General features: G+C 49.5%; 1 protein-coding gene and 3 long non-coding RNA genes across 17 annotated transcripts; 2 read left to right on the forward strand and 2 right to left on the reverse strand.

The window, feature by feature from the left end:
* Nucleotides 1-17,086: 17,086 nt before the first annotated feature.
* Nucleotides 17,087-25,250, forward strand: LOC108351280 (uncharacterized). Of its 4 annotated transcripts, XR_010052760.1 has the most exons (4): nucleotides 17,087-21,734; nucleotides 22,654-22,737; nucleotides 22,834-22,904; nucleotides 23,512-25,250. It is a non-coding gene; the product is annotated as an uncharacterized LOC108351280 (long non-coding RNA). The 4 variants fall into 4 exon arrangements; XR_005506124.2 differs by having other exon boundaries at nucleotides 22,834-25,250; XR_010052759.1 differs by having other exon boundaries at nucleotides 22,654-25,250.
* Nucleotides 25,251-31,355: 6,105 nt separating this feature from the next.
* On the reverse strand, nucleotides 31,356-35,471 carry Irf2bpl (interferon regulatory factor 2 binding protein-like). Its single transcript, NM_001012470.2, has one exon. The coding sequence runs from the start codon at nucleotides 34,576-34,578 to the stop codon at nucleotides 32,230-32,232; it is 2,349 nt and encodes a 782-aa protein (NP_001012488.2). The 5' UTR covers nucleotides 34,579-35,471; the 3' UTR covers nucleotides 31,356-32,229.
* Nucleotides 35,472-37,597: 2,126 nt separating this feature from the next.
* On the reverse strand, nucleotides 37,598-46,226 carry LOC134479454 (uncharacterized). The gene is made up of 2 exons (XR_010052762.1): nucleotides 46,095-46,226; nucleotides 37,598-44,315 (listed from the first exon to the last, which is right to left on the reverse strand). It is a non-coding gene; the product is annotated as an uncharacterized LOC134479454 (long non-coding RNA).
* On the forward strand, nucleotides 46,153-53,983 carry LOC102555554 (uncharacterized). Of its 11 annotated transcripts, XR_010052757.1 has the most exons (4): nucleotides 46,153-46,290; nucleotides 46,483-46,568; nucleotides 50,214-50,441; nucleotides 50,701-53,983. It is a non-coding gene; the product is annotated as an uncharacterized LOC102555554 (long non-coding RNA). The 11 variants fall into 11 exon arrangements; XR_010052752.1 differs by having other exon boundaries at nucleotides 47,656-53,983; XR_010052755.1 differs by having other exon boundaries at nucleotides 48,609-53,983.
* The last annotated feature ends 8,276 nt before the right edge of the window (nucleotides 53,984-62,259 follow it).

A 62,259-nucleotide genomic window follows, 5' to 3' on the forward strand; every position in this document is an offset into this window, starting at 1 on the left:
ACTCATATAAATAATAAATTTATCTTAAAAAAAAAAAACAAAGAAACAAAGAACAAATGGGGAGGTTGGAATGGAACTTGAAAACTAACACTTGATGACTCCCGTGATACTGTTCCCGATGAAATCCGTTCGTGGGTGTTATAACTGCAGCCTGAGCACCCTAATCTGAGAACCCCAAATCTGAAATGCTCCCCCAAGATCAGACATGTATTTTTTTCTTTTTTGAAACAGGATCTGCAATGGTTTAGATGAGGATAGCCCCCATAAACTTATCTGTTTGAGTGCTTGGTCCCCAGTTGGTGGAACTTTTTGAGAAGGATTAGGAAGTGTGGTCTTGTTGGAGGAAGTGTGTATCTAAGACTCTCTCCTTTCTCCTCCCCTCTTCCTGCTCTCATGCTGTCATGATGTCATATTCTCTCTCTCTCTCTCTCTCTCTCTCTCTCTCTCTCTCTCCCTCTCTCTCCAAGGCCTGCCACTTGCCATGCTCCCCACCATGATGGCATAGTCTCACCACTTGAAACTCCCATGAATTTTTTAATTCCTATGAAATTTTTCTATAAATTGCTTTGGTCATGGAGTTTTCACAACAGGAAAGTGAGTGAGACAGGGTCTCACTGTGTAGTCCTAGCTGGCCTGGAGCTCACTCTATAGACCAGACTAGCCTTCAAGGTACCCAGATCTGCCTGCCTCTGCTTCCTGAGGGCCTCCTGAGGGCACACACCACCAGAAGCATGTCTTAAATGTCACATCAATGTTCAGAAATGTTTGGATGTTGGAATATTGCAGACTACTTCTAAAGGAGGGAGTTTGGGAAGGATGATGGAACTCATGAAAGGTACCAAGAAATTAAAAGAAAGTTACACGATTCACGAGGTCCCTCCAGAAAGTGAAGTTAATGGGGAAACCTTTGCTTTGAGCCTCCTTGGTGCTGTGACACAGACCTGGGGAGTGAGAACTCACGCTACATCTGGCTTTTTCCACCTGAGTCACCCACACACCCACAGGTGACTGCACCAAGCTCAGTGGCTCGCTAAGTACCACTGGAGTGGCAGGGTCTTTAGGCTGTCATTAGTAACCTATCTGGTCTGATCAGATGCGTGCACAAGTGTCTCCAAGGAAAGTCATACAAGGATACTCAACCTGTAAAGTTTATGACTAAAAACTCTGACATGTAAAACACTTTGTGGGGGCTGGGGATTTAGCTCAGTGGTAGAGCGCTTACCTAGGAAGCGCAAGGCCCTGGGTTTGGTCCCCAGCTCCGAAAAAAAGAACCAAAAAAAAAAAAAAAACAAAACACTTTGTGTCCCAAGCATTTTTTGGATAGAGGATACACAACCAGTGAGGAGCTATGGGAGGCAACATAGTTTCCATCTCGAAGTATCCATCCCCACACAAGAAAGAAGATAACCACAAAGTGATGGGGAGAGAGGGAGAGGAATGAATCTTTACAATAGGGAAAATCCGCAGATAACAAGTGATCCCAGATCTGAAACCAGGAGTGGGATAAATAAATAAGCATTGTGGCCTCGGAATGGGATTCACCGAGCCAGCCATGGCAGGATTTCTATGTTGTCATTACTCCTCCAAAATGGAGAAGCTGAATCTGACCATGAGGGAACACAGACCAAGGAACCTAAGTACATTCAGAGAGTCAGTGATGTGTCCTCTTCAGGAAATGTCAAGGTCATGGAGGACAGAGCAATGCTAACTAGTACTAAAGGAAACCAGAGACTCCGACACTAAATGATATTATTGAGTCCTAGACTAGAGCAATTTTTTTCTTTTTCTGTGAAGGGCATTAGAAGGACAATTGACAACATTTGTATGAGGTCTGTGCATCTCCTGAACTGTGGTCACGCTTACTTTTCTGATTTTGATAGATAAGTTGTGGTATTGTAAAAGAGGATGCCTTTATTTTTGAAAAATACATGTGGAAGTAGTTAGGGTAAAATGACTTGGGTGGAGTGGAGAACCCACTCTCAGACTAGGAAGAGAAAAGAATACGTGTATCTATACCCCCAAAGTGTACAGAGAGAAAAGTACTCCGAAGAGATGGATAGAAGAGATGGTTGTGTGCTGAAAACTGTTGAGCATCCAAACCTCCAGAGGAGAAAGGTCCTGAGGAGAATTCTGTGCCGTAAATATTCCCACCCACTGCCAAGTTCGCACTAGCAGAGGGAGGATCCTAAAGGTGGAGTCGAGAGGAGAGCACACCCCCCTCCACTCTAGGACTCAGCGCACCTGCACACACACAAGTTCAGCGCAAGCTGAGGCCTGCAAAACCAGAGGGGAGGGAATTGGGGATTATTTTGAGTTTAATTTGCAATTTTTATGGAGTTGAGTTTCTTCCTTTCCCTCCCTGTCTCTCTTCTTTTTCTCCCCTTTTCCTTTTTCTGCTTTCTTCTTCTTCTTCTTCTTCTTCTTCTTCTTCTTCTTCTTCTTCTTCTTCTTCTTCTTCTTCTTCTTCTTCTTCTTCTTCTTCTTCTTCTTCTTCAAGATTTATTTTATTTTCTGTGTATGGCTGTTTTGCCTGCACTGTCCATTTATACCACACATATGCTTGGTGGCCACAGATGTCTTTTTTGTTTGCTTGTTTGGTTAGTTGGTTGGTTTTGGTTGGTTTGGGATTGGAGACAGGGTCTCACTATGTAGCCTTAGCTAGCCTGAAACTCTCTACATAGACCAGTCTGGCCTCGAACTCTGTGATCTGCCTGCCTCTGCCTCCCAACTGCTGGGATCGAAGATGTGTACCACCTCGCCTGACTAACAGAGGCCTTCAGACATCAGAGTCCCTGGAACTGAAGTTAGGGTTGATGATGGTGGGAACAGAACCTGGGGTTCTCTCTGCAAAAGCAACAAGTACTCTTAACCTCTAAGCTGCTCCAATCTACCTCTCCTCCTTTTTTCCTCTTCCCTTTCTTTCTTCCTCCTCTCCCTCTCCCTCTCCCTCTCCCTCTCCCTCTCTCTCTCTCTCTATCTCTATCTCTATCTCTCTCTCTCCCTGTCCTCTTTCCACAGGTCTCATGTGACTCAAGCTGACCATGAACTCCTTGTATAGCCAAGGATGACCTTAGATTTCCAATCCTCCTACCTCGACCATTTTTACGTCTCCTCTGGTCTATGTGGTGCTGGGGGTCAAATTTGGGGCCTCATACATGCTTGACAAGCACTCTACCAATTGGGCTACGGCCTCAGCTCTGTCTGAGATAACATCAGAGTGCTTGGGGTTTGAACTCAGAGCCATCGAAATGAAAATTTTAAAAACAAAAATTGAAATTGTTTCAAGATGAAGTTTGGATTTTTACAAGCGTGTCTCACGGTTTGATGAAATGCATGGAATAGGTTAAGTAGGGCAGGATCGTCTTAGGAAGGAGCTCCTGTTCCGAACAGGCAGAGCTGTGTCTAGAAGGAAGATTCAACTGAAGACATCAGAAGGAAAGCTGGGTGGGTGGGGCAGAGAGGTATAGGGGATGGTGAGAGACAAGAAAAGATCCCATGGTTTGTGGACATCCGCGGGTTTGAGTCCCTGAGCCCACAGCAGAAGAAGCCATCAGGGCCCTGTAATCAGAACAGGAGTCATGGCTCCATTGGCCTGCATCCCTGTTCACTCTTCCTGGCCCTCCAAAAACAGGGTCACGGGTTCTGTCTTGTCCACTTGGCTCTGCTGTCCCTTCCTCCAAGGAACTTTTTTTTTTTTTTTTTTTTTTGGTTCTTTTTTTCAGAGCTGGGGACCGAACCCAGGGCCTTGGAACTTTTTGTATGATTTGAGCACACAGCACTTGGCAGTGACAGCAGTGACCCCGTACCCTCAGCCTGCCCCATGATTCTAGCTAATCTAACACCGATTAGCTTCTCTCTGCCAGATCATCTCTTATGTCCCTGTTTTTCCATCCACTTCCGGATTTCATCCAACCGCTCTGTTTGGAAGTCCGGAGTCCTGAAAGCTCAGATGCGACTCCATTCAAGATGGAATCAATTTAGGCGATTTGATAAGACTCCCCCTGGACAACCTGCAGGCTTGGTACTGTCTTAGTGGTCGTGGGTCTCTGCTTTTCCAGATGAACCACAGCACTGTACATCTGTGATAGACCCTCTCTGCTATGCAGGGCCAGCACAGTAGCAGTGATCTTGCATGCACCCGGCTCCGAGTGACTGGAGCTGCTGCACGCTGAGTATCCCCCAAACATCAATATGCACTCCCTCCTCTCCCTGTGGTACCATAGGAACAACTATACTCTCCTAGCCATATTTCGAGAAGACGGAGGTCAAAAGTGTTCTTGGAATATTCAAGTTTGCGTAAGCGACTCCTAAGGATGTCACTCGGGCCTTTGATACTCAGAATGTCACTGTGTCTCTGTCTTAGAGTAGACATTAGTGCTCTAAGCATCTGGGCCATGTGTGGACAAAAGACCCTGCTGCATCGGAAGGAGTTAATTGGGATGCCCTCAGCAAGCTCTGGTTTGGAGGGAGGCCAGTTGCTATGGGAACAGGACGGATTGGGGATGAAGGAGGCCAGCACAACAGTATCTTCTGAATTGCTGTATGTAGAGTTCATGCGTTTGTTTTGCAGTGGATCATCTGCCACCACACATGTTTTCCAGCAGTGGCTACGGTGCCGGTCGGTCGAGGGAGAGGGTATGTGTCTCTAGGTGGGCAGATGTCTTGGCTCTGCGCTCACCTCTAACCTGTGGTGTTCTCATCAGCTCTGCCCAGGGAGTCTCTTCAACCAGGCCGGTCCCAGCTTCTAGCTCTCATCCTTCAACAATCCAGAGTAGGCGAACACTGGGACAGAGCTTCAAGAATCCATCAGCCACTCAGCCGCTCATTCATTTATGCATCCACATTGCTTACCAACAATGCACTGCACAAAGTAAGAAACACGCAGACATGGCACCAGAGCCTGCAGGCGTCTCACCTTTTCCTTCAGCATCGGGAAGTGTCATATGATGGCGGAACAGGAGCACAGAGTCCCCGGGGAACCAGCGTTAGCCACACCTTCAATTACTGACCCAGTTAGCAGATGCAGCAATCCTCTGGCTGTATCTATGACTTTGGATGCTATTTCTTTAAAGATTTATTTATTTTGTTTATATCAGGACACTGTAGCTGTCTTCGGACACACCAGAAGATGGCGTCAAATCCTATTACAGATGGTTGTGAGCCACCATGTGGATGCTGGGAATTGAACTCAGGCCCTCTAGAAGAACCATCAATGCTCTTAACTGCTGAGCCATCCCTCCAGCCCCTGGATTCTATTTCTAATGCAGAGTTGACTCCACCGCTAACAGGAGGCAATAGGAAGCCAGCACATGAAAGGATGCTTGACCATTGTGTTCTACTCCCTGGGCTGCCTCCAGATCAGAGGATTCCTAAGCCATCAGAGGATATGGCGTTGGTCTCCCGTTCTAGCCCAATTTTTGTTGCCTGTGGATGGTACCTAGTAGTCACTGTTTTTATCCAAGCTTGGTTTCCAAGCTGAACTGCCCTTAGCCTCTCCTAGTCCAGTCATGCAGGACTCTGCAAGCCCCCCCTCCCCCGACAGCTGCAGCTCAACTCATCTCTGGTGAGCCCGATCAGTTTGCCCTGGAGTATGAAGCAAGCCCCCTATTCTTATTGACAAGGAACTTGACCCTCTGAGTAACCTTGCATTGACAGAAATGCCCTTTAGGTCTTTAAGGTCATCTCGGGAACCACCAAGTTACAGCCCCAGCACAGGATGGGGAAGACCAGCCAGGCGTGAGAATTCCTAACAGATGACAAGGGCATGTGAAGTATTTGACCCATGCAAAGGCAGTCATCAAAGGAGGGAATCATCTGAGAATTTCATACTGTCTCTTTGAAAAACAAAAACAAAGAGAAGGGCTGGAGAGATGGCTCAGTGGTTAAGAGCCCTGGTTGCTCTTGCAGGGGACCAAGCAAGGTTCAATAACCAACACCCATGTACTGACTCACAACCATTAATAGCTCCAGTTCCAGGGGATTCCATTCCTTCTACTGAGCTCCCCAGACACCAGGCTTACATCCAGTATACATACATGCGTACACACATATCAAACATTCATATACATAAAATAAAATAAATCTTTATTTTTAAAAAAGGCCTGACATGGTCATCAGAAATAATCTGAAGTTCTGAAGGATTTCCTCATATGATTACTTGTAACTTAGCATTGATTTTATTCCGTTCTGTTTCTGGCTGTGGAGAAATGGTCCAGTCTTTTCAAAGCTTAATGCTTCTGAGTCTTAATCAAAGCCTTGGGTAATAGAAGTGGGACAGGCACAGCCGGTGGGCTCCCCTTAAATATGTTCCACATGACAACCCCATCCCTACTCGGAGAGGGAAGATCTTTTTTTTCCCCTCAATAATGCCTGACTCCAAACGAGGCCAAATGAAGCCTGGCTGGAGGGGCGCTAATGACTTCTCTGGGATTTTTTTTTCTCCCAGTTTGGAAGCAGGAGCCTTGGGTGGGTGTGGGGGTACATGCTCATCTCAGGGCAAGGCTTGCAAGCACAGCTTTGAGCTCTCGTTTGCTTTTGGAATTTATTCTAGAAAACCAGCAAGCTGACAGGAAGCTGGGGATGGGGTGGCTGCAAGGCTGCCTGCCACGAGAATCACAGAAATCCAGAAACTTCCAGGTGGAAGAACAAATGTTAGCAAGGGATCCAGCAAACCAGAAAGAAAGGACAGACAGACAGGCAAGCCCTGTGAATGTATCCATCTGCTGGGAAGCCAAGCACTCTGAGCTCAAGGAAGAATGAGGGTGGATCCCAGGGAGGGGGTGTCTAGATTCTTCTCCTTCATCCTTCCCTCCCAAACTCTACTCACTGCCCTTTGTTTTTAAAACGGGGTCTATCATGTAGCTTTGGCTGGCCTGGAACTCTATGTAGACCAGGCTGTCCCAGAACCCACAGAAGTCTACCTAACTTGTTCTCCCTAGTGCTGGGATTAAAAGCAAGTTCACCACGATGCCCCACTTCTTTTCTTTTAGACAACACAGGAATCTCACGAGTACTCACTCTTTAGCCAAGGGTGGCCTTGAACACCTGATACTCCTTCCTCTACCTCCCTAACGGTGTGATTACTAGTGTGGACTATTACACCCAGTTTATATGGCTTTAGGAATGCTAGGAAAGTGCTCCACCAACCGAGCCACATGGCCAGCCTTTTCTCACTCTCTTTAACGAGCTTCGAGCAGTCCAGATTCACAGCAGAGCTGAGCAGGAAGTTTGTGCCCCTTGCCCTCACGTGTGCCAACACCCCCTTCCAGGAGTATGTGCTTGTTATTAGTCGATGAGACTATCTGAACACAAATGTCATTGTCCAGACCTCATAACTGACATTGGGGTTCACCTGAAGACGTGTATTCTGTGGGTTTCCCTAAATGCGTTATGGCCTGTGTCCTCCATTGTAGCAACCTACAAAATACTTCATGTGCTCTGCCTATCTACATCTCTTCATTCCTCCAAATCCCCACCTCTGGTGGCCATTGAGACCTCTCTCTCTCTCCCTCCCTCCCTCTCTCTCTCTCTCTCTCTCTCTGTGTGTTATCTGTCTGTCTGTCTCTCTGTCTCTCTGTGTGTGTTGTCTGTCTCTCTGTGTGTGTTGTCTGTCTGTCTGTCTCTGTGTGTGTGTGTGTGTGTGTGTTGTCTGTCTCTCTCTGTGTTGTCTGTCTGCCTCTCTCTCTCTCTCTCTCTGTGTTGTCTGACTGTCTCTCTCTGTGTGTGTGATGTCTGTCTGCCTCTCTCTCTCTCTCTCTGTGTTGTCTGTCTGCCTCTCTCTCTCTCTCTCTCTCTCTCTCTCTCTCTCTCTGTGTGCATGTGTTGTCTGTCTGCCTCTCTCTCTCTCTCTCTTTCTCTCTCTCTCTCTGGGAGTCATATATGTATGTGACGGTGTAGTATATGTGTGCATGTGTGTATGTGTACACATACATGCTTTTGAGTGTGTGTACTCGTGTGTGGGGATAGAAGTTGGTATCAGCTGTCTTCAAGCCTCACTTGCCACTCACCACCTTTCCTTCTGAAACAGGGTCTCTCCCTGAACCAAGAGCTCACCAGTTGTCTACACAAGAGAGCTGCATCTGTCTGTCCCCCAGCACTGGCCATCAATCTTTTTGCTGTCTCCACTGGTTTGCCTTTTCCAGAATGTCATACAGTTAGTTGGCTTTGTGTAGTATGTCGGCGTTCCAGACTGGCTTCTTTTATTTAGTAACATGCATCTAAGTTTGTTCCATGTCTTTTCTGGACTTGATAGCTCATTTCTCTTTGGCACGGGATAGGACTTTATTGTCTGGCTTTACCACAATTTATTTATCCATTTACATACGGAAGGACGTCTTGGTTGTTTCCAAGCTCTGTCGATTGTGCTACAAACATCTACATGTGCATTTTTGCAGACAAGTGTTCTATATTGTTTTTTTGAGCTGAGGTCCCATGTAGCCCAGCTGGTCCCCCACTTAGTTCACAGCTGAGAATGGCAAACTCCTGCTCCTCCTGCCTCCACTTCCCAAGGGCTCCTATGACAACAAGCATCGTCTTCCCTGCAGGTGCTTTAGTTATCTGGGCAAATTCCAAGGAACATGTTGGCTGGATTGGGTGACGAGGGTGTGTTTATTATATCTTTTTATTAATCAATCAATCAATCAAATTTTTTTTTTTTGGTTTTTCAAGATAGGATTTCTCTGTGTAGCCCTGGCTGTCCTAGAACTTGCTCTGTAGCCCAGGCTGGCTTCAAACTCCTGTACAGAGATCCACCTGCCTCTGCCTCCAGAGAGCTGGCACTGAAGGCGTGTGCTACTCTGCCCAGCTCGTTTTTTTGGTGTTTTGAGATAGGTTCTCATAAAGCCCAGGATGAGCTCCAACTCCTATGTTGAATTCTTAATCCTTACACCTCCCTCCTCAATTTTCTGGGATTACAGTGCCTGGGAGAGCCTTAAGAGTTCTTCGGGGCTGGGGATTTAGCTCAGTGGTAGAGCGCTTACCTAGGAAGCGCAAGGCCCTGGGTTGGGTCCCCAGCTCCGAAAAAAAGAACCAAAAAAAAAAAAAAAAAAAAAAAAAAAGAGTTCTTCGCATGTTTCTGGATATTGGCTCTTTCTCAGATGTGTTTTTACAACTAGTTCCTCCCGGCTGTCGCTCATTCTCTCAAACAACCTTAGATCCTCCAGTAACCTAATCGGATGGGCACTGTATTCAGAGGACTCACCCCATCCAGCCAAGCACTCCTTTCTTTTCTTTCTTTCTTTTTTTTTTTTCTTCTTTCGGAGCTGGGGACCGAACCCAGGGCCTTGCTCTTGCTAGGTAAGCGCTCTACCGCTGAGCTAAACCCCCAACCCCCCTCCTTTCTTTTCATACTCTGTTTTGGTCCAAGAGCCGGTCTAGTCCTGAGGAGGAGCTCACTTAAAGAGGTAATATGGAGAGGGACCGGGGCCGCCAATTTAAACTGGGAGCCCAGAACCCAGATAGGGTAGTGCATGCCATAATTATTCTAGTACTCAAAGAGCAGAGGCAGCAAGATTGCAGAGTTTGAAGCCTGAACTACTGCACTATGGAGAGAGACCATTTCAACACAACATACTCTCTCTCTCTCTCTCTCACACACACACACATACACACACACACACACACACACACACACACACACACAGAGAGAGAGAGAGAGAGAGAGAGAGAGAGAGAGAGAGAGAGAGAAAGAGAGAGAGAGATATTTGGGGGCCAGATAAAGGCCCACTAACAACATCAATATGTTGGGTAGAAGCCAGGAGCAGGAATGAAGAGAGTAGTCCGCATCAAAGAAATCCAAGAAAGAGAATGATGGGTAATAAAGCTCTTGGCAGTGTGGCTGAGGCAGGGGGCTGCCGAAGGGTGAGGAGAGGAAAAAAAAAAACCAAAAACAAATCTCAAACACTGGATTCCTGAAGGCCAAAATCAAAGGTTTGATTTATTCAGAGAAGCCATGAGAGGGTTGCAGCCTAGCAGTATCACAGGGGACTTGGGGGAAGGGGGGTGCTTTTGTTTTGGTTGTCCTGGAACTTGCTCTGTAGACCAGACTGACCTTGAACTCAGAGATCCTCCCGCCTCTGCCTCTGCCTGCCTCTGCCTCTGCCTCCCGGGTGCTGGGATTAAAGGCATGCGCCACCAGGCCACAGGCTATTCTGCATTGTTGAAAAGCTTGTACTGGCTGCTGGATGGGGGGACAAATCAAAAAGGAGCCCAAGGGCAGTAGCAGCCACTATGTGTTTTAGAGCTTTGATGGGTGTCAACACTCCAGCTAAGCAACTTCTCTTCTGCAAAGATACTCATGATGCTGGAGTTGCAAAGCTGCATGCACACATGTACACACACATGTACATACATGCCTCATATCCTCTGACTGCACTCATAAGTATCCCTGTGATAGTTTGTACATCCATGTTCCACACATACTCTGGGAACCATGCACGTCTCATACATGTCTGCGTGTGCACATTGTACCAGCAATGATTATTTTTGCACTCATATAAACTCCCCCTATGTATTCTGTGTATTCATACACATCTATATAGGATTCTATGCATGCACACACATATACAAAGCAGTACACATACATGCAGAACCACACTCCTCTGTGCGCTTCTGGTTATACAGAAGGAAGTAGGATTTACCAGGGGTTTGACTGGGAAAAGGAGGTTAGGAAGTTTAGGAGAGGAATTGGTAGTGGCAAAGCTACTTCTTACCTGGTCAGAGAAGCTAGAAGATTCCAGAGAGCCTGTTTTCCTGAGCAAGCCAGGTCTCAGGGAGAGAGCATTTAAGCCTTTATTCAGCAGGCTAGGGGGAGGGGCGGTCCTGCTCTGCAGCTCCTCCTCTCTCAGCTCTGCCACCCAGCCCCATCCATAACTGTCACCTGCTCTCTCTGGGCTCCTGGCTTCTAGGGCAGCTGAAGCCATAGGACACACAGGAAGGGAGGGGTGGCAGGGGCTTCCTAACAGGTCCCACCTGCAATATCAGGCAAGCTGTCATGGCTTGGGGACTGTGTTGGAAAAACCCAGACCTATGGAAATGGACTTCTCTTTTTCTTCTTTCTTTCACTTAGGTGTGTGATGTGAGTAGTGTGTGTGTGTGTACTCAAGGGCACACCTGCCGGGACCATGGCGGGTGTGTGGACGTGTGACAACCTCAAACATCAGTTTTCATCTTCTGCTTTATTTGAGGTGGGGTCGATTGTATCATGGGGATCTTGCCGTGTATCTAGCTAGCTGCCCAGCAAAATTCCTGGAATCCTCCTGCCTCTGACTCTCACTTCGTCAAAGTCGCACTGGGATTTCAGATGCCTGCTATTGTATCCAGCTTTATACAGGTGCTGGGGACCTGAACTCCAGTCCCCGTGTTTGTGGAGCAAGTGCTTTATCCACTAAGCCACAGCCCCAGGTCAAGAAAGGACCAGGGCACTGCTGACCTGGTCTTCTTCACACTTCTCCACAATTGTCTCTCCTTCGCACATTCTAGTTCATAGATCAGCCACAGCGAATAGCAGCTGTTGGAAAGCATCCCTTCAAATCTCTGCAGGATGGTCGGTCTCTTGCATGACTGCCCCACCATGGTACCCTGGTTAGAGTCCCTCCTGTGCTCACGCGGCCTTGGCATTTTCCTGCACTGCCCAGACTCCCTAGGTTCTGTCTCCCTTCAGTGTGTGAGCATATCTGTTCTGGGAGGCAGCATAGAACAGATGCTTTAAATAGTTCTTTTGTGAATGAATAAATGAGGGCTGCTCTTGTGTGTGAGTGAAGCTAGAAAGATGGAGTATTGGGGGTTGAACTCAAGTCCTCACTCTCGCTGGACAAGCTCCGTACCACTAAATTACAACTGCAGGCAGAAGACCACAGGTTGGCTCTGGGGAAGGTTTCTCTGTACCCAGGAGGCCCTGTGGAGATCATTAAGGCTCTAGCATCCACCACAGAGTACCTGGGGTTCCATTCCTCTTCTACCTCTATACCTTTGACCAACTGGGCAGCATCTTGCTGGAATATTGTCAGGCTTCCTGACCTGGAATGGGAGATCATATTGAGTAGAGTGAGTCAAGTTACTGTGTGTATGTATTTGCTTATAACTTACTCTGCAGAGACAGCATAGGCAATGCAAGTGAGTGTGTGTGTGTGTGTGTGCACGCACATGCACTCGCACACGTGTGTGTCTGGTGTGGATATGTAATGGCAGGGAGCATCAGCCAGGGCATCTGAGGATTTGAGAAGGTTGGAGAAGTTCCCGGGAGAGAAGACCTTAAACAACCTGACTGGTGCTGGAGCTGACTGCTGATTAAGGAAAGGGCTGGAGGGCATCCACTCTGATGAAAAGGAGGTGCTGACCCAGGGGAGGTGGTTGGATGACTCAGGACTTGGGCAGTGCTGTCAGGAATGGACAAGCAAGATCCTGGCCTTTCTGTCTCCAGAAGCATCCCTCCTAGGGGGCCAAGAGACAGGAAAAGCAATACCTATAGAAGGCGTCTGCTAAAGATGCCTAGGACAAATGTTGCCAGCCTACATGAATGTCTCCATCACCTCCAGGCCAGGAAAAGGTGTTGGAGCCTCTGCATAGTGTTCCAGGAAGCTTGGCACCAGCACCAAGAGCTATTGTCAGACAGATCCTTTCGGCTATCACTGGCCTAGTTGGAATCTTTATTCTAGTCATGTGCACATGTATGGTGTGGCTCGTGTGTGTGTGTGTGTGTGTGTGTGTGTGTGTGTGTGTGTGTGTGTGATAGTCTACATGTGTAACACAGAGGTCAGTATCAGGTATCTTTATGGCTCTCTCTCTCTAACTTAATTTTTAAAAATATATATAGGTATTTTGCCTCCAAGTCTATCTGTGCAGTGTGCATGCGTGCCTGGTACCTTTGCAGTCCTGAAGAAGGCATCAGATCCCCCTGGGACTGTAGTTACAGATGGTTGTGAACTACCCTGTGGATGCTGGGAATAGAATCTGGGTCCTCTAGAACAGTGAGTGCCCTTAACCACTGGGCCACCTCTCCAGCCACCTGACCTTTGTTGTTGTTGTTTTGTTTTGTTTTTGAAGACAGGGTTTCTAGGACTGGAGAGATGGCTCAGCGGTTAAGAGCACTGACTGATCTTCCAGAGGTCCTGAGTTCAATTCCCAGCATCCACATGGTGGCTCACAACCATCTGAAATGGGATCTGACGCCCTCTTCTGGTGTGTCTGAAGCCAGCAGCAGTGCACTCATTAAAGCTCTGTGTAGCTTTGGATGCCCTGGAACTTGCTCTGTAGACCAATTTGAGGCTGGCCTCAAATTCAGAGATCAGCCTGCCTCTGCCTCCCAAGTACCATCACCACCACCTGGCCACCTTTTTAGACAGGATCTCAGATTGAAACCTGGAACTCCTAACTGGGTTTACTGAAGGATCATTGTGGCCATTTTTCTTATGGGTGCTGGATGTTTGAACTCAGAATCTCACTTTACCCACTGAGTGATCTTGCCAGGACCTCATAGTCTCTCTCTCTCTCTTTTTTTTTTTTAGGTTTATTTTGTGTATTTGAGTACACTGTAGCAGTCTTCAGACACACCAGAAGAGGGCATCAGATCTCATTACAGATGGTTGTGAGCCACCATGTGGTTGCTGGGAATTGAACTCAGGACCTCTGGAAGTGCTCTTAACCGCTGAGCCATCTCTCCAGCCCCCTACCTCGTAGTCTTTTAGTGCCAACTGCTTACAGTTCTAAAAGTTTGTTTGTTTGTTTGTTTGAAACAGTGTTTCTCAGTGTAGCCCTAGCTGTCCTGGAACTCACTCTGTAGACCAGACTAGCTTCAAACTTGGAGATCCACCTGCCTGGGCAAAAGCTGGGAATTCTGTGTTCTTTATCTGCCAGCAACCAGGATGGGCGCACATGACCTAAACCCAGCCAATTAGAAAGTCCCCTTGGGCCCATGGGTTTGGAATTTGGGGAAAGAGCAGGAGAGGATGGGAGTAGGGGGTTGTGGAAGTCCTTAGCCCAAGGTAGAGCCTAGAGCCTGACAGGAGATGGGACTGGGAGAGAGTCAGGTGGCTCTGACCCCTTTCCCCTCAAAGAAATAGTAGGCTGGAGGTTCTACAGCCAATGGAGGATGGTCAGGGGCCTGAGCACACACAGTTGCAGAGTGAGAGAAAGCCTGAGTGTTTGCTCTCTGCCCTCGGGAATCCTGGAACTTATAGGGAACATGGTGGGTGAGGGAGGGAGGCACAGGCACGGTGCATGGGTGCTGTAGAAAGGAGGCACCCAGGGTTGGGGATTTAGCTCAGTGGTAGAGCGCTTGCCTAGCAAGCACAAGGCCCTGGGTTCAGTCCCCAGCTCCGAAAAAAAGAAAAAAGAAGAAAAAAAAAAAGAAAGAAAGGAGGCACCCCTTTCTCCTTCACCTCCCTCCTTCTCACTCTCCAGAGTCCATAGATCTTAAAGACTGGGCCTAAGCTCTAGAATGCCTCACCTCTGCTTGCTCTCTGCCCTGAAAATGAAACTGGAAACAGGCTGGAGTTGATCTTGGGAGAGCTGCTTATATATGACCTCATCCCAAGAGCCAGATGTGCGTGCTCTCCTAAGAAGCCGGGTTCCCCATGAGTCTTGTGTGGAGCCGGTTTGCCCGTCCCTGGTCCCCTGTGAGACCTTGAAAAGGGCTCAGGACAGTATGTAAATGAGAATAGGAGTGAGGGTGATATTGGCTCACAGTCCAGTCCTTGAGACCATTGGATTCTTAGCCACCTGTATGCCAGCCAGGAACACCATGCCTCTTCTTGAAGCAGGTGAACCAAATGGGCCCCCTGGAGAGGAAGGCACCTGCTATTCCCTCTGTCCCCGGACGTCCTGATCTGCCTTTCTACCCCAGCTACTGTGCCACACTATACCAGTTTAGTCTGTCCAAGCCAAGGTTGGAGTCTCACCAGTGAGGGCCCCTAAGAGCTGCCACAAGCCTCTTATGGTCAGAGGAGAAGCCCAAGAGTGTGGGAGCCAGCTGGGGCTTAGGGACCACAGAGGCAAAGAAAGCCTTGCTTCTTGGTTTTTAAAGGCAACCTGTCCCCCCAAGCCCTGGCTGCCTGGTATCAGCATGCTCCTTAAGTCTCCAGGATGCCGCAGCTGTGCCTGGATTTATTTATAGCCCCAGACTTGGTTTTTCACAGGAAAATCTCACACAAAGGGAAAGGGATCGCAGAAAGGTAGTCTTCTCCCTTCTCGTAGCAGGTTCCTCACTGCGCTCTGCCAGGCTTGCCAGAAGCCGGATGGCTGAGCAGAGGAAGCACAAGCCACTCTCCATCTGATCCCTTCCTCTGTCTGTCTGTCTGCCTGCCTGCCTGTCTGCCTGTCTGTCTGCCTGCCTGCCTGCCTGCCTGTCTGCCTGTCTGTCTGCCTGCCTGTCTGCCTGCCTGTCTGCCTGCTTTGCTTATCTGTCTGCCCCCAACACACACACACACACACACACACACACACACACACACACACACACACACACACACACACAGAGTAGGCACCTCTCTCCCACCACACATCCTCCTAGACAGGTCTTCCCAGGCACGTTCTCACACATCCTCACATACAGCCACAGATGCAGGTTCTGTTCCCTTGCCTCCTCCCTCTCTGCTTCCTCCTGACTGCTGCCCTCCCCAAGACAGTCACCCTACAGCCCTATCCTTCCCTCCCATCTCTCACACCCACCCTTCTCTTCTGTTTGCTTTCTTGCTTTGTCAATGAAACTCCAGGCACATTAATTACCAGGCTGGTCCTTGGCCTCATGCGTCAGGCCTTTGCCGGTCACTGGGGGAAATGTCAGCTTACATTCTTCTCCCTTTACCTTCAAGAATCCCGTGACCGTCCCCTTCCCAGGGAAACTACTTTGGGTCACATGGCAGGGAAAGACAGGTGTCCCTGGGCTTGCCAGGCACACAGAGTGCAGGCCACCAAAGCCACCGTCAGCTGTGGGCAGATACAGCTAACTGCTCTGAGCAGGCTGTGTCACCAAGCCCCTCCCACCTCCATGGCTCAGTGTTCTGAGGTAGCAGTCCAGCTGTGTATTATACCAGAAATGGGGGAACATGGAATGCTTTGAGTCCCCCAAAATGAAGCAATATGCAGGGAGAGTTAAACAAAAGGCTCAGAGCTGTCATCCCAGTTGCTTGGGAGCACTGGGGCAGGAGGACTGAAAGTTCAAGGGTAGCCTGGGCTACAGAGTGAGTATGAGGCCAGCCTGGGCAACTTAGTAATATCCTGTCTCAAAATAAAAGCAAAAAGAGGGCTGGGGATACAGTTCAGTGGCAGAGGGCTTGCCTGGCTTGAGCAAGAGTCCAGGTTCCATGCCCACAATTTCAAAAAAGAAAAGCACGTGGGCAAATTACTTGTGTCTTAGTGGTCCCTTCGGTAAGGTGATGACTGAACCCTATCTACCTGCCTGTGATGGTTTGTATATGCTTGGCCCAGGGAGTGGCACTGTTTGGAGGTGTGGCCTTGTTGGAGTAGGCGTGGCCTTGTTGAAGGAAATGTGTCAAGGTAGCTTTAAAACCCTCATCCCAGCTGCCTGGAAGCCAATATTCTGCTAGCAGCCTTCAGATGAAGATGTAGAACCCAGTTCCTCCTGCACCTTTCCTGTCTGGATGCTGCCATGCTCCCACCTTGATGATAATGGACTGAATCTCTGAACTAGTAAGCCAGCCCCAATTAAATGTTATCCTTATAAGAGTTGCTTTGGTCATGGAGTTTGTTCACAGCAGTAAAACGCTAAGACACTGCCATGTAGGGAAACTAACTGGGTGGACAGACCTTTACCTTTCCTGGAGGTGCACACTGATTCAGCTAAGACCAAACCTGTGCACATGCCTGTGCTCTCCTGACACCTAGGTGACAAAGCAAAGGACTTGCCCATCCATGGCCTCTCTCTGCAGCAGAAATTCTAAACTGGGAATGCCCAGGTTAGCAGTGCCCATCCATGGCTACACCAGCCAGCTTGAGGGACCAGACAAACCTTACCCTAGAGACCCAAAGACAGCCACAGGCATGCTCAGAATGTTGGCATAAGGTCAGTACCTGTGTTTGAGTCTGGAACCAAGCTGAAAGTACAGATAAAGGTAGGTCCTGGCTTTTGCTGGGTGCTTCTAACCAGGGAAAGGTATAAGCATGCCCCGTAAGGGGTTGTAGCAGGCCTAGGGGGCTGGAGAGGGCTTGTAGGCCCACTAAACGTAAGATGAATAGGTGTCCTCTGTGCCGACAGGAGTAGAGTGGGGCAGGTACCCAGACTACAGATTCTGCCAGCCTTCCACCTCAGGGGTTCCCAGCCACCTAGACACTGGATGATTCAGTCAAAGACAGAAATGTGATTTGGGTCAAGTTCTTCAGTTGCGCCTAAGGAAAAGCTGGAGACCCGACCAGGAGGGCAGAAGCCACATTATCATATCATCAGATTCAGAATGGCCTCATGTCTGAGTCATGCTGTTCCGTTGCCTAAGAGCACCTCCCACCACCCCTAAATGTGCAGGGGCAGTTCCTTACCTTCTGCCAGCTAGATAATCTAGTTCCGGGATTCTCCTATTCCTGCTCAGCGAGCTCCTACTCAGTCATCAAAACCCCAGGCCAAACTAGAGAAATTGAAGCAGCTCCCCCCATCCTCCTCCATTACCAAGTTGCATATCTGTAGACCTTTCTTCCTTCTCTAGACCTTAGCAGGACAATGGGGATTTGGGCTTGCTTATGGCCATAGTTCCAATGCTGAACAAATGATAATTAACCAAATGGCCCAGCAACTCAAGGGCAGTCTATTCAGTGTGACTGACAGCCTGGTGGTATTTCCTCATTCCTCTCCTGTAAACCAGGGGTCGGCTTCTGCTCAGGGGACTGGGCAGTCCTGTTTGGCAAGGGTAGCCTAGATTTTGATGACCAGTCATAAACAGATTGGAATTTAGTCCCGGTCATTAGCAAGGACCCCTGGCTCTATTAGATGCAGGTCTCTCAGCCCTTCCCAAGCCACCTGACTTCCCTTGTCTCCCACGCTGACTGGATTAGAGGTCTTCAGGGTGGGGTAGAGTGGGGAGGAAATTAAGGTCAAGGAATTCAGTGCTAGTAGCTCCTGGCTATCCTAGGCCCTGTGGCTCGGCCCCAGGGAAGGTACATGAGTGCAGTGAACCCTCAGGCAATGGATGCCCCCCCCTTCCTTCTGCAGGAGCTGGGCGAGAACACAGCAAAGCACACCCAAACCAGGGAAGCAACTGTAACTGTCCTTACTTCCTTATAGCACGGAGCTCTCCCCACTCCCCAGCTCCTCTGTCACTAACTATTGCTTTCTCCTTCTCCTTCTCCTTCTCCTTCTCCTTCTTCTTCTTCTTCATTTTTAAAGTCTTATTTTTATTTATGTATATGTGTGGGTATATGCCTATGTGTAGGTATGTGCACATAAGTACAGGTGCCTGTAGAGGTCAAAAGGTATTAGATCCCCTGGAGCTAGAGTTACAGTACAGGCAATAAAGAGCCATTGTCTCACGTGGCTGCTAAGAACACTATTCTCTAAAAGATTCTTTAACTGCTCAGCCATCTCTCAAACCCCGCATCTTCCTCTCTCTCTCTCTCTCTCTCTCTCTCTCTCTCTCTCTCTCTCTCTCTCTTGAAAGTCTTATGTATCTTGGACTGGCCTCAAACTCACTATGGAGCGTGATAACCTTGAATTTATAGCCCTCTGCCTCCATCTTTCCAAGTGCTGAGATTACAGATGTGTGTCACCAAACCTGGTGGTGCTAACAATCAAACCTAGGGCCTTGTGCGCACTAGGCAAGCATTCTGTTGGATGAGCTTCAGTCTCCTAGTGCTAGGATGACAGTCAGGCCCTGGACAGCAACTGCATGAAGCTGATAGTTTTGTCCTTTAAGAGGATGACAGCAGGGTTGAATGTGGTAGTGGATATCTTGATCCCAGCACTCCTGGAGGCAGAGGCAGGCAGATCTCTGAGTTTGAAGCCAGCCTGGTCAACACAGTGAGTTCTAGGACAGTCTGGACTACAGAGATCTTGTCTCAAAAAACAGGGGGGGAGGGGAGGAGGAGGGAGGGAGGACAATGTGGACAGAGGTCTGGTTTCTCCCAGCTCACAACTGTAGAGGGCTTCCCATTCTAGACTATTCCACTTGTAACCTCATTTGGTCCCTTCACAAAGCTTCAAAGGATACTCTTTCTTCAAAGGATACTCTTTTTTCTACTTGATCGAGAAGAAATTGGAGCCACAGTGACTTGTCCAAGGTCATCAGCACAGAGGAAATTTGAACCTGTTCCATTCGTCACATTTCCCCCTAAAATCTAACAATACTTTCCGATCTTCTCTGGGAGCATTTGCCTAGGGAGGAGGCACACAAGCCAGTAGTGATAAAATTAAAATTGTAAATGGTGCAAGAAGGGGACAGGTACTCATAAGCTCTGAGGGAGGGCGAGAGCGCTCAAAAGCTTGACTCTCAACCCCACTCCCCTTCTCCCAGTCAGCTGTTTTAGCTAAGCCCCTTCCCATCTGCTCTGACTTCCAGGTGATCCCACACACAGCCTTGTCCTCCTTAGGAAGTTGCCAGCCAGTTCTACCTGAACCTCCTGCCCAAGGCTGACAGACAGAAAGGATGAGGGACAGAGGAATGACATTGGAGAGATCACAGGACAGAAGAGATGAGAGGTCATAGAGTGGGGCTGGCAGACGAGTCTGGGCTCTAGATGGTGCAGCGGTTAAGAGCCTAGGCCTCTAGGCCGGAAGCCTTGTGCTCCAATTCTAGTCTGGGCTTGAGCTTGGTTGATATGATCCCCTAGAAGAATGGGGGATGGGGGAGCTGGAGAGATGGCTTAGGGGTTAAGAGCACTGGCTACTTACTCTTCCAGAGGACCACAGTTCAATTCCTAACACCTATGTAATGGCTTACAACTCTTTCTAACTCCAGTTCCAAGGGATCTGACACCTCCACAGGCACCAACCGCGCATGCTATGGGTGTTTCTCAGGCTGTGAGGTGTTCTCACTGAGGACCGCCGAGGCTAGCAGCCCCTGTAAGAGGCAACCAACATGAGGGGTCAGCACATACATTCTTTCCCTTTTCCTCAAAGGTAGTGTTTCCCTCAGACAACAACCAGCTTCCTGCCTTTAGTTAGTCAGAGGAACGGAGGCATGGTACTCACAGAGGCTAGCAAGGAGAGAGGGATCAGCACCCTCCAGGGATCACGGGGGGGGGGGGGGGGGTGATCACTCCAGGGTAGGAGTTGGAAACCACACTAGAAGGCCTGAGGGAACAAAGACAAGAAAGATCCCACCCAATTCCTCCGGACAACGACCTTCCAGACAGGGTCGCTCTTTCAGGGTGGCAACCCGAAAGGTACACCCACTGTAATTATCTAGAATGGTCCCATCTTTTTTTTTTCCTCTAGGATTCACTACCACCACCGTGCTGCGGAAGCTTGTTCCTCCTGCCAGCTTGTCCTAGCCTCAAGGGGACTCTAAGCCTCCACCCTCCCCTCTCCTTCCTGGACACGTGGTTTTATTTTTAACCTGAGTTTACCGGCAGGATCTGGAAAAGCCAGTTTGAGGCAGCTCCTAATCTTTCTGCTTCCCTCCCCCACCTGAAGAGTACGTAGCTGGACCGTTCTGGGAGAGGCAGGGGGGCCTGGCCAGCAGGTCTGGGTAAAGGGCAGCCTGTTTGGCCTTGCCAGTTAGAGGACTGAACACTTCTGCCCGGCTCTTCTCTGACGCGCACCCTCCTGCTGGCCCCGGCTGCTCTAGTGGGGTGGGGTGGAGTCAGCCGAACCTTCTGGGCTTTTCTGATGTAACCTCTCCAGCAGAGGCTGATTGGCCCAGGGCCTCGTGTATCACAGGAAGTCTCTGGGCAGAGTGGCCCAATGCCCTGGTATTTCAGGCCAGCCTCTGGCACTAGAGACAAGGCAGGCAAGGGCAGGCTACCCAAAAGGCAGAGGATACACAGACCTATGGTGCTGGAAGAAGAGAGGCATCAGAGCATTTGAATTTCCTTTTTTTTTTTGGTTCTTTTTTTCCGGAGCTGGGGACCGAACCCAGGGCCTTGCGCTTCCTAGGTAAGCGCTCTACCACTGAGCTAACTCCCCAACCCCTTTTTTTTAATTGGATGGTTTTTTTTTCTTTCTTTTTTCTTTTTTTAAAAATTTCATTTATTTTATGTCTGTATGTCTGTATGTATGTATGTATAAATACACTGTAGCTGTCTTCGGACACACCAGAAGAAGGCATCGGATCCCCGTTACAGATGGTTGTGAGCCACCATGTGGTTGCTGGGATTTGAACTCAAGACCTCTGGAAGAGCAGTCAGTGCTCCTAACCGCTGAGCCATCTCTCCAGCCTTTTTTTTTTTTTTTCCCCCGGAGCTGGGGACCGAACCCAGGGCCTTGCGCTTGCTAGGCAAGCGCTCTACCACTGAGCTAAATCCCCAACCCCTCTCCAGCCTTTTTTTTTTTTTTAAATAGGCAAACTCTTAGTGCTTCAAAAAATGTCGAGGAAGCACCCTCTTCCATCCTGAGAGATCAACGCCTGGAGGGCCATCCCTGTGGTATTTAAAGTTTAGGTGTTTCTGCTTTGATTTTTGCCCTTGAAAGGAGGTGCATCAAGACCTCTGGGCTATCAGGATGCTGAGAGTCTTAATCCATCTTGGAAAACTCAAGGCTAATAATGGGGGTGAGGACAAGAAGGATAGAGGAGAGAGAAGCATGTGGCCTGCCTTTATCCCTTGGACTGGAGCTTTGGGGGAAGAGGAGTGCACTGGTAAGAAAAGCAGACAGACAGACAGACAGGCAGGCAGGCAGGCAGGCAGGCAGGCAGGCAGAAATCAGTTGGTCCGGGAGTGCCTAACATGAACGAGGCACTGGGTTCCAGCCCTAGCACCACATAAACCAGGTGAGTTAGGCACTTTACAATCCTCCAGAAGGAAGATCAGAAGTTCAAAGTTACCAGTTACATAGAAGTTTAAGGTCAGCCCTATAGATCAGCTCGGAATCCCATATGAAGCATATACATACAAACTTACATAAAACCTTCTTTAGAAAGAAAATGGCCGGGCGTGGTGGTATACACCTTTAATGCCAGCACTCAGGAGGCAGAGGCAGGCAGAGCTCTAGAAGTTTGAGGTCAGCCTGGTCTCCAGAGTGAGTACCAGGACAGCCAGGGTTCTGTTACACAGAGAAACCCTGTCTTAAGAAAACAAAAACAGAAAAAACAAACAAACAAACAAACAAAAAACAGCTGGGTCAGACATAGTGGGGCACGTCTATAATTCTAACAGTGTGGAGGCTGGGGCAGGAAAATGGTGAGTCTGAGGCCAGCCTGGGCTATATACAGGCCAGCCTGGGCTATCTAGTGAGAGAGTCTGTCTCTAAAATATAAAATAACCTAAGATTTTCAGGAAGTAAAAGATGGCTGGGTCATGGTTTACTGTGAAGCACTTGTCTACCTTAAGACAGCAAACCGTCAAGCTGTCCCTTTGGACGTGTGACCACAGAACGGAGAACCATGAGGCCAATTCTTCCTGGAACTCACAGTGTTCCCAACGAGCTCCTTGCTTGGGAAACCATGTAGACTAGACCAAGTCAAGTGGGCTTGGCTTCCAGGGCCAGAGAACACGGCGTAGGGAGTAAATCTTCTCCTGGTACACAGGGCCTCATGCTCCCTCCCTCGCCTCTTCCAGATCCCATATGGAACCTGGGGGTCCCTGAAAGCCTGTGGTCAGTGTTGGATGACACAAGGGATGGATGGTACTGCGATCCAGCAAGTGAGAAAAGGCCTTCTTCACCCTTTCTTCCTCCCCCTGCTCTACCAATCTGATCATTGATTTTCTCTGTTTGCTTGTTTGTTTGCTTTGAGACAGAGTCTCTCTATGTAGCCCTGCCTGGAACTCACTGTGTAGATCAGGCTGCCTCCTGAGTTCTGAGACTAAAGGTATGTGCTGCTATACCAGCCATGTATTAACTTCCTGCCTGCCTGCCTGCCTGCCTTCCTCCTCTTTTTCTTTTTGCTTTTGTTTTGAGATGGAGTAATATAATTTGGGCTGCCCTGGAACTAACAAGACCAGGCTGGCTTCAATCTTAGAAAAAAATCCACCTGCCTCTGCCGCCAGAGTCCTGGGATTAAAAGTGTGCACCATCACGCCAGCTTCTCTTTGTTAATTTTTATTTTATGTGCATGAGTAGTTTGCCTGCAATCATGTATGTGTGCCACATGCATGCAGTGCCTGAAGAGACCAGAAGAGGGCGTCAGAGCCCCTGGAACTGGAGTTACAGACCACTGTGAACCACTATACTTGGAGCTTGGAACCCAAACCCTGTCCTCTTGCTAGAGTAACAAGTACACTAAACCATGAGTCATCTCTCCAGCCTTCCCTATTCCTGACCTCTTATCCCTATCCCTACACACACACATACACACACACACACACACCCCACCCCAAACCAACAAACGAAAAGTCATAGCTAATCATCATTGTCAGCCACAGATCCTAGACTGCAATGAGTACCAACTTTACTTTTTTCTCCCGCCGTGTTGTAAGGAGGCAATCTCGGCTCCAAAGGAAGACTCGACAGGCCTGAAGAGATCTGTAGCTTGCTCAGAGCCAGAATTCGAACTCAGACACCAACCAACACTTATTTGTTGGAAGACGGCCCCTTGAAGTGTGTTGGAGGAATGAGAGTGGGGGAGAGGATTAGAGCGGAAGCAACTGTCTGGGCTGTGCACTCTCACTGTCTGCTGAGAGGGCCACCTCTGCCTTACTACCGGACTCCAGCCTTGTTCCAGGCCATCAACCAGGGCAGGGCAGGAGGAGATCCTGCGAAGAGGCCTCAGCAGCAGGTGGGACAGGAGTTGACAGATTTGGAAGCCACAGGTCCTGACTAAGCTAGTTTCCATCGACCTGGGCTTGACCTGAACCATTCAGAACAAAGAAGGAAATGGTGGAGATTGCCTAAACATCCCTCTTGCCCCGGATTGCTAGAAGGCCGAAGCTGGAGGTGGGAGAAGCAGGTTCAGTCATACTTCTGTCGGCACAGGATGGGTGGAATCTGAGGACAGGCGGGAGTCACAAGACTAGGGGCTGGTCCCTGGGGCTGACCTGGAGTGGATAGTGTTGGCTTCCTGCCCCAGGGTGGTTTTGTCTCTCCCAGGTCTCTTTCCCAGAGCTGTCTGGGGGCCCAGCTGGGCAGAAGAGGCTTGGGACTGTCCTATTAGGGGGCCTGGTGAAGAGAAGTACTGCTACCCCCTGCTGCTTTTCTGACTTCCTACCAACCCCCTTCCTCCTTCTACCTTGAAGATGCTCCCAGCCACTGCCCTTTGTCACCCTGAAACTCTATTTCCAGAACTCCACCCCAACCCCAACAGGAGTGAGTCTGTTGGCAACTCCCCAAGGAGCGATCAGCTGCCGTCAGCTCTGATCCAAGACTAGTAGTGCTCCAAGCTTAGACTCCAGGAAGACAAGAGGTTAGGGGTAGGGGAGCTCGTGGGAGGTAGTCACATGGTAGTCTGGGCTGAGACCCAGGGGCATTGAGTTAATTCCTTCAGGTTCACAAGGCCAGCATTCCACAGCCGCCTCTCCCAAGGCGCTGGCCATCAGCACTTCAGGCACCATCAGCCACCCAAACCTGTTCTCAGTTGTGGCCAGGCCTCCTGGGGCTGCTAGAGCTACAGGTGGTCCAGAGCCTGGGCCCTAGCATGGGACTTCAAGTGCTCCTCACAACCAAAACACCTGGCTCCCTGGAAGATGGGTGAGCTAGGCTGGGGAGCAGAACTAGGGGAGGGGGTCAGAAAGGAGTGAGGGTAGGCCTCGGGCGACAGGACCTACTAGGGATGTTTTTCTGTCGAGAATACTAGTCACGTCCAACCTCGAAGACGAGTCATAATAATGGAGAGATTACATATGACAATGTTATTCCACCACAGGTCTGAAGGTTACATTAGATTCTTTCTTGCCTGGTTTTCCTTTTGTTGTTCTTGACACAGGCTGTCACATAACCCCTACTGGCTTCGAACTTTCTATGGAACTGAGGCTGACCCTGAACTCCTGATCCTCCTGCCTCCCAAGCGCTTAGGATTCAAGCGTATACTACCTCTCCTCGATAGCCCTGTTGTATATTTTTATTTTTATTCATTCATTTGTTTATAGTATGTCTTTCCTGACTGTCAATCTCATCTAGTTCCTCGTGTAAGAATCCTCATAGTAATAATGACAGTTAACACTGAGGCAGATAGACCCAATTCACAAGCTAATAATCTTAGTTAATAAAATGTCATACTTTTTTTTTTGCTTATTTATCTACATATTTACTTATTGGTGCTGAGGGTAGAATCCAAGGTCTTATGCTTGCTAGGCAAGCTCTCTACCCCCTCCCTGTCCTTTTTTTTCTTTTTCCTTTCAGCCAAGCTCCTCAGGTTGTCCTCTGGGGTACAATTCTGCCAGCTGCTGGTGTGTGTGTGTGTGTGTGTGTGTGTGTGTGTGTGTGCGCCTGTGTGTTTGGAGGAGGGGTGCAGTAGTTGATGAGAAAGTCTCTGGAGCATTGCAGGGGATTCCTGGCCTGCTTCATGCAATCCCTGACCATTCCTTCCAATGAATAGTCAAGCTTCCATAGAGAGGCTAGCTTAAGGAGCTGGACCATACGATATGCAGGTGACAGGTAAGTGCACCGGATGTGAGCCAAAGACAGACATATACATACATACATGTACATAAACACACATATCATATACATGCACCCACACATGCTTTTGGGCACACTCACCCTTGGTCCAGAACTTTATAAGGACTATAAGCTAACCTTTGCTGTGGGGATGGAAACTTCCTGGATCTCTGTGACCCAAGTCCAGGTCCTTATCCTGGACTGCTCTCCTTGCCTCTGGCGTGTGCTAAGCCCCAGGAGAGCTGTAGTAGAGACCTCAGTATAGGTCTACAGACTATAGACCTCAGCTCCTCTGAGCACCTAGTATTAAAGAACGCCCTCACACGGGCCTGCAAGCTGATGCTTTCCACGGAGAGCCCAAGATCTGGAACAAAAGGAAAACAGCCTACTTTGTTCTGAGTAGCTTTTCTCTCGCTCTTTTGAGTCAGGGTCTTTATGTAGTCCTGGCTGACCTGGAACTTTCCACTTTAATTTTATTTCCTTTTTTTCTTTTTGAGACTAACTTTTAGGTAGCCCAAGATGGTTTTGAATTCCAGGGTTATCCAAAGATGACATTAAACTTCTAATCCTCCTCTCTCTCCTAAATGCTGATTTCAGGCTCTCACCACCATATGTGGCTTGATGCAGAAACCCAGGACCTCCATCACGCTAGACAAACACTTTACTAACTGAACTCTATACACCACCCGCTCCAGGGTCTCTTATAGCCCTTGCTGGCCACTAAGTGCCAAATAGCGAAGGGTGACCTTGAACTCCTGATCTTTCCGACTGTATTTACCACATTCTGGGATTATAGGCACGTGCTACCACGCCCAGTATCAACTGGCCTTTCTAAGGGAGTGAGACATTACTATGGAAAGAGAGTCATTGCCACAAAATCAAGGCCTGAAGTGGGGAGAGACCAAACAGAGCCACGAGAAGCTCAGGGGAGGCTGGGGCATGTCGCTCTAGTAGTGTCTAAACCAAAGACTCACGACTAACAGCTCTTGTAGAAAGGGAAGCTTTCCCAGGGCCGTCAGAACATGGACTGTCCTGCTCATGGGTGCATTTCTGAGGCCCACTAACGAGGGAGAACGACCAAACAAGGCCCGAGAATAAATGAGCCAATTTCCCACTAACACAACTGAAAATGTCAGGGATCGAGATGGTCAGTGGGGTCGATGCTCCTCACAGGAGCAATAGCCATTAGCGTCCAGACCTATCGTTTGCTCCCTGCCCACCTCTCTGTTTTCTCAGACACCACAGTAGGAGACTCCAGGAAAACACCATTACTTCAGGATCCCATTGAGCTTTGCTGGGACAGTGTGTCACCTCCAGTCTTCCTGAAGTTGACTCTGAGGTTCACCTGGAAACCCGGGCAAGAAGACAGTGGGGATGGCTGAGCTCAGAGGTGCTCAGAGGCTAGGGCAGAAGTCCTAGGTGCTGAACAACGGGTTTAAGAAGAGTGCAGGATCTAGGCCAACCTGGGCTTGAACTTGAGGCGATTCAGTCTTTCTGTGTTCGGTTGATCTTAGTATAAAACCGGATGACACATCCTCCCCTCAGGCTGGCCTGACGGTTGGCAACTCAGTGTGCTTCTCTCTACCTGGCACCTGGTTCGTTACTGTTTCAGTTCCCCCTTTGCAGTGGGAGAATCAGCCAGGCAAAAAAGAATGATGAGAGATCGGAGAACCCCCAAGCTTGAGAGACCGAGAAAGAGTCCCCAGTGTTTCTCCCTCCACCCCTCCCTTCTTCCTCGCTCACCCAGATGGATGTCCCTCTTGGTTTTGCAGTCCATTGTCTGTCTTTAAACCTCCAGAAGTTTCCAATTAGCAAATGGAGAGGAGTATGGCGGTACAGAGATGAAAGGTTAAGGAAAGACTTTACCACTCAAGCTTGCCTGACATTTATAGTCAGAAACCCAGAAACGTTGCTAAGGTATGACCGAAGACCACGGACTAATGTTGGTTGCCATCTTCCAAGAGTTAATGAAGACGATGTGCCCTACTCCCTGGGGACTTCGCCCACCCAGCGTCCTTCCTTTTGGTAGATAGCTATAGTTAAACCAAGGATCTTTAGAGGTTTTGTTTGGTTGGTTTCGTCTGCCACTGGGTGATCACAGGTTAAGTCTCTGCCTTGAGTTTAAAAGCTGGATAATACACAGGCCTGAGCTATAAACTCAAGTTTCATAGACAGGTTGTAGACGTTCTTAAACCCATTTATAAACAGCCATGCTGGGCATGCTGGTGCCCTCCTTTAATCCCAGGAGATAGAGATGGGTCAGTCCCTCTGAGTTCAAGGCCAGTCCAGTCTACGGCAAATTCCAAGCCAGCTAGGGCTACTACAGAGTGAAACCCCGCCTGGAAAAAAATAGTTTGGAGCCAGGGAGTGGTGATGTCTGTCTTTAATCCCAGCACTTGGAAGGCAGAGGCAGGTGGATCTCTGTGAGCCTGGTCTACAAAGCAAGTTCCAGGGCAGTCAGGACTACACAGAGAAATCCTGTCTCAGAAAACAAAGTAAAACAAAACAAAAAATGTTTGGGCCGTCCTGGACAATTTAGTGAGTTCCCTGTCTCAAAATAAAGAGTAAAAACAGGCTAAAAAAACGTGGCTGTGCCAGAGAGCACAGGGTTCCATTGGTGGAGTCCAAGGGTTCAGTCACCAGGGTTGCCAAATAAACAATAAACAATGTCTTTCACTAGGCCTCAGGGTCATCCCTGCGCCCAGCTTCCTGTTCTTGATGAGGTTTAGGAAGGAACTAAAGTGAATTTTAGAAAGCTGGGTTTGGGGGCTCATTCCCATAGCCCAGCATCCAGAGGCTGAGTCAGGAGGATGATGGAAAGTTCACAGCTAGCACTGGCTACCTGAGATGGTCCCAAGTACTCAAATACCGAATCTCATTTTATCACCAGTCCTGGAAACATGGGAGAATGTACCTGGAATATCTGGAATTTTACTATCAAGGCTTTGAAATTATGAGCTCTCCTGCAGATGGATTGCCCATGGTATTGCCTTCAGAATCAAGAATGGCTTATCTACCCATCAGTTTATTCTTCCATTTTCACCGTTCTACCCCAGCTTCACTTAAGGAATCATTAAGATTGGATTAGACCCACAGGTAAGGCGTACAAACAATACAGTGTAGACTGTAAATTGGCGGCCACTGTCTCTGGTTCTGAGACCAAAGTGAGAAGAGATGGATGGGCATCTGGAGGAGGGATACTCCCAAGTAACACTGGGATAAAAGGAGCTTATCCCAGTGTCAGTCAGCCAGCTAGACCCTTGGCTGTGAGTGTCCGAAATACACAATGATCCTTGGGGCCAGAGAAGGAAAATGCTTCCTAGGTGTCCAATGTGGACCCCTTCAGGGAAGGGAGAATCAACCTGAGAACCACAGAGAGACTGGTTAAGGCAACCACATGGGCGCTGAACAATTCCAGTAGAGAGAAGGGTCTTATCGCTCCCCATGCTCCGCCCCAAGAGAGCTACCATTTAACGAGCGGCCCGTGGCTATTGTAAACTTAGATTATCTGCACCAGTTATGTGTGATTCACTAGCAGCCAGAGTTCCGCCCTGACCTCTCGAGTGCTTCCTCTAGTTTACTGCTCTCGGCTGAGCCTTGTCAAGTCAGCCTTCTTCCTTAAGGGAAACCAACCCAGGCCCCTTTGCTAGCTGCTTCATCAAGACAGCTGCCACTTCTCCTAATAATAGCACCCAGCAACAACAGGGGGAGAAAGCAACACTGTTCTCAGCTTTTAATGACAGGCCGCTTGTCCATATGGACTAGTAATCAAGGGCTTTGTAATCCTAAAAGTTCCTGAACATAAACACCGAGGCAATGAAGAGAGAGTGGCAGGCAGGCGGGAGCCTGTGTGTGCACAGGTAGGCAACGAGACAGACACCACTCACAGCGTCCACACCCAGGCAGGCAATCCTTACATCCTAGCTGACGGGAGGGGTGGGGGAGGGAGGTCTTTCCCTCCTAGATTCACCCATTTCAAGAGCATGTACATTTGGTGTGGGGGTTGGGAGCACCTTGAAGAATCTTCCAGGCGAAAACCTGCTCAGGTTTTTATTAATGAGGCTGTAAGAAAAGTCAGCCCAGACCTTTAAGTGATTGGTCGCTGGTCCAGGATGCGTTTTAGAATTAACTCTTCCTACAGTCTACAACGCATTACCGCCACCGAGTTAATTACCCCTGAGGATGAAAATAGGTTTCATGACTCATAAGCACCAATACAACACTTGGCAGCAGATGAAAACGCAAGGACACATTTGCAGGGAACCGACAGGAATGAACATCTATTTATAAGTAGGGAGATTCTTAGAGGTGAGCCGGGCACCTCCCAAGTACCGTGCTGCGGAGCCATCAAGAGCACCATGGATCCCCACTCCCAAACATACACTCCCACACAGGCACACCAGGATTCCCAGTTCCACTTCAATATGGTGGCAAAGCGAGCAGGACCAGAAACCCAAAGGGTATTATTAACTGCAAATCCCATCTCAATCAAATCTTCATACTGCTGGTGTTCAGAATCATCCCATGACTTGATTTCCTCCTGCCACCAATTCCCACCTTCCTGAACTCTGGCTCCACCTCGGGGTATCATTTCCTCCAACATGGACAGGCAATCCAGACCCGGTTAGTTCTCTCAGCCAGGAATAGGGAGTGGCTAGGAATTAATTTCAGATCAGATCGCCCCTGTTGTTTTGCTTCCTTTCTGTTTTCTAGTCCTCTGTTGCCTCCAGGAAAGGACACGGTTCAAACCAGGACTGTTTGCCTCGTTCTAAACCAGATGAAAGGCTTGTCTGGTGTCTGTTGGGGGTTCTGAGCTCCACGGGGCGCCTTGGCTACTTCTCTACGCCCCCACCCGCCGGAGCCTCACAAATGCTCGCAACAAAGTTGATAGTTCTGTTTCTTTAAGAGTAAAATGGATTCCATTTGGTGCCTGAACCTTTGCTTTTCTTTCCCTTTCACCCCCATCCCCCAAGTCTGCTCCGGATCAGCTGTGTCCCGACTTAAGAAACACTCATTAAGGGGTGGGATATAATGAAAGAGGTAAAAACCGCTTTGCAACATGCATTTGCCTCCCAGATGCTCACACCCTTCCCTGCCCCCACTCCTACCTAGGCTTTTTTTTTTTTTTTAATTTTTTAGAAAGGGTTTATTTTAGTCCATAGTTCCAGAGGGATAGTCCATTAGGGTAGCTTAGAAATGGTAACAGTCAAGGAACACATCCAGGGCAGGAGATGTGGGAAGCTGGCTGGTCACATTTTCATATACACACAGGAAGCAAAGCCCAGTCAGCCAGACACCTTTTGTTTCAAGTGTGCAATGGCAGAAAATTTTGCCCTGCCTGCAGAGGCCAAATAAACACCCTCTGTTCCCACTTGTTAAGCCACAGCTGCATTGGGCACCAGGATATACTCATCGCCCCAGGGAAAGCCACCAAAGAGCATTCCTGACAATGCTCTTTGCAGCTGGGTCCTGTATGAGGGGTGGGCAGAGATGCTTAAGGCTAAACAGAAATTGCTTAGTCAGCATCTGTAGATTACAGGGGAGGTAAATGTAAATAGTCTGGTGGGGGGGGCGGGGATGAGGTGGGGGGTGGGGGTGGGGCAGTCTGCTCTGAGAGCCTTCAAAGGAACCAGGATGCCTGGTTCCATTCGGGCAGGAGGTAAGCAGTGTCTCCTTAATTGGAGTAGCATAGCCTCAACCCTAGAAAGACAAATTTGCTGACTCAGGGCAGAATTAATATCAATTGAATTTATTACAAGTTACTAAGCTCCAAGGCACATTACAGTGTTCTGTTAACTACAGAAATGTATAAAGGACAAACAGAGCAAGTTCTCCATGTCTAGCATTTCGCTCTACTGTTCAAAAGCATCCGTGCATCAATAAAGCCAAAACAAAACAACACGTGAAGATCCAACACATTCAGGTCAGTAGAAACAAACCAAAACATTTTTACCCCCTTCACAAACTTGCAACAAAAAAACACCCATCCCCTCCCAACACCCCCCTTACCATTTTGCAAACAAAACAGAAAAACAAAACAGAACAAAATTAAGTGAAGACTTCAACACTTGGGGCTGTTTAGAAAGAAGCTTTTACCATTTTATAGCATCAAATTTTTTTTTTGTTTTTTGTTTGTTTTTTGTTTTTTGTTTTTTTTTTTTTTTTTAGGCAGCAACACTGGCCTTGGCAAAACAAAAACAACAAAATCTTTTTCTTTTGTGTGTTTTATCCTTTCAGAGTGCATAACATTTACAAAAATACACACACACCAGCAGCAGTCGTTGCTAAGGGCTATTAATTCTGTACCTAGGCAAACATTCTGCCACCAAATAAATGCTAACGAATATGATGCGAAAGACCCAATCAATATTATACTGCTTAACACAAATCGGCTTATCCTTCAAATGAAGAAGTTACATACCTGTTTCAAAATATAGAAACATACCGACGAAAATAATGTCTATACATAAGACTAACTTTTTGCAGTTTTATTCACAATTCTACATCTTGGTGGATAGGGAAGGTGGAGGCAGGTGGGGGAAGGGCCCTCCAGACTGAAGAGGAGGTGGTCTAGGGCAAAGGAGGTCGCTGCCCTGCGCGGTTCAAGGGTCTCTCTCTTTTTTCACTTTAACATCCCCAGCTAAGATAGTTGCGATTTCGCCCTGCATGAAGGCCCAAGGTACATTAGACCCGACTAGGGGGCATTTCTCTCCGCTGGGGCAATACACCTCACCTGTGGCCCCCTGGGCTTTGATACTCTCTCTAGAACAAGGGAAACAAAATTTGTGGCTAGGGACGGATGGACACTGAACGAAATGAGTGTCCTCCAAACGTTCGTGGCAAATGGTACAGCAGAGGGGCCCGCTGTTGGCCATAGGGGAATCCGGAATGTTTTGGGGGTGCACTTGGTCCATGCCCGGGTGGGCGCTAGGCGGTGGGGGTGCCACCTGTAAATTCAGGTCCCCATTGCGTGATGCCAGGCGACGCTGCCCCGGCACGGAGGCAGGCGACACCGGGCTGCTGCTGTTTCGCCTAGCAGATGCAGTGGTGGAGTGCACTGAACTGCCATCCTTGGGCGAATGCGCTGTGCCCAAAGTGTCTGCTACTGACATGAGCGCGGCCATGGGGGACGGACCGTTCTGGGGGGCTGACTCGGGCGGGGTGGTCCGATTGGAATGAGGTCCCAGAGGTGGAGGGGGTGGAGGCGGTCCCCCTGCTGCGTGTCCCGGCGCCGCAAAGCCCCCCGCGGACATAGTGAGCTTCAGCGCCTCGCTCTGGTTTGCCATCCACTGCTGCCTCTGCTGCTCCTCACCGAGCTTCAGTGCGCTTTCAGCTGAGTCTGGAGGCTCCGGGGATGCCTTCCTTTTGCGCAGGCTGGCTGCTGCACCCCGGCCCGTGGGCGCCGCGGGTGGCAAGGCTCCAGTTCCTGGAGGTGCGCTGGGGGCGCGGCTGAGACTCACCAGCGCCGTGGGTAGCATGGGACAACTGGCATCTAGGTAGGGCTGGGGCAGCATGTCCGCGCCGGGCACGCCCTCCTTGAAGAAGCGCACAGCTTCGGGCAGTAGGTCCCCAAGAAGGCGCCAGTCGCCAGAGCCATGCTTTTTCTCGTACTCCAGGTATTTGAAGCCAGAGGACAGACCCCGGCCAAAGTCCTTCATGCAATCCTGGTACATCTGTTTGGCCACCCCAGACGCGCTGGAGTACACATTGCCGGAGCCCGTGGGATACTCAATGAACAGCTTCAGCTCGTAGTCCATGCCGGGCTTAGAGACCGCGTCGAAGGCAAAGACACGACCCAACAGCGAATGGTCCTTCTTGAAGCGCACCTCGTAGGGCGTGCAGCCAGCCAGCGTGAGCAGCGTGTCACGGACCATCTTGGGCTTGTTAGCCCACTCCTCCGCGCGGTTGCGCAGGCTCTCGCTCAGCTCGGCCAAGGCCTCAGCGTTGCGCTGCTTTTCCTTTAGCTCACGCTCCTGGTCTGTGCTCGACACCGATCCAGGCCTCTTACCAGCAGCACCCACGCCCACCTCTGCCACTGTCGACGAGGTCGATGACGGAGCAGAGGATACAGTGGCCGACACACCCGGGGGACCCCCGAGACAGGCGGGCCCCCCAGGAGCACCCGGAGGTGCTGGAGTCGGGGGCCCTCGGCTTCCCCCCAGCCCATGGGGCGGAGGCAGTACCGCGGCGCTGGCCGGGCCATTAAGCAGCGTCTGCGGCAATAGGTTGGGGGGCACGGTGAGCTGGGGTCCCCCGCCACCACCCGGGTTGGGCAGCCCGGTCACCAGCCCACTATGAGTCCCACGCCGAGAAGCCACCGATGTTGCCGCTGAGGATGAGTTGGGGCTCTGGCGGTTCAGCTCCGGGGGACCCTCCTCTGGTGCCGGCTTGGGGAAGCCGTTGGGACCTCCCAGGCCGTTGGGCAGCCGGGCGGCGTGGCTGCTGCTCCCCAGACTCACCGGGGGAGGCGGGTACTCGAAACGGCTGCGTTGTTCAACCGCGGCGGCGGCGGCAGCAGCCGCGGCGGCCGCTGCGCTCAGGCCATAGCGCTCCAGACCGGACGGGGCGGGCAACACTGCAGGCTTGGTAGAGCCATCGACGTGGTTGAGCTGCTGTGGCTGCTGCTGCTGCTGCTGCTGCTGTTGTTGTTGCTGCTGCTGTTGCTGAGCGGCGGCAGCTGCTGCTGCCGCTTCCTTGGCGGACAAGGCCACTGTCTTGACCCCGACTGGCGGCGGCGGCCCGGGGGAGCGGCCGTCTTGGAAGCAACCGTGCGCCCGCTTCAGCTGGCGTGCTGTCTCGATCACGAATTCTATGCGGTCGGCGCCTTCGTAATTGACGCAACCACGGCATACGGGTTCGGAGAAGTCCCAGATCATGGCCCAGGGCATGCGAGGCAGGTCGCACAGGTAGCAAGACTGTCTCCGGGACGAGGACACCTGCGCCGCCGACATGATGCCAGCCTCGGGGAAGGTAGGCCCCCGCCCGGGCTGTCTCCGCGGCGCTTTCTCCTTCGGGAGGACTAGCTGGCTGGGGAAGGAGTCCGGCTGCGGGGGAGGGGAGAGGAGGGGGGCGAGAAAGTTCTGCCCCAGGGGCTGGAGGGAGCGCGAGTCTCCACTGCCGGCGCAGTAGTGCCTCTCGGCGGGGGCTCCACCGCCCAGGCGACCGACGGGTTCCGCACGCTCCTCGCCCCCACCTCCTACTGCGGCTGTCTTGTCCAGAGCAGAGCACCGGGTGCCTTCTTCCTGGTGCGGCGGATCAGGGCTGCGAGCTCCGGGCCTGGGGGGAGGGGGCTAGGGTGTCCGGGGCCGACCGCCAGTGGCCTCTTGGCCCCCTCCCCGGAGTGATTGAAGCGTGGAACGCGAAGGGGGTCCTCCCTACGATCTGAGTCTTCTCTACGCCAGGCGCCCCGGGGAGAGGGTTAGAAGGTTTTGCCACCCGGTGCCCAGGTCCAATCTTGCTGAAGCCGCTGATTCCCCGGGAGGGCCGGGGGAGGAGGTGGCTGCCAAAAGAGGAGCGTTTCCCTTCCGCAGCGACGGCCGTTGCGCTGGCGGCGCCTGGGTTTGCACGCCGGAGAGAGCAGCTGCGGCCACCGTTTCCAAGACACACGAGAGCAGAGGAGAGGAGCGCACGCACGCAGGCTCCCACCACCCCCTGGCCTGACCACCTCTCCGGCCACAGAGGCTGGCGGCGCTCACGTTGGCTGCAGGGCGCTCGCTCGGCGCCTCCACCCGGGTCGCATCCCTTCCCGCTCGCGCTCGCCTGGAATGTGGGGTTGTGATTGTTACTCTACGTTCCGGAGGCGCGTCTCAGCGCTCCTGCTCCGGCTGCGGCTCGCGCTGTCCCCGGCTTGGCCGCGCGGGATGCCGCCCGGGCGGAGCGCTGACGTCACCACCATGCTCTGCACCAGTCCCCCAGCCCCCCCTTTACACTTCCTCTGTCTGTGGAGCCCACTTGTTGCTTGCGAAAGGCGCATGCGCGGCAGCATGCCCAGATTCCTCCCTGTCGGCCCCTCCTCCGCGCCTCCACCCTCCCTCCCCTCCCCCCTCGGCTGTGTGTGTACCACAGCTGAGGCCCGGGGAGCTAAAGCTGCAAGTCCAGGGTTTGGGTGCCGGGGAGGGGGGGTTCCGGGCGAGGAGGCGGGATGAAACAGGCGATGACCTTTCCTTTTCCTGCCTGGCTTTCCCAAGTAACAAAACATTTAAGAGCCACGAGTGTTGTTTCCGATTCCCGTTCCCCACCCCACCAAACCCCCAGGCAGTAAAATTAAATGCCCTGTTTGACGAGTTTCACTTTGAATTTCATATAAGGGTATTACCTATTTAATCTGCGACGAGAGCTCCCTCCCCCGTTAATGTTAACATTCCTTGCCACCATTGGTGCCCAAACACCTGCAGAATTAGCATTTCTCCCATCTTCAAGAAATTACCTTTCAGATTTGCTTTTGCGACCCAGCCTAAGAATGGAATAGGAGTTGTGAGACTATCACTAAATGAGCCACCCCTCTCCCTGGCCGAACTTTATAAAATATTTTGACTGAATGTCTAAAGAAGCTCGGATCACTCGGAGGTCTTCTGAATACAGCTGCAGAGGAGGGCAGGGAAGGGGGAGTGAGGAATTGGTCAAACAGGTGAGTGGTTTTCTGGGTTTCATAAAGGCGGGGAGGGGCATTTAATAACACTGTGTGCTAGAGTTTGGGACATAGCTCATCGAGGGAGCGCTTGTTCAGGATGACCCAGGCTCAGAACACTATCCTCAGAATCGTAAACAAATAAAGCACAGTTTTCAAAGTTCCTTCTGTGTGTTGTGATTTAATTCCACACTGTCCCGGTGCACTCTGGGAGGTCATGATTTCTTCTCCCTCCTAAGATCACTGCCCATCCTTATTGCTTACTGTAAAAACTGATAGAGTTGGTCTTAGCTCTGGCTGGGGCATGTTACTTGGTTTCCCTATTTATTGAGTTTGCTTTTTTCTTACGTAAATTAACATAATCCCTGTGGAAGGTTGGTGGAGGGGAGGGGATTTGATAAGGCTGGGTTTGCCCTACAGGATTGGAATTTCTTCACTATTGCTACCGGCTTTGTAACCTTGAGCTCTGCTTATATAATATTTTCCCTCTGCAAAATGGAATCATCTCTGTCAGCTTGATGGGTTGTCGATTTCAGGTTGTGCCTTGTGCTTGTGACAGGTTACTCTAAGACAGGTACAAAGATGGGCATTGGAAAAGTAGTTCCTTTGCTTCAGCTAATTATTTTTATTATAATGTAGATACATGGGTTGGAGAGATGGCTCAGTGGTTAAGAGCACTGACTGATCTTCCAGAGGTCCTGAGTTCAAATCCCAGCAACCCCATGGTGGCTCACAACCATCTGTAATGGGATCTGATGACCTCTTCTGGGGTGTCTGAAGACTGCTACAGTGTATTTATATATAATAAGTAAATTTTTTTTAAAAAGTAGATACATTATATAAAACGGCATTTACATTATTAAACCCAGAATGTCTTCTATGAAGTGAAGTAGATTCCACTCCATTTTACAGACTAGGAAAATAGACTGAACTTACTGCAGCAGCTGGCCTGGGGTCTGAATCCAGCACGTTTGGTTTAAGTGGTGGGGGTGCACACAAGCACATCTCCAAGAGATGGTGCAGGGGGCTGAGATTTTTTTCCATCAGAATCCCATTTTTTGTTATACAACCTTGTATATAAAGTACTATGCAAATCACCTTCATAATGAGCCCGAGGATCCCCTTCCAGACTGTACTACTGAGTTCTTCCACACAGAGAAGCTGTGACGGTGCCGTTTGGCAGACTGAGGCATAAATGAACCATATAGTATGAAGACCACATTACCGCATTCACAGTTGGGCACCAGTGTTGGTGATATTGATACTGTCACTGGCTAACCTGTGAAAATATTAATGAGTGCGAGGCATGGTGATCATTATTTATGACCACTATTACAGCCGGCTGAAGCAACAACAAATACTTTTATTTTGACATTTGATCTCCAGAAGCTGTTTGGCGTTTTCCCAGCATGGAGATCTTCATCCTGGGTTCTAAGTGCAAAGGCAGGTGGAGCTTTCGTGGAGAAGGGAGCACATAGGGAGTCGTTCTTTCATCTCAGAGCAACCCAGTTTCTGTTTTTGCAAAAACAGTGAGCTCACTGTGTGCTCCAGGGCAATAATAAACTTTGCCTGGCTGGCTTGGAGCAGAGTCCTGTGTGTAGAGCTTCTCAGTGAGTGTCTCCTCTCCGCACCCTGGCTGCCTTGGAGCAGAGTCCTGTGTGTAGAGCTTCTCAGTGAGTGTCTCCGCACCCTTAGACCTCACCCTACTCACAGATACCCTTGAGTGAGTCAAAACAATCAATCCCTCCCAGCCCGGGACTCATGAACTTTGGCTTGGTGGATGACCCATTTCTTTACATTATTTCTCTTTCTCTTTATTAAACCAAAAATACTTTAGAAATAACAACTTAACTATAACCCTCCAGCCAGGCAGCTAGAAAAAGCAAGTTGAATTCCATGTCACGATGTTACATTTGGTACAAACAGACACATAAGTTCCTATCTCCTTGTTTCTTTCTTTTACCAAACACACACACACACACACACACACACACACACACACACATACACACACACACACACACCAAAAACGAGGTATTTGTGAACATAGCGAGCTAGCCATCAGCATGCATTTAAACAATCCCATTACAGCCCACAGTCCCATAATCCTTTTATTTAAAAATCACAACTCTCCATACCCCCTCAAAAAGTATCACCATCGTTCTTGGTGATAAATTGCTTCTTAACTGCTTGTCTCAGAAGGCCCTGTTTGGGGATGCATCAGCAATTGGGGAGGTGCGAATTCCAGTGTTTGGAAATACATTCCTCGGCTCCTGCAGGAGTGCTGTGATCTCTTGAGGAGCACTGATCAAGTGAGGTGAGAAATGGAGGAGCCGAGACGCAGAGCTCTGGCGCTATGTTCTGGGGCGCACCCACTGCAGAGACTTGCAGAGCAAGGTACAAAGTGTTAGCCCTAACCCCATGAAGCAAAGTTCCATCTTAATGGCTATCTTTCTTCCTCAGCTTGCTGTCTAAACTGGAGCAAAAGGTCAGCTTTCCACTTGGCCTCTGCAGAACAACGTAGCCCAGTGTTAGGCGTGTGAAGGGTTGTCAGGATCTTAAGCACTTCTATGCATCCGGCGACTCCGGCCCGCCCTCCAAGGCCCCCACAATTTGGAACTCAAATGGGGCGGGGTCAGGGGTGCTCTTGGCTTGCTGACTCTCGAGGCCGAGACTGAACCTCGCGTCACCCCGCTGCAAAGCGCGCCGCCAAGCGCTCTGCAGAGAGAAAGGCCTTTTTTGGTAACACACAGCCCGGCAGTAAGCAGTGCCCTGTTCTTTGGCCTGCGAGCCGCTAAGGAGTAGATGAAAACAAACGTGTGGGCTGGGCCCTCCTTTGGCCTTAGCGAGGCCAGGAATCGCCTCGCGCCAGTAACCCCAGGGGTGCGGCCGGTTACTGAGCCTTGCAAACCCCGCGCAAAGGGGCTGTGGGGGCTGGAGGCTGCTGTGTGATTTACACATTTACTCCTCAGTCGGATCCGTGGCGGAAGTATTCGCCTTTCCCTAAAGGATTAATCCTGGTATTAAAAAAAAAAAAAGTATTGAGTTAGGCCAGGGCATAGGGTTACACAAGAGCCACTAGAGCATGAAATCCCAGGAACAACGTGATTCGCTGAGAAGCCCTGGGGAGCTGAGCCTGCACCGCCCGCCGAGACCTGCCCAGCCTCGGGCGCATGGGCAAGTCGGGCACTCAGAGCGAAATTGGGGAGAAGGCAAGGGCGGGCGGGCGGGCGGGCATAGTGGTTGGGGTTGGCACAGTGGCCGAAAAACCGATCCGGTCTCAGGCTGTTTTCTTCCTGGAGGGGCGGAGATCAGGGAGGGGAAAAAAGGCTCAGGAGAGGGGGTAGTCGAGTCTAGTTCCTGCCACCCGGCAGGCATCCACTTCTTGCCACCGTGCCAGAGCTTGGGGGAGGCCAGCGCTGCTCTCAGCAAAAGCTGGTGTGTTTCCTTACTTCAAAAAAAAAAAAAAAAAAAAAAAGCTTGGAATGAGCTGTCCAGGGAACCGGGCCTAGAGGAAGAGGGTGTAAGAGCCAGACAAGGGTGCTATTCACTGATTCAGTTGTGACAAATTCTCAAACCCCCAACAAGGAAACTTGAGAGGAAGAAAGGTTTCGAGTAGGCGGGACCTGTCGCGGTGGTCAGTGTGGCCACGAAGACCACAGGTGTGCCTACCCTTGGCCCTCTACTTCATCTGTGAACCTGGGCCTTAAAGGGAGCTTCCCATCAGTCTACAATGATCTTGGGATTTCCACAAGCCAGACTCGGAGAGCCATGGCCGCAGGCACTTTTCTGCTTGGGCAGCCAGAAAGTGTGCTCACCCACCGAGCAGGAAGCTCCTCCCAGGTCTTCACTGTTCCTGGGTCAAGACTGGTACAGGGCAGTCCTCATTGCTTTCCTTGAATTGGGTCCATGGTCTATGTATGGGCTTGCCTGTGCTGAGTAGTTCAACCTGGAACTCGGGGGAGGGGGGGTGAGAGGGAGGAAAGGAGGGAGAGAAGGGGCGGTACTTGGTACATATTTACATTATGCCGTTCACCTTGGACTTGGCTGACCTTGAGCAAATCATTTGCACTTCATGTTCTGAGTAAAAGTGGAATTATTACTCCACTTCCTTTGCAGGTTTCATTGGTCTATGTGGATGACAGCGTATTATAGTGTGTTTAATAAAAGGTGAGAGATTATTACCAATAACCAACATTTGTCAAGGGCTCCAAAAGTGCATTTCCAGACATTATCTCACCGACCTCCACACAAGCCTCTGAGGTGAGTGTTATTTTCGTCAGCCTTTGTACAGGTGAGGGAAGCTGAGCCGAGGTAGTCCGAAGTTAGCAAAAACAGGCCCTTTGGGGTGGGGTGGGGGTGTCCCAGATTCTTCTAGGAAGCTTAAACAAGAAGTAAAGCCCTCTGCCCACAGGACTTTACTGGTCAATGGTCCCACTGTCTCTGTAGGTTGACAGGTAGGGTGACAATGAGCACCACTTGTTTTGGAGTTAAAAATCAATCACGCTAGAGCTCTGAGCAACTGTGAGTTACCGCCCTTTCCTGGCAGTCCCCAGATACCTTTCTCTTACTTCTTTGGATACCTAGCCCTGTCCCCCGGGCAGGGGTGATAAAGGAAAATCCGAAGTTCTCTCGACCTTGCTGAAAGGCTGAGGAAGCTCTCCCGTCGCCCTCAAGACAGTCTTGAAATGTTTGAGTCTGGGACCAGGGAAAGCAACTCAGTGGTAAAGCCTTCCCAAGCCCGTGCAGGGAGGGCCTTGACTTGGATCCCCAGCACTGAAGGGAAAAAGAGTAGGAAGGAGGGCTGGAGAGATGGCTTAACAGTTCAGGGCACTGACTGCTCTTCCAGAGGTTCTGAGTTCAATTCCCAGCAACCACATGGTGGCTCCCAACTGTCTGTAATGGGATCCGATGCCCTCTTCTGGTATGTCTGAAGACAGATACAGTGTACTCATAGGCATAAAAATAAAAATAAATAAATTAAAAAAACAGTAAGAAAGGAGGAAAAGAAGAAACACAGATTGGCAACACATAGTGGGAAAGGTCTCTTTCCAGACCCAAAAGTTACATTGAATGTAACTTTGTTCTTACTTAAGTGTGTTGAAATGTGGCTGCCCCAAGCCCGGAGGTTTGTAGCATGTTAGCCCCCTGCCCTCTATTCAATTAGTCAATGATTTACCTAGAGAGCACTGCCCCTAGCCATGGATAGCACCTAGGGCCTGGAGCATGCTGAGTAGTGCCCTCTCTCCAGCCTCTTTTCCTTTTTACATTGGGTCCTTATAAGTTGTTCGGACTTGTCCTGAACTAATTCTGTAGCCCAGACAGGTTTTGAATGTGTGGTCTTTCTGCCTCGCCTTCTTCCACGGTGACTGTGGACTAATAGATCTGTACCACCAGGCCTGGTTCTTAACTCTTTCTGTCTCAGTGCTAGGAATCTTAAGCCCAGAATGGAGTCAGCTTCCATTGCTCCTAGGTGTCCTAGTTTCCTGATGCAGTAGCCCCAAAAGCCGGAAGAGGCAGCAACACTCATTCAAGACTTCGTGCAGCAACATGACTGACTCCCCGAGCAATCTGTTTATTCTCTTGAGCTTTGGTTTCTCACCTGTCCATCTTAAATTATGTTCTGCCCTCAGAGCATCCCTGTGAGCTCCTGTCTGTAATGCCGAGGCCTGGAGGGCCTGTAAAAAGGCCAATCCTGACCCAGATCTCCTCCAGCGAGCAACCCTTCCAGGTGAAAGAGAAAAGCCAGGCCTGATGCTACACCCTGTCCGCACTCTTTGTCTTGTCCTTGGCAGGTTTCCTCGAGGTGACCAGCCTAGCACCTTGTACTGGAGTAACAGACAAAATAAGGAAGGACTGCTTCTCAGCTTAGGAGCTGGAGCAAGACAATATAGAACAGTTGGGCCCTTCCTTCTGGACTCTCCAAGAGTCAAGGGCTCCCCCTCCTTAGTTCTTGCTTGCTGGCGCTCTCTCTCTCTCTCTCTCTCTCTCTCTCTCTCTCTCTCTCTCTCTCTCTGTGTGTGTGTGTGTGTGTGTGTGTGTGTGTGGTGTTGGGGGAATGACCATGAAGACTCAAAGCTGTTAAAGATTTATTTGGTGCTTTTAGGTTTTTTGTTTTGGCCAATTTGGAAAGAAAGAGGCAGTGACCCCTCTTTAAAAAAAAAAAAAAGGCAGGAAGTGCGCAGGGCCTGAGTGGCAGGGACTAAGGGTGTAATTACAGGGTTTTGTTCAGCATTTTCGTGTAATTAAATCCGAAGGAAAGCGAGCCTAGCCCTGACTTCTTGGATATAGGGGAGATTAGAGCTGCCTGGATGTTGGGGCTTGAAGGCAAACAGTGAGGAATGGTTCCGCTTTCCAGCGAAGAGGCGGACTTCTCACCTTCATTACTATTTTTATATTCGTTTTCCAAAAGGTAGTCTATCATTCATCTTTTATTCGGTGCCACTGCGCTCTCCTTGGTGACATTTCCCAGCCGTGCGCAGCCTTCTAGGCACTGATTTGCCTTTCCGCCCACTCTCTTCCCCCTTCCCACTTTTACATATTGCCAATTTCTGCCTGGTTGCTCACACAATATCCCCGCTGCAAAATCCACAGCCAGCTTTCTTGCCTCGGGAGTTTCGATCCTAGCGACCTCGGACTCCGCCAGATAGTCTCTCCTTTTGTTTTGCCCACAGTCTGACTTTCCCCGTTATGCTTTATAATAAGCTCTATAGCAGCCGCCCCAACTCGGCTTTCTCTGCCACTGCCTCTGTTTCCTTTATCGCGAGCAGGTTCCGCGCACACCCTGGGGGATGGGATGTGGCGCCTAGAGCACAGCTTTGTAGATGGTCCGAAACCGCGTGGTGCACCGGCTCTGCTCTCTTCCCCTCCTTAGAGCCTTCGGTGGCCCAGTGACGCGCCCTGGACTTTAGGGACTGGCAGCAAGAAAGGATCCACTGTCTACTCACTTATTAAGGGCAGGAAACCTGACCTACCCCTAAACCACGGGTGCGGGAGGAGGGGCACTGGCATTTCTCCCCGAGGGCAGGTCTTGCTGTGGTTTACCCCCCCCCCCTTTATTCCTACCCCCTCTCCCATGCCCGCAGATTACCTCCCGCAGTCCCCTTCACCTACTCTTCCCAAGAACAGATTGTTTATCAGGACAGGCAGCCAAGAAGCCTACTCCTGTTTCTGGCCTCTGCCAAAGATTAATCACACTTGGGAACCTCACAAAACTTGACTGTTGGGGCGGGGCAGTGAGAGAGGGAGTAGTTTAAAAGGAGAGACCAATGAATTTGACATTTGACATTTGACAAGCAGACCAAATGGGGCTACTGACACCTCTTTCCTTCTCAGCTTCAAGGACCGAATTGTATTTCATTCCCACTCCCCCTCCAACCCTGCCCCCTCTCTTTCTCCAAGTCCCCCTCCCCTTTCAACTCTTCAAATTTGATGCTTTAATAACACTGACTTGCTTTTAATTCTTATTAACATTCTCAGCTGGTGTGTGTGTGTGTGCACGCGCACGTGTGTGTGTGTAGAGTGTGTGTGTGCGTGCGTGCGCGTGTGCCTGTGTGGTGTGAGTTGGGGCCTGGCAAGACATACTCACAGACTGGACTGCCTGACAAATCCCTTCTTTTCCTTCTTTTCATCCTTCTCTTTGAAATGACATCAAGATGGACGGGGAGGGGGTGCTGGGGGATGAAGGAGAAGGCATGGAAAAAAAGAGGGAGGGGGAGTAATTTATGTGCTTTTCTACAGCAGCTAGTAAAATTCCTAAGGGAGAACGAATGCCAAAATTGACTGTCTTGGTGGATTTAGACCCAATCGTCAGGGTGAATCCTGTCAGGGCTTTGCCCTGGACCTGCAGTCTGGAAGAAGTGGTGGTGGGGGGGGGGGGCACTGAAAACATCCTGTGACTGGGATGTGTCCTTCTGAATTGGGTAAGGGATGGCTTTGTACTCTCACCAGATTTCTCTCCATCAGATTTGTTTTTCTGGAATTCGTCGCAAGATGGATTTTTTTCTTTTTCTTTTTTTCTTTTCTTTTCTTTTTTCTTTTTTCTTTTTTTTGGTAAAGGCTCTGATAAAGAAAAGTGAGGGGTATAAAACTCACTATTAAGCATGACCCCCAACGGGAAGGTGCAAACCCATTTGATCCAAGATAGAGATATCCCCATCCCAGATTCCCCCTTCCCTCTGCTTTGCAACTCAGCAGACATCAGGTTAGCAAAAGGTAATAAATAGAGCTCCCACAGCAGGGTCTGGACTAGTGAAAACAGTTTACTGAAATTAATGGGCCTCACTTGAACCAAAACCTCCACTTTGGAATTAATGCCAGACATAGTTTTCCTGAACTCCATCCAACCGCCTAAGCGGGAGACAATTTTTGTTCTATTTGTGCAGGAAATAAAGCTCAAGCCCTTGATCTCAGTGTAGATTTTCATGTAAAGAAAAAAAAAATTAGCACAGTGAAAATTGTGCCAGTTCCCACTTTCTGCCAGTAAAACCCCGGGTGCTCTGGGTGCTCTTGGGTGGTGCGGGGTCAAAAGTTATCTGGTAAACTTTCCATTGAAAAAAACCATCTCCCAATTCCCTCCTCATCTCCAGCTTGTGAGCTTTCATCATGACATCTGAAAGAACCAAGAAAGCACCAGAAACAGTTCAGCTCTCAGTTACAACCCTCTTCCCCACAGCTTAGAAGAGCTGGATGTGGACATTTTGTATTGGTTTGCAAGACTCTCCGCACCCCATGCAGCTCCCGTCAATCCACCCAGCACCCCCACGGCCCCATTCTCTACCCCACCCAGTACTTTGGGTGTTCCTAGTTATGAAGCTGCTTTTTATTTTTTTATTAATGCGCTGTTTTTTAAGGTCGAAAGACACACACGCCACGCGTTTCCATCCAGTCGATATGGGGTTATGGCAGGTACAGCGGGAACCCGCTGTCAGTGTCTGAACCTACCCTAAACCCTCCATTATTGAGAAAAGCCCGATCGTGGGCAGCCGGTGTTCTGGTTCTTATTGTACAGTCTGCACTGGTGACACAGGACATGTGGAAAATTTTGAGAGCACTGCGGTGAATGGTGTGGAGGGGGGAGAGCGAGCAGGGGGAGAAAGAGGAGGGGAGGGAGCGAGTTACTTTTTAGCTTCCGCTAAGTACTTGGCAGCTTGCCAAGCCCGGAGGATTCTGGGAAGTGAAAACCTCCCCAGTATAAACTGCCAGGTTTAAGCAGCCCTGACAGTTCTGCTCCTTCCAAACTTGGCAGCCGTTCAAAGTGCTCTTTCATTTGAAATGCTGGAAGCCTGCCATGTGCAATGCAGATTTGCGGTGCCTGTGCGCAGAAGGAACTGATAAATGCCGTTGCAGTTGCCATGGGGACAGGAGGCTATCAGAATGGCCTTGTGATCCGCAGCCTCTAAACGCGGCAGGCTCTCCCGCCCGCCCGCCCGCCAGCCCCTCCTCCCTCTCTAGTCAGTGAGATGGTGAAATAAATGTTCTGGAAAAAGGTTAACCCTCCCGGCTCTGGCTTGCAAACAGCGAGGAAATTAACCCCTTAAGACTTCCCCGGCCCTAAATGCTTGCCAGGAGCACAGAGCTAAAAAGCATCTTTGGGTGGGTTACCATCCTTCTCCCAACCCCCCCAGTCAGTCCTCCTGTTCCCCGGAGGCTTTTCGGAAAGCTGTGTTTTTAATAGAGCTTTTCAGCAAGCCCATGTGTAAGGCTTTGAGTCATCAGAACCCGGATGTAAACACAGCAGCCCTACATTCTGCACAGTTTGCGTGTATTTTATCTTTTTAATAATATTTAGCTGGCAACTTAAAACTGAAAGAATGCCAGCTATTTTAGCCAGCCACTTACATCATGCAGCCTCCGTCTTTGGGAGAGTAGTTGCCCTTCCTTGCCTTGTTTCTCAGGTCCCCGCCCCACACTGCAGGCAATCTGGGTCCTTCTGAAGGCATCTTGTTGCCACTTAGCAAACCCAGTCCCTTAGAACATGACATCAGCCTGAGCAACAAAGACAGAGGACAGGTTCCTGTCAGAGACAAGACATTGGGTGAGTCAAGGTGAATCTGATCTGTCTTTTATGCTGCAGTTTCAAGTGAGGGTGCACTAGCCCAGATAATAACCTCACCCCACCTCCCTTCCCCCACCCCCACCCCCATCTTCCACAAGCTACCATTTGAAACACAGCCTGATTCAATGTACAGAAACAAAACAGTGTGTTCAAGATCTGGTATATTTTCAGGTCCATGATGCCAACTCTCTGGGTGGCCTGTTTAATGGGGAGAAAAAATTAAATACCCCAGCCAAGTCCTATGGAAACCAAAGAGGGTAAGTAATTTATTTATACTGGGGTAGAAGAGGTGAGCAGTATTTCTGTCTTGCTCACTATTTCCTGAAGACTTCCTAGACATAAACGTTCGTTAACATCCCAGAAAGAGGACATATTTTTCTCTGTGGTTTTCAATATTTTCTGCTAAATATATTCCAGTGAACTGTTTACCCAGAGTTTCGGCCTTCAGACCTTTATGTACTGCTAACACCTTGAGGCTATTCCTCTGGGGCTTATGGGGAGTGGTGTTTGTTCATTAAAGAGGACTTTAGGTGCTGGCTGGCCTGAGGCACAGTTGAGGGCTGTACACCAGACTGTGCTTTCGGTGGTTTCAGGTTGAAGGAACAGTCAGAGACCTTTTTGGTTTCAAGCATGGGGAGAATGCCACAGAACCTGGGACCAGTCAGTCTAGGTGCTTTTTCCTGGTCTGCACTGCCACAGAAGCCCAAAAGGCAAAAGACTAGACCTGTCCCAGTTGGTGGGGTTTACCTGCAAAGTCTTTGAACCTGACTCTCTGGGTACCTGTTCATGACTGCCTTTGCTATTTGGTCAGGGCCATGCGTTTAGTCTCAATGGAATTTTCTGAGTCCTAAACACCCCCCTTCCAAATAAATAAGCTATAAAATCCATCTGCTTCACCTTCCTGCAGATCCAGACTTGAAGGGTTAGTGTTCAAACGCAATCCTAAGGAGCAATTGGCTCTTGAGGCATCTCAGAATGGTTCTGGCTTAGAATTACAGTAAAGCTGAGGCAGAAATCAGGTGATTCAGAATCCCCACCCCACCCCCCCCCAGACGGTCCAGGCAGCTGGGATTTTGGCTCATGCAGCTGCTCAGCTTTGGCAAGCTAAGAGCATATTCGTGGTGGTGATTCCTCTCCCAGGTTGACGGACACGTTTCTGTACTGAGCACAGCCATGTTTCCTGACTATGCGTGAATCAGAAGCTGTATTTTTAACTCAGGGGCTGCTGATGATAGTTTTAAACTGGAAGCAGATCCTGTTATGTTCTGTCAACTGGGTCCAGGGAGAAAGGATCTGTCTGAAGTCCTTGGCACTTACAGTTTGGGCCTGTTGTCATCCTGACAGGTGCAGCCAGGTGTCCCAAAAGGCAAAGGGGACCATGTTCACCCTTCTAGTCTACCCTTCTAAAAATCCTCCTGGTGTTTGCTTGTTTGCCGGCATCTGGGAGAAGAATTGCAAAAAGCCAATTTGGAGCCCAGAGAGCGACTTCCCAGACAAAGCAAGCTCCAGGATTCCAAAAAGTCTCCACACTGTCTGTGTTCCTCTCTGCCACAGCAAGAACCATCCCAGAGGGCAGCCTGTGGGGTGGCCTCTCTTATACCAGGGGAGAGCCAGATTCCCAGAAATCCGCCGGTTAGGAGGGTCTGTGGGGCTAGTTCAGGGGTGTCTGCGGGAACAATTCCCTTTTGTTTTGTTGTCTGCCGTGTGACCAGAATGCTGCCAGCTAATTTTAACCCCACCAAGGGACTGCTGGGAAAAAAAAAAAAAAACCCTATCTTGCATCTGGAGAGAACTCTGTGGCTGGATAAAAGCTTTCTCAGCCTGTGTTCCTTCCTGTTTCGCTTTCCAAACTTGCATTATCGGTAACCTGAAAAATGATGAGTTTCACCAAATTCCTGGATATTGCACAAGAGGACAATGAGGCCATTTTGGGGGCTGTGAGTGTATCTGGCACAGACCCCGGAAGCCATTGTTTTTCGGTCAGGAGAATGTTTTAGGGTTTCCTGGTGCTTTCCTTCTAGGGCCTCAAGGGCTCAGGGGACACTGTCAGAGGGTGGAGGCGAGTGTAGCTTCCATGGGTAAACCTGTAGACTGTATTTTGAAAAGACCAGTATGGGAAGTGGATGGTTAGACCAGTGGAATGGGACAAAAGCCCCCCCCCTTTTTGGCTAAAGAGGGCATATATTGAGCATTTGAAGTGGGAGAGACAGCAGGAAGGAGTAAGAAGAGACACAGTTCAGGAGACAGCCTGATGTCTCCTGGGACAGAGGTCACCTGTTCTCCCCACTCACTTTTAGACCCTGGAGCTGATGGAAGAATGTAGAAGGCCCCTGGAAAATGGAGTCCCAAGTCCTTTTCCTGATTAGTCCTATGCCTGCCTAGACAGAACACATACAGGAGAGTGAAGCCGTGGAGGAGGTTGGACTCCCAAATCACAGCGATGAATTGTCACTGTCTGGGTGGCCAGCACTCCTAATGAAAAGGCACAGACTCTCAAACTCCAGAACAATCAGCCAGCATGGAGCCAGGCAGCCAGCCACCATCACTGTTCTAAAGCCAAGTAGTGAAGTCACCTCCATTAACCTGAGTATCCACCATGCGGCCCCAGGCGATGATATCAAGGTCCAGCACCCCCTACCCTGCCACCCCAACCAGGGCAGCTTGGTGACAGTTGTGCTGACAGCAGCAGAGGCTTCAGCTGTCTAAAATGCCATTTGTTCCCTTCTGCTCTGTCTGACCAACATCTACATATTTAAAGGACTCTGGTCTGCCTCCCAGGTCCCTTCCTCCTCTTAATCCACAGGCAAGAGACATTGGGGAGCGTGGGTGACCCCCAAAGAGCTGTATCACTGCAATGCCTTACCCCATCACAGGAGCTGCACCTCGGAGTCTCGCTTTCAACTAATCTTCCGCTTCCCACAGATTCTAACATCTAGCAAGATCACTTTTTACCGTCCTGTTGTTTTTGAGACAGGGTCTTCCTCTGGAGCCCAGGTTCCTAACTCAGCCTTTCAGTCCCTGAATTCCACTTTTGCACCCAAAAGGGGCAAATTCCCAAATTAAGGTTCTGTTTACGGTGGCGTTGCACAGACTTGGGTTTTGGATTGTGTTCTGTTATGTTGATGAGTGAGCCCAGGGCTTCAGGCATGCTGGGAGAGTCTACACTGGAGCTCTGTTCCCCAGCCCCAACGACTTGATTCAAGCAAGATGTTGTGCTTTGAATTAAAAAAGCCCAGAGCTTGGGCTGGTTCCCTGAACTCAGAAGGCCTGAGTTCAACTCTAGCACCCATATCAAATGTCTCACAAAGGTCTAAGGGATGACATCTAAGGGATGACCTTTTGGCCTCTGCAGGCATGCATACTCAGATGCACATACCTATCCCTTACACACACACACACACACACACACACACACACACACACACACACACACACATCTTTTAAAAAAAAAAATCCTGGGTTGGGGATTTAGCTCAGTGGTAGAGCGCTTGCCTAGCAAGCGCAAGGCCCTGGGTTCGGTCCCCAGCTCCGAAAAAAAGAAAAAAGAAAAAAAAAAATCCTGGGCTGGAGAGATGGCTCAGCGGTTAAGAGCACAGCTATTCTTCCAGAGGTCCTGAGTTCAATTCCCAGCAACCACATGGTGGCTCACAACCATCTGTAATGGGATTCGATGAGCTCTTCTGGTATGTATGAAGACAGCTACAATGTATCCTATACCTAAAATAAATAAATAATTTCTTTTAAAAAAATCCCGGAATTCATAAATAAGCAGAAATATTTCTGAATCTTCCCAAAGAAATATTTGAATTTCACTTTTTGGGTAGGGTAGGGGTGGGGATGGGGAGAATCAGCTGGCCTTTAATCTCTGTAAGACCTCCTAGAATCCTACCTGTTTTCCCTAGGTCAACAAGCCCACTCCTACTGTAGCATCATAGACTTGTAGAGGACAGCCAGAGTCAGCCCCTGGGCTTCCAGGTTTCTGGGCTTCCTGGTTTCCGGACTTCCGGCAGGGCCTCAGATGTCAGGAGCCGCATTCCTCCCTTACCTTACAGCCTTAGGATTCCTGGCAGTTTCCTAAGAACTCCACAGCTGGAGTACAGCTGCTTGGGGTGGAGAAAGCAGTACTCTTGGTAGGTCAGCAGGGTGAGCGAGCGAGGGCAGGGACTGTTGGAAGGTTGGGAAAGTCCTTGCCTGAGCCAGAATCCAGGAATGTGCTGGGGCCTCGGCTGAGAAATCCTTCCAGATGGGGGAGGGAAGGGGAAAGTGTCTGCCTTCTGGATAGATTTTTTTTTAAAAAATCGCCCCAGGGAGGTGGACTGTTTTGAAACCGTCTTTTAGTGTGAATGTTTAAACTGACCTGGAAACTTCCTCCCTTTTCTTTTCCTACAGTCCGAATTTGTTTCCGAGGAGCAGTAATCAACAAGGACATTTGCCTCAGGGTCTCTCTTCCTTCGCCTCTTTAAATGTTTAAAAAAATTATTGTTGTTGTTGTTATCTTTAGTTCGGGGAAACTTTTGGACGCTCTCCAGGCTGCGGCTATAGAAGTTTCCAGGAAAATGGAAAAGCAACATTAGTGTTTTGAACCTGTCTGGGTCAAGGGCTAGACGTGTTGGTTTTTTGCTTTTTGGTTTTTTTTTAGAATGTCAGCAATAAGGGCAGCCAGGTCCTGTGAGAGAGGCCAGCAAGGCAGAGGGCCTGAAGATGCTGTCAGAAGGATCTAAGAGCATCCGAAATCTCAGAGACGAACGTGGAGTTTAGCTGGCCTGCCTCTCCTGGAGCCACAGGGAACTGTGGATTGTCACTTCAGGTGCTGGGTATGGAGGGAGTGAGAACTTCAAGCCCAAGCCATCGTAGAGACAGGTGGACCAGAGATACAGTCTTGGGCATTTGCATTTTAGAGACTTGAAGCCCACACCAGAAGGCTACAAGTCAGTGAGCACACACACACACACACCAGGCCCCAAGGTGGCAGGGCCCACGAAAGACAGAAGAAAGGCTTGTCTTGGTTCTATGACGAATGCATCATGTACCTTGCTTCAAGGGCAAAGAGACAGAAAAAGTCAGAGAGTAAAGTCAGAACTGGGTCAGGAGGGGGAGGAAGAATCAGGTTTTTGCAAGGCAGTTACTTCTTGCCTGCTCAGGGTTTCTCTGGATAGTCCTGACTGTCCTGAAACTCGTTCTGTAGACCAGGCTGCCCTTGAACTCACAGAGATCCGCCTAACTCTGCCTCCCGAGTTCTGGGATTAAAGATTTGCCCACCACCACCTGAACAAGTGTTCAGTTCTTACTTCTGTCTTATAGATGAGAACACTGAGACTCAGTGATGAAAGAACTGGTCACTGTAGGAGTAGGCTTTGAGATTCTCCTCCTTGCTGCCTGGAGGACGATAGTTTTTTTTCCTGTTTGCCTTATGAACTCTTTGGTCTTGGCTTTTTCTCCAGCACCATGCTTACCTGGATGCTGACGTGTCTCCTGTATTGATGATACTGGACTGAACCTCTGAGCCTATAAGCCAGCCCCAATTAAATGTGTGCCTTATAAGAATAAAAAGAATGATGAAGGAACTGAACTCAGAACACACAACCAGTAAGTGGTAGGCCAAGTTAATCCTGAGTTAATATTGCAGACAGACCTGGGTTTGAGTCCTGATTGGTGAGACATGTGATTCAGCAAGTTTTGTGCACAGCCAGCTCTTCTCAGCTGATTTCCTATGTTAAATGCATGGAGGAATGCAGGCCATTTCCTATAACTAGCTGCTAGCATTGTTACAAGTTTGCTGCAGGAATTAAGTAGAAACGTGCTTCCATTGGTAGAGCGGCTACAATACAGTAAGCGCTCAGTAGACCCTTGAGTACCCGTGTGTTGGTGGAAGTACTCATCTTTATAAAGCACCACCTATGTCTTCCTACCACCCTACACAGGTAGGTGTACTGGCTCTGAGTTCAGTGGGGCCTGGGGTCAATGCCAGGCAGGTGTCTTCCTGTTCTTTGTAGCCGACCTGGACTGATCCTCCTTTCTGCTTTAACTCCTCCTGTTACAGTGTTTCCCCCAACCATGCACTGCAGACTGCTTTACCTGTTACAGTGTTTCCCCAACCATGCACTGCAGACCACTTTACCCATCTGCTTAGCAATCTTCCAGATTCCTCAGCCTGGAACACGGGGCTCCTGGGAAACCTCCTGCAGTTCTTTCTGTTTTCCCTCCTCCTCCTCACCTCACTACTTTCTGACTACATTAAATTCCTCTTGTTCCTTGAGCACAATGTGAACTTTCCTGTCCCTTGCCTTTCCACGACTTCTCCCTGCCTGGAAGAATGTTCTCCCCTTTAAGTTCTCCAAGCAGACTTCCAAACATCCCTCAAGACTCAGCTGTTCAGCCTTTTTGGTGAAACTGGTTCCCAGCATTTTCTGGCTTTGTGCTTTAGTGGCAATCCACAAACATCACAAAGAGTCTCTGTCACTGGGGATTCCTTGAAGTTCGAGGCTAGGCAAGCCAGACTATCACCAAGTCTACCTAAAAGGACCTCAAAAATAATACTCAAATAAATGAACCAGGCTGTAATATTTTCGTTTCTTTTCTTTCTTTCTTTTTAAATTTGAGACAGGGTCTGTGTAGTCCTCTCCTACAGCTTGCTATGTAGACAAGGCTGGCTTCACACTCACAGAAATTCTCCTGCCTTTGCTTCCTGGGTGCTGGGATAAAAGGTATGCACCACCATGTGGGGCCTAGATAATTTTCTACCTTTGTTTTCAGAGTCTCACAGGTTCCAGACTGGCCTTGAACTTACCATAAGGCTAAGGATAGCTTTGAACTTCTGATCTTCCTACTTCTGCCTCCTAAACGACTGGGCTTGCACACCACACCCAGTTTATAATTGTGAGCTTTTATAATATACTTATTATCAGTAAAACGGTACAGGTATTATTTGTACCCTCCTTTGTCCCAGCAAAACTTTGTAACATTTTACTCAGCAATCATAAGTGAAACAGTACAGTAGAAAGAGCTGGCTCTGAGTTCAAATCCTAACATGGCCTCTTGCTATGCTTTAAAAATCAGCAGTACGTCTGTTTTGCTTTTTCAGTTTCCTGCCTGTATGTGGCTTTAATAGTAATTACCCATGTGGCAGACGCTGTTGATCACTGTCTAATAGTCACTCCGGTTGACATAGTTAATATTCTTGTCAGCTTGATAGATTTAGAATCACCATGGAAACATATGCCTGTGTGTACCTATGAGAGTATTTCCAGGAAGGTTTAATTTCTAGGAAGTATTCGTTGCATTTCCTGCTTCCTGACTGCTGACCACTGTGACCAGCTGCCTCAGACTGCTGCTGTCTTAACCTACCCATCACAATGGACTCTACCTCTGTTCCCCAGCACTATGAAAACCAGGCATGCTGGGACACTATAGTTCCAGTACTCAGGAGGTAGAATCAAGAGCACCAGGAAGATCAAAATCATCATGGAGTTCAAGCCAGCCTGGGCTACATAAGACTGTGTCTTAAAACAAAGCTGGGCTGGAGAGATGATTTCTGAGTTCAAATCCCAGCAACCACATGGTGGCTCACAACCATCTGTAATGGGATCTGATGCCCTCTTCTGGTGTGTCTGAAGACAGCTGCAGTGTACTTATATATAATAAATAAATAAATCTTTAAAAACAACAACAAAAACCCCAAAGCCAAACAAAACCAGGAGAGGCACAATGGTCCTCCAGTTGGGGGCTGGTGAATGAAAACGGGATATGACTGCTTCCGGGGGTGGTTAAAGAGGAGGTTTCATCGTAGATACAAGGGAGAACACACCCAGAAGCATCTGGAAGGGTCCAGTCCAGGCTGAACCTGGGGGTGGGGGGTGAGAAGGAAGGAGGTGGGGGAATCCGAGAACTAGGAGGCCCAAAAGAATGCATAACCCAGATGACTGAGTTTATTGTGTAGGAAAGAGAAGCTGGGGGAAGTCTCTAGGCTAGAGGGGTTAGGGTAGGGGACAGGATAAGGAGTGCTGAGAGAAGTCACAGGTACCGAATGAGACTCGACCTGGGTTTCTTTGAGACCTAACTGCTGCTACCACACCAGACATCTTGCTGTGAAAATGGCAGCTACTAAGAATATCAAGCCAACACAGTGAACAAGATAAAATGGAAGGGAATCCGGAAAGTTCCTTGGTCCCTGTTGCAGCTGGATTACTCTGGATCCGGCAACCTAACTCACTCCTGGTCTGTTTCCCAAGCTCCCTCGGTTCCTTCATAGTTCAGTTAAGGCTCCCCACTTCCTATCTCGGTCCAGAAGCACTAATGTTGCTATGATTACTCAGTCCTCCCAACAGACAGATCTAAGGACCAAGTGAAATCAAGTGAAATGCCCTCTATTAGTCCCCTAAGAGTCCTGGGTACATGGTCAGCCCATAGACTATGCTAAGTGATCAAAGGCCGGGACAGATGGCAAGAAAGGAGACTTCCATCAGTTCATAGGGGCCGAATGCACACAAACGAAGGAAAACATCAGGCTTAAACTCAAGGGGTAGCATCCCAGTGGAGCCCAGCGGGGCTGAGAAAACAAGCCTCCTTTTCTGTGCCTTTTAAAAGACCATGGCCAGAGCTACACATCCCAAGCACAGGCCTTTCTAATTGCTGGCGCCCCACTTTGGAAACTGGGTGGTCCCTCATCACCCTGGGGCATGGAAGGCCCACCACAGGATGAAGGGGAAATTCGATGTGTTGTTCCAGCCGATGGTGGAATTTGGAAGCTGACCTAATAGTCCGAGGAGATGCAGAAACTTGACTCTCGAGCCCACTGAGCCCAGAGACTCCTGTAAACCACTGCTGGCTTAGGAGGCCTGATGTCGGGGTGTCCTGTGTTCAGTTGCAGCTTGGCCTTTGGCTGGCTGACCACATTCGGCTCCACGGTCTCTGTTTCTCAGTTGCTGGAACTCAGCATCTCCCACTGTGCCTGCACAGCCTTGTGGTACAGCCATGGCTAACGGAAATGGGCACCTTTTAGGAGATGCTGTGGAATCAAAGAACCCTCCAGGAGAGGGCTTACCCAGTGCATGAGTCGGGAACCAACTAGGAGGAGGGGGGCTCTGAGGCTGCCTTTTCAAAGTGCATGGCGCCTAGACGTCTGTCCCAGGTTTCTGTCCTGTGGGTTTCCTATAGCAACACTCAATTCTTCCCAAGGCTGACAGTTATTCCACTCTAGATGCCATACTCCTCTTAGTCACTGGGGGGCGAGATAGCCACAAAGAGCAAGATCAGAGTTGGAAGGGCCTCGGAATGGTCTTTAAATTTCTTTTTGAACTTAAAAAAAAAAAAAAAAAAAGTCCGGGCTGGAGAGATGGCTCAGCGATTAAGAGCACCGACTGCTCTTCCAGAGGTCCTGAGTTCAAATCCCAGCAACCACGTGGTGGCTCACAACCATCTGTAAAGAGATCCGATGCCCTCTTCTGGTGTGTCTGAAGACAGCTACAGTGTACTTATATATAATAAATGAATAAATATTTAAAAAAAAGAAAGAAAAAAAAAGTCCAAATATTAAGGAAAGAAGCGGGAGGAGGACTCTGTTGCCTTTGAATGTGGGGCAACAGGACCACAAATCTTTGGTCTAGACTAGAGGGGAAACTGAGGTAAGGTTAGTTTCAAATCCTGCTGTCTGGCATGCCAGTCCCCAGATTGAGCTCTGGAGTCCAAGCTCAGTTGGAGACGAGGTGGTTAACAGACAGAGAAGAGGAGACCTGGGAAGTAATTACAGGGATCCAATGACTCTAACTCAGGGGAAATGGCTCTGAGTTGGCATTGGAACTTTGGCTTGAAGCAGGTCAGGGCAAGGCATGGTGGGAGTAGGGGGATAGGAGGAAGTATTTCCCCATCCCTCCAGAACATGATTTGCTGAGCCCCAAAGAAAGACTTCCAAACCAGCTTTGCCTCTGCAGTATAGTGGCCTTTGCAAGCCTCCAAGTCAAATGTGCAGGACATGAGCTAGCTGGTCCCCATTGTGAGACCGTGAAGCCTTCCGTTCCCCCGTGGCAGACCCTCACACCCAGAATCCAGGATACACCCCAGTGTGTACCAGGTGACTGGAATTAACTCCAGCAGGAAATGCCCTCGGGAGTCCCAGATGGGCGGCAATGAAGACCAGGCAGACCTCCTCAAGGTTACCATCTGAGAAGTTTAGGGATGGAGACAAACCCGGAGGAGGCAGGCACTGCCTGGGCATAACTGGGCAGGAGCCGTTCCTCTGAGAATCATGGTCTCCTAGATAAAGTTGGGGAGGGCATCAAAGGGTAGGGCCCCAGCTAGGTATTATAAAACCGTATATAGAACCTTCCCACGATATCCGTATCTGTAATGTCAGTATCTCAGATGTTTAGTGAGATAGCAGGGTTCAAGGGCCTTGAGCAGAATCTGCTGTTTGGTCCGATCCTCTCGGAAAGCAATAGGTCCCCCCCCCCCCCCCCCCACCTTAAGAGGAGGAGAACGTGTTTGTAGTTTCCTGGGGAGGCTGGGGAAGTCTCTCTAGAACACAATGCGCGTGCGCCCCCTACTGCCTGGGAGTGACAGTCCCATCCATTCGTTTTCGGTGGCGTAAACAGCTGCAGAGCATCCACCGGCAACCACAGAACACGCACCAGCTTCACCCCTTCCCCGACCCCCATCCCTGCGTCTGTCCACGAGAGGGAGGAATGAAAGTTTGAGGTGAAACAGGTAGAGTCCCATTTTTGGAACTAGGTAGTTCGGGGGGTCGGGCATTCACTGCTCAGAATACAGCTGGGAACAGCTCTTCAGCCCTTTCTTTTTCCCTTTCCTTTTTATGAGCAGAAGGGTCTCGTGTAGCCCAGGCTAGCCCCAGACACCCAATGTAGCCAGAGATGATCCTGAACTTCTGTTCCTCCTGAATACTTGAAACTTTGGCTCCAGGAGCCTCTTCTGGTCTCTGGGAGCCCCTGTACGCCTGTGGCACACACCCCTCCCCCCAGACATACACATACACACAAAATAAGGTTGACTTTTTTTTTAAAACTTCCCCCAAATAACCTGGGTACTTCTTGGCTAATGATCAGAGATTCTCAGCCCAAGTAAAAGCAAGGCATAGGGCTGGTGAGATGCCCCCATGGTAAGGCGATTACTGTCAGACTCGAAAGCTTGAGTTTGGTCTCTGGGACCCACATAGTGGAAGAAGAGAACTGACTCCTGCAAGTTGTCCCCTGACCATCAAACACATATTATGGTGTACACACATGTACTTACACATACATCACACACCAAGGATAAATATAAGGCAACGACAACAACGAGACAAGTTGGAGACCTAACACATAGGGCACTGGACCTAGGATCTCATTTAAACTTACCTACGGGCCAGAAGCCCTAGGCCTGATGGGAACACAAGTCTTGCCTATGGGTATCAAAATGGAGGGAGCGGGGCTGGGGAATGTGATACAGTTGCCAGACTGTCGGCCCAGTACAAAGCCCTGGGTTTGCTAAACCAGGTACGGCGATGCTCGAAATCGCAGTACTAGGAGATGGGGCAAAAGGATCAGGACTTCAAGGTCGTCCTTGGGTACACAGAGTCTGAGGCCAGGTTGGGCTACTACATGGGATCTTGTCTCAAAACTATTTAAAAAGGCAATAAATTAAAAAATAAAAACTGGAGATGAGAGGTAGAGTGCTTCACTCATCTCTCACCACGTAAAGGTTGATTTCTAGTATGAGAAGTTTGAGACAGAAGCCAATAGTGAGAGCTAGAACTACATAGCGAGACCCTGTCTCACCCACCTCCTGCTTTAATTGGGTCTCTATGCTGAAACACCATCACCAAAAATCAAGTGGGAGAGGAAAGGGTTTATTTGGCTTACACTTTCAGATCATAGTCCTTCATTGGAGGAAGCCAGGACAGGAACTCAAGCTGGGCTGGAACCCAGAGGCAGGAGCTGATGCAGAGGCCATGGAATGATGCTGCTTACTGGCTTGATCCTCATGACTTGCTCAGTCTGCTTTCTTATAGAACCCAGGACTACAAGCCCAGGGATGGCACTACCCACAATGGCTGGGCCCTCCTTCATTCATTACTAATTAAGAAAGTGGCTTACAGTTTAGAGATTATGGATGCCTTTTCTTGGTTCCCTCCTCTCAGATGACTTGAGCTTGTGTCAATTTGATATAAAACTATCCAACACCACACACACACACACACACTCACGCACTCACGCACTCACGCACTCACGCATGCAGAGAGAGAGAGAGAGTCAGAGACAGAGAGAGAGTCAGAGACAGAGAGAGAGAGTCAGAGACAGAGAGAGAGAGAGAGTCAGAGACAGAGAGAGAGAGTCAGAGAGAGAGAGAGTCAGAGACAGAGAGAGAGTCAGAGACAGAGAGAGAGAGAGTCAGAGACAGAGAGAGAGAGAGAGTCAGAGACAGAGAGAGTCAGAGACAGAGAGAGAGAGTCAGAGACAGAGAGAGTCAGAGACAGAGAGAGTCAGAGACAGAGAGAGTCAGAGACAGAGAGAGAGTCAGAGACAGAGAGAGAGAGTCAGAGAGAGAGAGTCAGAGACAGAGAGAGAGAGTCAGAGACAGAGAGAGAGAGAGTCAGAGACAGAGAGAGAGAGAGTCAGAGACAGAGAGAGTCAGAGACAGAGAGAGTCAGAGACAGAGAGAGAGAGAGAGTCAGAGACAGAGAGAGAGAGAGTCAGAGACAGAGAGAGAGAGTCAGAGAGAGAGAGAGAGTCAGAGACAGAGAGAGAGTCAGAGACAGAGAGAGAGAGAGAGAGTCAGAGACAGAGAGAGAGAGAGTCAGAGACAGAGAGAGTCAGAGACAGAGAGAGTCAGAGACAGAGAGAGTCAGAGACAGAGAGAGAGAGACAGAGACAGAGACAGAGAGACAAAGACTTGTATTTCTCATCATTTGTGGGTAAGGGAATTAGGGCAGGGTTCATCTTGGGAGTCTGTTTCACATGGCCTAAGCTAGTGGCTAGAATGGGCAGGAAGAGGTTATGGAGGTGCCCTTGTAGCCCTGGCACCCCAAAGCCTCTTTCATAGCTCCTTCCATATGGCCAGTGCAGGACTCTTGGGACAGACAGATGCATTTCTTCCATGGCTCTGGCTTCCCAGGACTGTGAAAGTCTCCCTGGGGCTGGTTCAGTGTCAGTCACACTGTTCCTAACAGCAAAAGCAAGCCAGGCCCAGGTGTGGGATCTGGGAAAATGGAGTTTATCTCTGAAATAGCAGAACACGTTTGTGGCCATGTTATGGAGTAACCTAATGTCCTCTCCTCAGCCCTGGTGTGGCTGAAGCCTACAAGGCCTCCACCACAAGGCACATGTCATGTTTTGTTTTGTTCCGTCTTCCTGCCCTGTGTACCGGCCTGCCCTGTGCCTTGCCATGCATTAGGCTCACACTCGTTTGTCTCTTCTCCTCGAGGGAAGCACTGCTGTTTCCAAATTTCCTGAATTCCCATCCCTGAGTTGCCCTGACCATGTCTTTTTCTTAGGATCCCACAGGAACTTAACTTGTCTGGGATCAACAGCCAAGTCGCATGTCTTGTCCCGTGTAGCTGCCAGAGCCCACACTGTAGCCAGCCTAGAACAGGAGTCCTAGACACAGCCCTTTCTCTTGCTGCAACCTACACATGCTTAAGCCTTGGACCCTGAGGAACCTTACTAATGCAGGAAGGACCAGATATCTTCACCATCTCTGTCCCTGTCACCTGGCAATGCCTGGAGGCATTCGGATTCCCACCTCTACCTCCTGACCCAGAGTCTGTATTTTAGCAAAGGCCTCGTGATTCCTATGCAGGTCAGAACTAGAGGTGACCAAAGCGAGAGATTCTTTTTTTTTTTATTCATTTATTATATATAAGTCCACTGTAACTGTCTTCAGATACACACGAGGTACAGACAAGGGCATCAGATCTCTTTACAGATGGTTATGAGCCACCATGTGGTTGCTGGGAATTGAACTCAGGACCTCTGGGAGAGCAGACAGTGCTCTTAACCGCTGAGCCATCTCTCCAGCCCGCGAGAGATTCTTAAAATAAAGACGTTGCATGTTTTTTCCTGGGGGAAAAGAAGGTGAGCATCTGTTCACCTCAGAGGTGGTGCTGAAGACAGACCAAAGAAATTATTCAAGTCAACTTGGTGACCTGAGGGAATTGGTTAGGGTTACACAAAAGGTGATCTAGGCAGTCGCATCCCCAAAAGGCCCATAGGTAAGAACTCATGTCATCCACATCCCCAGAAGCTTCCTGTACAGCTTAGATGCAGCTCCACCAAAGAATCCTCCTCTTCCGGATCGATCATTCACCAGAACTTCAGGGAGGGAAGGGACCTCAAGGACCCTGCACCTCTCCTTTGAGTTCTTGGACTTCGTTAGGAGTTTTGTGAGCACCCCCACCCCCCAAGATGGAAAATAGCTGGCCAGTGAGAAAATGGGGGTATTTTGGGGGCCACTGATTCTCATGGAATAAACCTGAGGAGATAAGATGTGGACTCTGGGGAAGGAATATACCCATTTCAATTAAGTTCAGATATCTAGGGATCTGGGTGTCTCTGCCTCCTGAGTGTTGGGATTAAAGTGTCCACCATCTCTCCCAGAGACACTTTCCTTGAGATGCAGCTGAGACCAACCTCTATCTTGAGGTCTGTCTTACTTAGGGTTTCTACTGCTGTGAAGAGGCACATGCATTTAATTGGGGCTGGCTTACAGTTTCAGAAGCTCAGTCCACTGTTGTCATGGTGGCTGCCTGGCAGCAGGCAGGCAGGCTCGGCGCTGGAGGAGGAGCTGAGAGTTCTACATCTTGCTCTGCAGGCAGAGGAAGAGACCTTCACACTGGGCCTGGTTTGATCACTTTAACAAGCCCACATCTGATAATGCCACTTCTTATGAGCCCGTGGGGACCGTTTTCTTTCAAACCACCACAAGATCCTTCTATCTCTGCCTCCTTTGTGCTGAAATTCCATGCATCCCCATGCCTGGATGCAGTTTTAAAACAGCCATCTTGTTTGTTTGTAACAGCCGTCTCATTTATTTATATTTGTGTGTATGCACGCACACATACACCACACACGGGTGATGTGCAGCCCATGGTCAGATTCAGTGCTTCTAGAGTCTCACTTCCAGGAGTGTTGGAATTACAAACACGCACTCCAGGTCTGGCTTTACGTGGGTTTTGCGGAAATGAACATCAGTCTGCCGTTACACAGCCTTCCAACACTTCTTTTCTTTCTTTTTTTCCCCCTTTCCTTTTCTTTTTTCCTTTGGGCTTTTCAAAACAGGATTTCTTTGCATAGCCTTGGCTGTCCTGGAACTTGTGCTATAGTCCAGGCTGGCCTTGAACTCAGATATTTGTCTGTCTCTGCCTCCTGATTGCAGGGATTAAAGGCACCTGCCGGGGTTGGGGATTTGGCTCAGTGGAGAGCGCTTGCCTAGGAAGCGCAAGGCCCTGGGTTCGGTCCCCAGCTCCGGAAAAAAAAAAAAAAAAAAAAAAGATAAAGGCACCTGCCACGACACCTAGCTTGCCATGGTATTTTTAATTTTATATGCTATACAGAGTTATATGAAAAAATTTTAAAAATACAAGATACAATAACAGGAGGCAAAAAAAAAATTGCCATCCTTTTACTGCCTGGAGAAGAAGAGAAAGGGCCTCCTCCTTCCTCCCTTAAAACTGCCACTGGTGGTTAGGGTCGCCTGTGATTTGGACTCTGTTCTGCCGGCAGGGTGGAGCCTGTCATCTGGCCCGGACAGAATTATTGCCTCCAATTACATGGTTGATTATCAATTACTTGTGTCCATGGGAGAGCATGTGTGCATGTGTGCATAAGTGCCTTTGCAGATCATTAAAGGTCGTAATTCTGGATTACCGTTGATTAACGAGAGGGAGGCCTGGTACCTCCAGCAGTCGGCATGGCAGCCCCACAATTACGTCCCAGCTGATCGGTAATTGGTGCATCACGAGAT

Source organism: Rattus norvegicus, chromosome 6 (genome assembly GCF_036323735.1).
Source record: "Rattus norvegicus strain BN/NHsdMcwi chromosome 6, GRCr8, whole genome shotgun sequence".
NCBI lineage: Eukaryota > Metazoa > Chordata > Mammalia > Rodentia > Muridae > Rattus > Rattus norvegicus.

What these genes read in the sequence shown, in the direction of transcription:
- Irf2bpl (NM_001012470.2), bottom strand. Translation starts at nt 34,578, where the DNA reads ATGTCGGCGGCGCAGGTGTCCTCGTCCCGGAGACAGTCTTGCTACCTG.